Source organism: Oryctolagus cuniculus, chromosome 5 (assembly GCF_964237555.1).
Source record: "Oryctolagus cuniculus chromosome 5, mOryCun1.1, whole genome shotgun sequence".
In the NCBI taxonomy this organism is placed as follows: Eukaryota; Metazoa; Chordata; class Mammalia; order Lagomorpha; family Leporidae; genus Oryctolagus; species Oryctolagus cuniculus.
Genome location: NC_091436.1, coordinates 26130782 through 26202870, shown reverse-complemented (window position 1 = coordinate 26202870; position 72089 = coordinate 26130782). Strand labels below are relative to the sequence as shown.

Genomic DNA, 72089 nt, shown 5'->3' with positions numbered 1-72089 from the left:
AAATCATGTGTTTCTGTGTGGGTGCAAACTGTTGAAATCTTTACTTAATATATGCTAAATTGATCTTCTGTACTATAATCTTCAATTATAATCTTTAATGTAAAGATAACCTTCAGTTATATATTTATTTATATTATATATGTAATTTATATTATATAATTGTATAATATTCAATTATAAAGATATTTGAAAATGAATCAATGTGAATGGAAAGGGAGAGGGAGCAGGAGTGGGGAGGGACATCTGCAATTCTGAGTCTGCTGTGTATCCTGCTTCCCATGTAGGATCATTCTCTCCTTTTTTAATTCTATCAACTATTATTTGCAGACATTCGTCTTATTTATGTAATCCCTTTGACACTTAATCCTATCTTTTTGATCAGTTATGAACTTAAACTGATCACTATAACAAGTACGATGGCATTGGTACATGCCACCTTGATGGGATTGAATTGCAATCCCCTGGCACGTTTCTATCTCTACCATTATGGGTAAGTCTGAGTGAGCATATGCCGAACTATACATCTCCTCCCACAGTGGAAATGCTTCCAACTTTTCCACATTCCATAGATTGGTGGCAGTGGGTTTTTCATAAATTGTCTTGATTGTATTGAGGAATGTTACTTCTATAAATAATTGCTTAGAGTTTTCATCATGAAAGGGTGTTGTATTTTATCAAATGCTTTCTCTGCATCTATTGAGATAACCATATGTTTTACTTCTGCAGTTTCTTAATGTGGTGTATCACATTGATTGATTTGCAAACGTTGAACCATCCCTGCATATCAGGGATAAATCCCCCTTGGTCTGGGTGTTGTATTCTATTGGCCTGAATTTTGTTTAGGATTTTGGGTCTATGCTCATCAGGGAAACTGGTCTGTAATTCTCTTTCTCTGCTGCATCTTTTTCAGTTTTAGGAATTAAGGTGATGCTGGTTTCATAGAAAGAATTTGGAAAGATTCCTTCTTTTTTGATTGTTCTGAATAGTTTGAGAATTTTGGAGTTAGTTCTTCTTTAAATGCCTGGTAGAATTCAGCTTTGAATCCATTCAGTCATGGGCTTTTCTTTGTTGGGGGGGTCTTTATACTTATTCAATTTCTGACTCAGTTATGGGTCTGATTAGGTTTTCTATGTCTTCATGGTTCAATTTAGGTAGGTTTTATGTGTCCAGGAATCTATCCATTTCTGATAGATTTCCCAGTTTGTTGGCATACAACTCTTTGTAGTAATTTCTGATAACTCTTTTTATTTCTGTGGTGTCTGTTGTTACATTCCCTTTTTCATCTCTGATTTTATTGATTTGGTTCGTCTTTTCTCTTCTTTTTTTAGTGAGTTGGGCCAATGGTGTGCCAATTTGTGTGTGTGTGTGTGTTTTTTTTTTTTTTTTTTTTTTTTAAAGAACAGCTCTTCATTTTTCTGATCTTTTTTTTGGATCCAATTCTGTTGATTTCTTCTCTAATTTTAATTATTTCTCTTCTCCTACTAGTTTTGGGTCTTGTTTGCAGCAGTTTTTCTAGATCCTTGAGATGCATTGACAGCTCATTTGTTGGTGTCTTTCCAATTTCTTGATGTAGGGACCTATTGCTATAAACTTTCCTCTTAACACTGCTTTTGCTGTATCCCGTAAGTTTGATATGTTGTGTTGTTATCCTCATTTACTTACAGAAAGTTTTAGATTTCAATTTTGATTTCTTCTATGACCCAGTGTTCATTCAGGAGCATGTTGTTCAGTCTCCATGTGCTTCCATATGCTCTAGGGATTCCCGATTTGCTAATTTCCAGCTTCATTCCATTGTGGTCTGAGAAGATGCATGGTATGATTTTGATTCTTTTTGCATTTGCTAAGACTTGCTTTATGGCCTAGTATGTGGTCAATCCTAGAGTAGGTTCCAGGTACTGCTGAGAAGAATGTGTATTCTTTAAGTGTAGGATGAAAATTTCTGTAGATATATGTTAGAGGCATTTGTCTATATTGTGGAAATGGCCCAAGTCCTTGGGCCCCTGCACCCATGTGGGAGATCTGGAAGAAGCTCCTGATTTCTGGCTTTGGATTGTCACAGCTCCATCTGTTGTGGCCATTTGGGGAGTGAACCAAAGGATAGAAGACCTCTCTCTCTCTCTCTCTCTCTCTCTGCCTCTCCTTCTCTCTGTGTGTAACTCTGACTTTCAAATAAATAAATAAATCTCTAACAAAAAGGACATACATTTAATCTGAATGTGGAGAACGGACAATTGTAAAAGGAGCTCACTCTTAATGCCAATGACTTAAAGGCCCTTTTCTCTTCCTGTTGGGGCCCAGAGACAACCAACCAGTGATGCTTCACTTTCTGCAAACTTTCTATTTCCTTTCATTTCTACCTTGAGTCAGCCTATTCTTGCCTGACTGTACCTCTTTTGAGATCTGGCCACATAGAACAAAGAAAAAGCAATTCTTCTAACAATGTATTCTTCAGTCTCGCCTGGAGCCACAGGTAAGAAGTCACAGATAACCCAACAAATTTCCACCAGTAAAACTTTACATAGTGTTCTGTTGCTCCCCACATGTGGTCTCTCTTTCCAACCTCCAAAATCCTCTTTCCCCATCGTTTGTGCTTTTAGTAAATGGCATTCTAGGGTGTTTTCAGCATCCCACTTCAAAGTATCAATTTTTACAGTAAGTAGAACACTAGTTGCCATAACAAATAAGATCTAAAATCTCAATAATTTAGGAGTACAAATGTATTATTCTCCCTCTCATTTGTTCCAGGAGTTACTAGGAGGCAGGTGGTTGTCTTTGATAAGGTGACTTGAGGCTCCACAGTGTTTCAAATTCATTACTTGGCCACACCATACAACCTTGAGGCAGAAGAGGAAGGTGACACAAGGGAAGTCCTGGCTTGGGCTTTGCAAGCTCTTGTGTTTCCACACACATTCTACTCAGGAGAGTTAGTTTTCTGGCCACATTTGACTGTAAAGGAGGCTGGTACTGAGGTTCCTGACTGACATCCAAGCAAAATCTACACTTTGAAGAACGGAGGAAAATCTAGGACTATACAATGTTTAACAAATATGAATTTCTTTTTAAAAAGTGTTTATTTATTTATCTGAGAAGGAAAGAGAGAGAGAGTGCATGCTTCTCTATCAACTGGTTCATTCCCCCACCTACTTGCAACAGCCAGAGCCAGGCCAGGCCAAAGTTAAGGGTTAGTAATTCAATCCAGGTGTCCCCCATTGATGGCCAAGGCACAAGTACCTGAGCCATCACCTGCTGCCTCTCAAGGTGCACAGTACCAGGAAACAAGAGCAGAGTCTGGACTTGAATCCAGGCACTCAGATATAGGATGCAGGTGTCCCAAGTAGAAACTTAATTGCTAGGTCGAAAAAACTGCTCTAAACATGGATCTAGAAATGCTCTAATCCTTCATGAATTCCCCATAAGCCCTGGAAAATAGCCACAGGCTTAGTCTTTCTCCTCTGACCAAAGCATACTTTAAGCACTTATTTCTCAACTACTTCCCAAAAAGAAAATTTCCATCTATAGCCAAAATAATCAATCCATTTCTCTGAAGTTCTGCTTGGCCACCTTCACCTTTTTTTGCCTGATGCAGCCTTTATTTCCTTCATGAAGTCTTTCAGAATGTTTTGCATAATCATTGTCTATTTTATTCCATAGGTATTTTTCTACTCTGTGTAAATATGGCAGTGTTATCAGATGTAGATTTCTAATCTCTTTCTCCACTGGGTTATGTACAATATAAGAGAAGGACTTTGTTTTTAATTTCATAGTACTTATCACTGGTCTACACCTAATAGTACAATGTCACAGGGAGTCAGAATTTGGTTAAGTCCAACTCTGCCACTTCCCATCTAGGTATGTTTAGGCAAGCTTTGGAGGGTCTTTATTTCTTCATGGAATCTAGAAGATAAAACTATTTATCTTATTTTAGAGACTGATTATTGTATCAAATGAGATTCATTTATGAAAACACTGCTAATTGGAAAATCTAAAATTGTAAGCTGCAATTTTTGAAATCGGTGCTGATCAAATACAGGAAGTAAAACACTACATTAAGAATTTGGACGTGGCTGGCGCTTTGGCATGGTCAGTAAAGTCACTGCCTGCAGTGCTGGCATCCCATATGGGCACCAGTTCGAGTCCCAGCTGCTCCATTTCTGATCCAGCTTCCTGCTAACACACCTGGGAAAGCCGCAGAAGATGACTCTAAGTGCTTGGGCCCCTGCACTCACATGGGAGACTCAGAAGAAGCTCCTGGCTCCTGGCTTCAGATGGCCATTGTGGCCATTGGGGAGTGAACCAGTGGATGGAAGAACTCTCTCTCTCTCTCTGCTTCTGCCTCTGCCTCTGCCTCTACCTCTCTGTAACACTGCCTTTCAAATAAATAAATAAATCTTTTAGAAAAAATAGAATTTGGAGAACTAAGTTCCTAGAAAAAAATGCAATTATGAAAAAAGGCACTGGCTTCAAGTACCAGGTCTAAAAGTGAAAAGGACTTCAAATAATGAAAGCTCACCATGAATCTAATGATGACTCCTAAATTGGTTTAATATGGTGGCAAAGACAATCAGGTCATCCCCAGTAGCAAAGGGAAAATATTTGAATCCTTCTGGACAATACTTTGTTTCCTTGACAATAATAGGCCATTACTTGATTACAGGTGAGGAGTTGCTGTACAAAGCTAAAATTTCAGTGGATACAAAACAACCATGACTATTTAACCTAAATGTATCTGTCAGACCTTGGTGGTTACCTATTTTCATTCCTGGGTCCATTGCTTCCCCATAGTGAGAACCATTTGCAGTGTTCCAAACACCACACTTCAGATAGTGAGAAAGTGTGCGGCATTACATCTTCCTGGAAGAAGTTGATAAAATAATGACCCAAGTCAGCACAAAATGATTGCATTAGTAGGACCACAAAAGGAAGATACACAGTATACAGAAAATAGTCCACAAATTACAGATGTGATGTGCTTCCTGTACCTTTTTAATTTCTTACATCTCAATTAAAATAAATGAAATATCCTGAGAGAAATAATGTAGGACAAATTATCAGATCAGTGTTTCTCTTAAAGACATTGAATTTTTAGACATAATTGTGCCATCTTTGGTTGCTGATAACCTTTTACTGCAATGTTGAGTGCTCATTTTTAACTACCATATACTAATGTGCATTGCTTAAAACACATCATTTGAGGTAAATTTTTACATTTGTGCTTTTATAAATTAGATCCAAATCATGCAGCTGTCATGTAGTTGGGCTAATGTTTGAACCTAGATTCGTTTGAGTTGAAGGGTACATTCTTATATATAAAGACAGAAATGGGACAAATATTCACAAAAGTGGTACAAATATTCTACGTAAATCATCTGTTCGCTTTTTCAAGAAGACTGAAATTATATTGTACTACTTTTTAAAATCCTGTCACATTAAAATTTCCACTTCTTTCACACCTTGTTCTCACCTATGACCTGATCTCGTACTTCATTTTTTAAAAAATAGAAGCAATAAAACAGGAAACCTTTCAACTTATGCATAGGAAGTTAATCCACAGCTTGAAATGATAACATCACATCTTGGAGTGCCAGTCAGTCCCAGCTACTCTGCTTTAATCCCACTATTTGCTAATGGCTCCTGGGACAATGCAGATTATGATTCAAATGCTTGGGCCCCATGCCACCCTTGCAGGAAATCAGGATAAAGTTCCAGGCTTCTGGTTTCAATCTGACCCAGCTCTGGTTGCTGTGGGCATTTTTAAAAATGATTTATTTATTTATTTTAAAATATTTATTTGAATCTCAGAGTTACAGAGAGAGAGGAAAAGACACACACACACAGAGAGAGAGAGAGAGAGAGAGAGAGAGAGAGAGATCTTCCATCCAATGGTTTACTCCCCAAAAGGCCACAAGGACCATGGCTGCACTGACCAAAGCCAGGAGCCAGGAACTCTGTCCAGGTCTCCCACATGGATGGTAGGGGCCCATGCTTGGACTATCTTCCACTGCTTTCTTAGGCACATCATCAGGGAGATGGATTGGAAGCAAAGTAACCAAGACATTTAATTCATCAATAATCTTTCTTGTTTCTACCTCTAAAATATAAAAGCATTCTTCAATGGTTCGTGGAAAAATAGAATTAAAAGATAGGCTTGTTTTGGTTCATTTTCTTTTAAATCTATGCATTTTTTTAAAAACAGGATTTATTTGTTTATTTGAAAGGCAGAGTTACAGAGAGAGGAGGGGTGAGAGAGCGAGCAATCTTCCTTCCACCTGTTCATTTCCTGAATGGCCATAATATCTAGGACTGGGCCAGGCCAAAGCCAGGAATTCGGAGCTTCTTCCAGGTCTCTCACATGTGTGCAGGAGCCCCAGCACTTGGGCCATCTTCTGCTGCTTTCCCAGGTCATTAGCAGGAATCTGGATGGGAAGTGGAGCAGTAGGGTTTCAAACTGGCGCCCCTATGGGATGCCAGTGTTGCAGGCAGATGCTAAACCTGCTTTGCCATAGTGCCAACCCTCTTTTTCATACTATGTATTTCCATGAGCCTTTTGAAGACCCATCATTTCACAAATCTGTCCTCTTCTCTCACTTCTGCTATCATTGCCCCAGCCAAAGCCACTATCTCCTTTCCCATAGAGGGTCACTGCTCTCACTGCTTCCAATCTGGTCTTCTTAAAGTGGATTTTCTACCCTGGAGCCAGAACATTGAACTAATCCCAAACTTAGAGGAAAGTTACAATAGTTCATTAAACTCTCAATTAACTTTACCCCAATTTATCAGTTGCTAATATTTTACCACATTTATTTTCTCTCATGCCTCTTTATTTATAAGCACTTCAGTGTTAGTTTCCTAAGAACAAAGATATTCTCTTATACAACCATTGATCTATGACCAAATTTTGGACTTTAACATTGTTACAACAGTAATAATATTTAGTAGTCCATATCATCATGCCAGTTTTCCCAACAATTTCCTTTATGGCAACCTTACCATCCTCAATCCAGAATCTAATCCCTGCATCACACACTGCACTTAGATGTAGGTGTGTTTTAAGCCTTTTTAAATCTGGAGCAATTCATTAGCCTTTCTTTTTATGGTGTTTAAAATTGTTGCTAATTGTACCTCCTCTTTTTTTTTTTTTTTTTTTTTTTTTTTTTTTTTTTTTGCAGAGTACAGGCTTACCTTTTCTTTCATCATGATTAGATTAAGGTACCATATTACTGGCTGCAAAGTTATATTACTGTAACTGTACATGAGTACATACACAGTAACTCCAAATTACCTTTCTGTTTTCCCCATTCTACCCCTTGCTCTTTTTGTACCAACCTCAGCAATTGGACATTACTGTTGGACTGCTCTCTCCACCTGGATCCTTCTGGGGCTGGCTCCTCAGGGTCTCAACTAGAATATTCAGAGCAATTTACAGTGATCCTAATATCCATGCAGAAACCATTTCCCCTCCCATCCACCATGCCCCAGAGTTACTTTATCTCACATCAACCAGGTTCCTTCAAGCCATTTCTCATGTTTGAAATTGACGGGTTTTTCGTCTGTTTACTCCTAATTTCCTACTTTCCTGGACAAGAAATTCCTTGGGGACAGGGAACGCCACTCTTCTATTCACATCTGAATTTCCAGCGTCTAGAATAGAGAAAACACAGCTGTGATTTCATAGTTCTCCTTTGTGGCGGAATGAGAAGGCCATGCCAAGGTGGCTGCTGGCAACCCAGCGTCAGTTACTCAGGAATGGCTTTGAAACCCACCTGGCAATGGAACCTGCCTGGCAACAGACTGTGATTGGATGGCTTTGAATCCCACCTGGCAATGGAGCCTGCCTGGCAACAGGCTGTGATTGGATGGCTTTGAATCCCACCTGGCAATGGAGCCTGCCTGGCAACAGGCTGTGATGGGATGGCTTTGGAAACTGCCTGGCAACAGGCTGTGATTGGTTAGGGCATACACCACCCCTTGACTGGATTGGCTGGTCTTGGCTATATAAGATGTTGTACCAGCTGAAATAAATGAGTTTGTGGGCTGCTTGCCTCAAGCTCGCTTTTACCCAACTCCTGGGGTCTATGTGGTGACTCTGCGCCTCTTGCCTCCACCACGCTCCTCCTCTCAGAAATTAATCCAGGGCAACATTGTTGAGAAATCAACTGCAACACTCCTTCTTCTGCACTATGTTGTAAAGAGAATAGACAAGATATTACTGAAATATATTGATTTAGATTTGTGTGCCATACATTTAAAATATCAGGCAAGCCAGTGGAGTTGTCAATGTGACCAAACTTGTATTCCTTTACAACTTCTGGTTTTAGTATTTCTGAGGAAGATAAGTGGCACAGACATACTCTCCACTGTTTTATGCCATAATAAGTGGACACTTGGCCAGGAAAACAAGAGAATTATTTTCTTACTTGGTGCCAACTCCATTACAGACACATGGTTTTGAATAACAGTTGCTTTTTACAGCCCCATTAATTACCTCAACCATTTGATTTAAAAAAAGAAAAACAGAAAAGAAAGGAAGTATTTTCTTCATTATAAGTATAAGAATTAAATTTAGGGACCACAACATTTTGTTCTTATTTTTCAGTGCCAAATCAGGCCTTCAAATGGCTTCCTGGACCAATAGCTCCTTGATTATATCTTCAGAGAAGTAGGAAGACTGCAGAATAACAATCAGAGCATGCTACAAAACACTTAAGTAACCATTCTGGACTATACACTCAATGTAATCATGACATGCTTAGATGACAGGAAATGGAGATTTGAAAATATACTGGAAAGTATGCTTTGGGGGTACTCAGTAAGACACTTACTTGCATCCCACTTTGGAGTGTCTGGATTCAATTCCTGGCTCTGGTTCCCAATTCCGGATTCCCAGCAATGCACAATTTGGGTGGCAGCAGGTGATGGTTCAATTGATTGGGTCCCTGCCACCTGCACTCAAGGTCTGGTCTGAGTCACCAGGTCCTGCCTCTGACCCCAGCCCAGCGCAGCCATTCCAAGCATTTGGAAAATGAACAGTAGAAGGATGTAATCTTTCTCTCTTTCAAACATAAATATATATTTATATTTATAAATTTATAGTATATATATAGAAATAAGATAACCACATAAATATTAGAACTTTTTATAAACTCATAAAATGTTTAGGGGGTTAATCATTTGGCAAGGTGGCTTAAGGCACCACTTGGTATTGGTGTGCATAATTCAAGTTCTACCAATTCTGTTTCCAGTCCTGAGAGGCAGTAGATAGGTCAAGTCCTTGAGTCCATGCCATCCAGGTGTAAGTTCCAGATTGAGTTCTGCCTCCCAGATTGGACCTGGTTTAACTCTGGTTGTGGCAGGCATTTGCAGAGTGAACCAGCAAAAGATTCTCACTCTCTCTCTCTCCCATCTGTCTCCCTTTCAAATAAAACAAAAATAAACAAATAAAAACTGAAATAAAAGATTTATAGAAAATTCCAAAGGCCCTATGTAATTGTTCATTTAAATACAGAGAAACTGATGAAAGAACCACTTAAAATATCTGTTCCAAAAGACAGACTTAAATTTAAATTATTCTTTACTCTTTCACTAACAATTGCCTTCATCCATTTATATGCTAAAATCACCAGGTAACCTCACCAGCAGCCTACGGTGCTCCTACTTTCTTCAGAGAATTTCTCACTTGTAATTGTTTATAAATTGCTACATTTGAAAGGAAACTAAACTAAAGCATTGCCTAAGGTGTTTTGGCCCTAGCACAATAATTCTATATTCTCACATTTAAATGAAGACATTGTGGAAAATCTCTTTAAGAGATGATTATGTGGTACTTTTAACTACTCTTTTAGACCTATAAGCATTCTACAAAGAATAAAAGATTTTTTCTTTGCTCATTATTCAATCATTGACCAACATTTAATGAATGTCCCTTAAATTATAAACATAAAACAAACATGATGCCCTTGTTAAACCCAGAATCCAGAAGAGTTCAGACTCATAAGAAGAATTTCAGATTTGATGAAAAAACTGAATTGAAAGATATCTCTTTTAATTCAAAAAATTTTGAAACCAAATTCAAAAAGTTTGTAGAAATGCATATTAAGAGAAAATTGAATGTATTTCAAAATTTTCTGAACCAAAATAAACTTATTTTTACACCCATTTTTCCATGAACTTTTTGAGGTACCTTTTATGTGGAAAATACCTTAAGAGAATGAGGAGTTATTTCCCAAGCCAGAAAACAGCTGGGGGCTGACTCAGGCTGGGAAAATGGGAAAGTCATGGGGGTTGAGCCACAGAGAGTATAGTCGTCCTGTAGTCCCTGTGGGGCATTGATCTCAGGATTCTGGCAGATACCAAAATTTGTGGATGCTCAAGGCTTTTATATAAAATGATGCCATATTTGTATATATCCTATGTACATCCTCCCTTACTCTTTAAATCATCTCTAGATTTCTTTTAATATCTAATACACCATGAGTGTCATGGAAATACTTGTTATACTACAATTGAAATCGGAGAAGACCTCCTAAAATTTACCCTGAAATGTGGCCCCTTAAAGTTCCATAGAAATGCTATCCAGGGTGCCACATGTACTACCGGAATTTGGGGTGCCTTACGATTTCACCACGAGCTTATTACTAAATCCCTGATATTAATAAGCCCGAGAGGGTTCTTGCCTAATATTTAGAGAAGAATTCTAAATACCGGCACAGATAAACAAGGCAGCATGGTACGTTTTAAGCTTTTATTTAGTAAGAAAGGTGCATAAGAGAGTGAAAGCTTTATTTAGGAGAGAGAAGTGGATGGGGGTTCATACCAAGCACCAGGAACCAGCCACATGGATGAGCATCTAGGCCAGGAAGCCTAGAGCACATGGCCCAGAGAAGGCCATGCACCCGGCAGGCACAGGGCTATATAGCAAGCTCCCTTCCTAGCAAGAGGCAAGGGAAAAAGAGCAGGCCCGGGGAACACTGTGCCCTAGGCTTTTAACCCACTTCCAAAGGGGAGTGGTTAATTAACCTGATTGGCTGGTGGTCACCCAGGTGTGGCCAGGTAGGGGGATGAGGACACACAGGGGCGTGGCAAAGGTGTGGTCTTCCAGCTCACAAACCTAATCGATTTCAACCTATATGCCTGCCCACATTTTTTTTAATTTTTTTATTTATTTATTTATTTATTTTTTTAATTTTTTGACAGGCAGAGTGGACAGTGAGAGAGAGAGAGACAGAGAGAAAGGTCTTCCTTTTGCCGTTGGTTCACCCTTCAATGGCCACCGCGGCTGGCGCGTTGCGGCTGGCGCACTGCACTGATCCGAAGGCAGGAGCCAGGTACTTATCCTGGTCTCCCATGGGGTGCAGGGCCCAAGCACTTGGGCCATCCTCCACTGCACTCCCTGGCCACAGCAGAGAGCTGGCCTGGAAGAGGGGCAACCGGGACAGAATCCGGAGCCCCGACCGGGACTAGAACCTGGTGTGATGTGCCGCAAGGTGGAGGATTAGCCTATTGAGCCACGGCGCTGTCACTTCTTAATGACAAAAGTAAATTATCTGGACATGTTCAGTATGGATAAATTTTTTTCAAATATTTTTTATCTGCTGTTGCCTGAATCCGCAATGGCTAACTACATATTCATCAGTAGGGATGTGAGTGAAGAGAGTAGTTCTGGCTGCCAGAACTTTTGGAAACAAAGAGGTGAGAAAGGAAAGCCAGTGTGACACGAGGTTGAAATGAGAGACATGAGGCAAGTCAGTTCACCGCCACACTGTTATTTAATGACCACTGGTTGACTGACTCTTCATTAAGTGCTGGATGTAGGAAAGGGGATTGCAAAAATAGTCGCTCTCTTCCAGTTGACATTCTGATTGATAAAAATGCAGCTATAAAGCAAATAAAGGACACTGAAAGGTGCAGGAAAATGGGAACTTCACTGATTAGAGCACTTGGTTTCCAACCTCTTTATAATTCATTTCTACCAGTAAAATCTTTGAGTGTGTAGACCTCTTTATATATAATTATTTGCTTATCTTAAAAAATTAGAATTAAAAACTTTTTTTGTCTTTTAGATAATGAATGTATAAACAAAACACCTAGGGGCAGGCCTTTGGTACCATGGTTAAGATGTCACTTGGGATGTCAGATCCCATATTAGAGTGGCTAGGTTCAAGTCTCGGCTCCACTCCCAGTTTCGGCTTCCAGCTAAGGTGGAGGCAGCAGGTGATGGTTCAAGTACTTAAATCCCTGCCACCACATGAGAGATCCATACTGAGTTGCCAGCTCCTGGATTTGTTTGACCCAGACTCAGTTAGCTGTTGTGGACATTTGAGAAGTGAATCAGAGGACTCTCATCTCTCTCTCTCTCTCTCTCTCTCTCTCTCTCTCTCCCTTCCTCCCTCCCTCCCTCCCTCCCTCCCTCCCTTCCTTTCTCCTTTTCAGATAAATAAGTAAATTTTTAAAAACAGAAAACCTAATATTTTCCCAAACCCCAGTAGATCACCTTGTGTGTATATACCTATTGAAGAACCACCAGCTTTTAGGAAAAATGTTCACACAATTTTTTTTCTTTTTCATAGCATGGCCCAGATTTGACCCAGAAATCAGTGACATTTTTAAGAAAGAGTAACAATGGGAACATAATGTTTTGTAGAATCTGCAGGAAGAAAATGCTTCCCAGATCTTTGATTACAGAAAGACATTCTATCAAGCTTAGCACACCCGTGGCAAGGTTTCTCAGAGAGAGATCTTCCATCCATTGATTCACTCTCCAAATGGCCACAGCAATCAGAGCTGGGTCACTTAACTTCTGCATTTATTCATGTAAAAGATAAAGAATATTTTCTAGTAAAATATGTAGACATAAGTTCATACCCCAAAATCAGAGTAACCAAACATGTCCAGGGATGCTTGTATTTAAAGGCTCAAACATTCAGCCGGCGCCGCGGCTCACTAGGCTAATCCTCCGCCTTGCGGCACCGGCACACCAGGTTCTAGTCCTGGTCGGGGTGCCGGATTCTGTCCCGGTTGCCCTCTTCCAGGCCAGCTCTCTGCTGTGGCCAGGGAGTGCAGTGGAGGATGGCCCAAGTGCTTGGGCCCTGCACCCCATGGGAGACCAGGAAAAGCACCTGGCTCCTGCCACCGGATCAGCATGGTGCGCCAGCCGCGGCGGCCATTGGAGGGTGAACCAACAGCAAAGGAAGACCTTTCTCTCTGTCTCTCTCTCTCTCACTGTCCCCTCTGCCTGTCAAAAAAATAAATAAATAAAAAAATAAAGGCTCAAACATTCTCTAACAAATGCTGGCAGTCTTCTCAGCACCAATATTTGCACCAATGAATACACACAGCAGGAAGTAAGCTGACAGTCTCCTTCCCATCACCTGGTCTATAGAGAAGTCTACACAACTCAACCAAAATCCGTTCTAGGGCTGAAGGAATATGAGCCATCTAAAATATTAATAGTTCACATCCCTGCCAGCTACACATCTAGAGTGAGTTTCTATTTTTCTGAAGGGATTCAAAATGTGCTTAACATAATACTCACAGGGATGAATTACTGAATCCTCTCGTCTCTGATTGTGACCAATAAACATGGGGGCAGAACTTGCTATTTTAGTACTTGTGGAGGTTATATTTGGAGAGGAAGTTTGTGTTCTCTTGAGGCTAATCTTGGAGAAGATTACAGTGGAAATTAAGGATAACTAAAATGGAGAGCATTAAGTACACAAAATCAGAAGTGTTACTTTTACCTACTGCTAAATAACGACAGTCACATAATCCACCAATGGCCTTTTGATGATACTATAGGTTTTTGCATTAAAGACACAATACAATGACCAGTTTAAACCTTCCCTTCCCTCACCGGAGAAGCTGAGGATTGCTTTTTTAAACATCTTACCTGCATTTGAGAAAGTGAAATATGCGGAGATGATGGATGAACAACAATTTAGCACCTGAAGAAACAGCCACACTGCTGCGGAGCACTTTTCAGGATAGGCAGAACATCCATTGATCATGAATATTTACTCCTGACATGCCCAGCCCACCTGTAAATTTCCTGGTCTGGAATGGAAAATAAAATATGTTTGTCACACCATTACACTTCTCCCAGATGAATGCAAGCACTGTATGAACAGCGTTTTCACATCCCAGAGATTTAACCCTGTAGTTAACTGCTTTTTGATGTGAGAGGTAGAAGAAAACATTCTCTATTGAGGATGTTAGTTACAGAAAACTGTGGGCCATGTAGATATGACCTTGACTATGGTAGTCTAGGGAATACACAGCAGTCTTCTTTCTCAACTAATGGTAAAATTTTAAAAATCTTCCATTGCATAAAACTACAAAACATAGATAAGCAAGAAAGGAAAAGAAAAAAAATTAGAAATCAAAAGCCATCCATAATTCCAACATGTAAAGAAATTATATGACACTTTGTATATTTCCTAGGATTTTTAAAGCATAAATTTCCTTTTTTTCTAAAAATATATTGAGCATATGATTATGAAATAATTTTTTAACTGAAATATACAGCATGAACAGGTTTTCATGTAATTGAGTATACATTTTTACTCAATTTTAATGGAGATATATAATATATAGCAAGTGTTTTAATTTAATATATTCTGCTAGGAGACTTTTTTCCAGGTTATTGCTATTTTTAACAATGGTATGATAAACAATAAGTAACTTAATCCTTCAATTTTCAATAATTTTTTCTTCAGTGGACTATTTCATGGAAAATATTCAAAAAATAAAAATTAGAAGGCTTCTCAGCATAATATGAAATTATCTGCTTGATGTGGAAAATTCTATAAACATTTTCAATAGAATCAACAATAGTTACAAAATTGTCTCCATGTACATAACAGTCAAATCACTCAAATTATTTGCAATAAAGAAATGCAAAAGTAGTTTTCTTTTTCTCCTTCCTTTTTTTGGTGTGAGTAATTTCATTTAAAAATGCTTTCAAATGACAAATGAAAAGTATGGATATTCATAGTATGCAATATTATGTTTTCAAATATGTACATACAGTGTAATGGTAAAATCAAGAGAAGTAACATATGTATTACCTCATAATTCTCATATTTTGTGGTTAAAATAACATTTAAAATCTATTCTCCTTGTAAATTTCAAGTATGGTTAGCAATAATTAGCTTATTTGTACATTTGATTTCTTGAACTTATTCCTCCTATACAATGCAAACCGTGTACTTTTGACCAACATCTCCCCCATCTTCCTTGGCCTCATACCCCAGGCCTTGACAACTACCATTCTTCTCTCCGCTTCTAAGAGTTCAGCTTTCTCTATTCCACATATAGGTGGGATCATGAGGTATTTGTCTGTATCTGGCTTATTTTATTTAACATGGTATCCTTTAGGTTCATCCACTTGTTGCAAAAACAGGACCCCTTCTTTTTACGGCTGAATAATATACCATTGTATTTGTGAGTATACAGATATTATACATACACTATATACTATATATTCTTTATTCATCCATTGATGCATACTTAAGTTGACTCCATATTTTGGCTATTGTGAAGAGTGTTGCAATAAACATAGACTGCAGACATCTTTTTTACATTGATTTTATTTATTTTGGGTATATGACCAACATTGGGATTGCTGGATCATAATGTAGTTCTAATTTTAATTGTTTGAGAAACCTCCACATCATTTTCCACAATGACTGTACTAATTTACATTCCCATCAACAATGGGAATTTTTGGGGGCCATCACTGTGGTGCTGGCTTCCCTATGGGCACCAGTTCTTGTCTCAGCTGCTCCTCTTCTGATCCAGCTCTCTGCAATAGCCTGGGAAAGCAGTAGAAGATAATCTAAGTGCTTGGGCCCCTGTACCCTTGTAGGGGGCCCAAAAGAAGCTCCTGGCTCCTGGCTTCAGATCTGCCCGGCTCTGGCCTTTGTGGCCATTTGGAGAGTGAACCAGCAGACAGAGGGCCTTTCTCTCTGTCTCTACCTCTCAATTAAATAAGATAAAAATCTTTTTTTTTTTTTAAAGTTTCCTTTTTCATGCATCTTCACCAACACTTATATTTTGTCTTTTGCTAACAGTAAATTTAACCAGTGTGATACTATAACTTTTCTAAAGATTTATTTATTTATGTGAAAAGCAGATTTACAGAGAGGCAGAGGCAGAGGCTGAGAGAGAGAGAGAGAGATTGAGAGATCCTCCCCAGATGGCCATAATGGCTGGAGCTGCACCAATCTAAAGCCAGGAGTCAGGTGCCTCCTCCAGGTCTCTCATGCGGGTGCAGGGGCCCAAGTACTTGGCCATCTTGTACTGCTTTCTCAAGCCATAGCAGAAAGCTGGATAGGAAGTGGAGCAGCCGGGATTGGAACAGGCTCCCATATGAGATGCCAGCACTGCAGGTGGTGGCCTCACTCACTAAGCCACAGTGTTGGCCCCTATATTTTGTTTTAATTTACATTTTCCTAATGATTAATGGGTAGAATATTATTTTCATATGTATTTTGGTTATTTATATATTTTCTTTTGAGAAATACATGTTTTAGGTCCTTTGCTCATTTTTAACTGGGTTAATTTTTTTGTAATTGAGTTGTTTGAGTTCTTTATATATTTTAAATAGTGCAATTTCATCAGATGTATTTTCTCCCATACTGCAAGTTATTTCTTCATACTGCTAATAGCTTCCTTTTCTGTGCAGAAACTTTTTAGTTTGATACAATCCCATTTTGTCTATTTTTGTTTTTGTTATGTTTTTTTGGGGGGATCAAATCCAAAAAAGTAATTGTTCAGACTAATATCAAAATGCTTTGTTTTAAAGATTTATTTATTTACTTTGAAAGTGGGAGTTACACAGAGAGAGAAGGAGAGGCAGAGAGAGATAGAGAGAGAGAGGTCTTCCATCCGCTGGTTCACTCCCCAGTTGGCCACAGCGGCCAGAGCTGCGCCGATCCGAAGCCAGGAGCCAGGAGCTTCCTCCAGGTCTTCCCATATGGGTACAGGAGCCCAAGAGCCTGGGCCATCTTCTACTGTTTTTCCAGGCCATAGCAGAAAGCTGGATCAGAAGTGGAGCAGCCGGGTCTTGAACCAGTGCCCATATGGGATGCCGGCACTGCAGGCAGCAGATTTACCTACTAAGCCACAGCGCTGGCCCCCAAAATGTTTTTTTACCTATCTTTTCTTCTAGAAGTTTTATGGTTTCTGGTTTTATATTTAGGCTTTAATTCATTTCGAGTGCTTTCTGTATATAGTGTGAGATAAAGGTCTAATTTCATTCTTTTAAGTATAGATATCCAGTTTTTACAATATCATTTGTTGAAAATACTGTCTTTTCCCTATCATGTGTTCTTGGCAACTTTGTTAAAAATCAATTGGCCTTAAATGTACTGATTTATTTTTTTGTTCTTTATTGTATTACATTGGCACATTTGCTTTTTTAAAGTTTTATTTATTCATTGAAGAGACAGAGACAGAGACAGAGAGACAGAGTAAAATCTCCCATTCACTTGTTCATTCCCCAAATGTCCACAATGACCTGGGCTAGGCTGAGCCAAACCTGGAGCGAAGAATTCAATGCAGGTTTCCCATGTGGGTACAGGAACTCAATTACCTGGGCTATCACCAATGCATCCCAAGGTCTGCATTAGCAGGAACCTGGAATCAGGAGCCAGAGTTGGATATCAAACCAAGGAGTCCAAGGTGGTATGTGGGTAGTTTAACCAGTCTCTTCAAGACTTGTCCCACATGTCTGTTTCTTACACCAGAGCCATGTTTTGATTACTATAGCTTTGATATTTTAAATTGATAATTTAAATAAATATTTTAAATCAGGTAATGTGATAGCTCCAGCTTTGTTAGCTACAAATACAAAGCAAAACTTAGGAATAATTTAATCAATGTGATGAAATATTTGTACACTTAAAACTATAAAATAATGATTAATAAAAGAAGATGCAGATAAATGGAATGCAATTTTCTTCATGCCTAGGAAGAATTAATGTCATTAAAAAGTCCATAGTACCTACTTAACCATTCTGTAGATTCAATGCAATTCCTACCAAAATTCTAATGACTGATTTCACAGATATAAAAAACAAATTCTGAAAATTTTATGGAGTAATAAAAAACACTAAATAGACAATCTTAATCATAAAAATGGTTTTCAACTTATGAACAAGTATCTTTCAGAGGATAACTCTCATTCAATTATTTTCTTCCTTGGACCACACCTTTTGTGTTGTAAATTTGCACATGGTAGTACAATCTCTAGGTAATTCATCACTCATTATTCATTCTACAGATATATTTTTGAGAGCTTTCTGCTTACAGAGGTACAGTTGAAGTTCTGTATCTCTAGTGGGAAACTAATAACAAAGGTGCATACCAGAAAGAAAGGTAGACACAAGGTTACTGTAGATGAGTGAGTACAGGCCCACCACCCACTATGCTCCAAATGTTGGACAAGTCCTCACTTATGCCCAGGGCCCTATCTTCTCTTGTCCACTTAGAGATAGAATTTTAACATCTGTTCTATCTCATTTCTCCATCAGTGATTGCTTCTCTATCGAATCATCTCTATTAATGTGTAAACATTTTATACAGTGGTTACCCGTTACTCACAGTTTCAGTTTTCAGTTTCTGTTACCCATAATCTATTGCACTCTGAGAAACTGAGATGAAAAAATTCCTGAAATGAACAATTCATAAATTTTAAATTGTGTGCTGTTCCAAGTTATGTGATAAAATCTCATACCATCATATTCCACCCTACCCAAGATGTGGAACTTTTCATTCATCAGCGTATTCACATTGTATATGCTACCTGCCAGTTGGCTGCTTAGTAACCCCCTCAGTTACTAGAACAACTATAATAGTATCACAGTGCATGTGTTCAAGAGACTCTCATTTTACTTAATAATGGTTTCAAAGTGAGAGTAGTGATAATGACAAGATATACCAAAGAAAAGCCATAAAGTGCTTCGTACAAGTGGAAATGTGAAAGTTCTCAAATTCATAAAGAAAAAAATTATATACTGAAGTTGCTGAGGTCTACAGTACAATAAAGTATTTTGAAACAGGGAGACCATATTAATATAACTTTTTAAAAGTTTATTTATTTATGTATTTGAAAGACAGAGCATCAGAGAGAGAGACAGAAAGAGACTGTATTATCCTACATAGGCACCAGTTCGTGTTCTGACTGCTCCACTTCCAATCCAGCTCCTTGCTAATGGCCTGGGAAAAGTAGTGGAGTATGTACCAAGTGCTTGGACTCCTATACCCATGTGGGAGACCCAGAAGAAGCTCTGGGCTCCTGGCTTTAGCCTGGCCTAGACCCAGCCATTGTGGCCATTTGGTGGTAAACCAGCAGATGGAAAATCTCTCTCTCTTTCTCTCTTTCTCTCTCTCTGTCTCTGCCTCACCCTGTAACCATGCCTTTCAAATAAATTTTTAAAAAGAGACTTTTCAGCCTTATTTCTCTCAGAGGCTGCAACCTATTTCTCTATTCTCCTATGCTGTACAATGAAAGTCCTCAAAAACATTGACTGTTCCCTCCAATTACTCTCATTCATCCTTTAAAACATCTCAGGCAGGCCAGCGCCGCAGCTCACTAGGCTAAGCCTCCGCCTTGCAGCGCCGGCACACCAGGTTCTAGTCCCGGTCGGGGCGCCGGATTCTGTCCCGGTTGCCCCTCTTCCAGGCCAGCTCTCTGCTGTGGCCAGGGAGTGCAGTGAAGGATGGCCCAAGTGCTTGGGCCCTGCACCCCATGGGAGACCAGGATAAGTACCTGGCTCCTGTCATCGGATCAGCGCGGTGCGCTGGCTGCAGTGAGCCGGCTGCGGCGGCCATTGGAGGGTGAACCAACGGCAAAGGAAGACCTTTCTCTCTGTCTCTCTCTCTCTCACTGTCCACTCTGCCTGTCCAAAAAAAAAAAAAAAAAATCTCAGGCATCTCGTGAACCCAGAATTCTAAGATTCTCAGAATCTGAAGTAGACAACTTTCATTTGTCTTCCTCTAACTCACAGATCCTGTGCATCATGACTCACCATTCTGCACTGGGATGACTTGTTTATTGTTTCCCTCATGGAACTGAAAATCTCCTTAATATATTGAATGCCATAAATATGAGGGATCTTCACAAATTTATGAGAAATGTATATTATGAAAAATATGCATGAGTTCAACCTTTGCATCAAAATAGGCTAATCTTTTAATTTCATGAGTTTTTGAAGTCCTCTTATATTGAGTCTCAACCACCTTAAAACAGGGCTTGAAAATTATAAATTACTGATAAAATTGCTGAATAAATTGAGTCTGGGAAGATGGACATGAGTCCACTAAGAGCCAGGGGAAGATAATTATTGGCATAAGGAACAAAATGTACAAGAACGTGGAGGCCAGAAAAAATGTAACAGGTATGTTCAGTATACATCACTTAGTGTATAAGAGTAGAGGGAAATTAAGCAAAATTTAGTCCTGATTAATTGAGTTCTTATATGCTATGTCAAGGAGATTGGACTTTATTTTATTCACAATGATGATTCCTGAAAGAAATATTAGATGGATAGTAATTGATCAAATCTTCATCATAGTAATGTAAGCTGATAACTAACTGAGCTATCCTCTATTTCACACAGAAAAACTATAACACAAGAAAGACTTTTATCTACTTGCCTAGACTACACAATTAATAAGTAGTAGATTACACACCCAAAATCAGATCTTCCTGGGAGCAAAAGACATATTTAAGCACATTAATGAATCCTGAGACATCACTTGAAACACTATGGTGGGTTGGAGGAACACATCAGTTAGTAAGCTATTTGACAGGATAAGAAACAATGACAATGTAAACCAAGCAAAACGCTTTGTGAGCAAGGACCAGATCATGTTAACCATCATCTGGCATAATATCCCTAAACATTTTATGTGTTTAATAAATGCTCTCTGGATAAATGAAAAGGTGAATGAGAGGAAGACAAAATGTGAGACAATTTTGGAAGTGCAGTTGGAATATGGGAAGTAAGAATGAGGGTTCGTGAAGAGCAGTCGAAGAAGACTGATTTGTAGTAAAGGCTATGAAGCGAATTATGATGCTCTTACCTGAGAGACATGAAACCTAGGAAGAGGAGCACGTGTGGATGATGAGGCAGTTGAGGTGGTGATGAAGAAGGTGAGTTTTGTTTTGAATTGTAAGTATCGTGTAAAGCTTGATGGAGATAGCTGGTGGTTAGCTGGAAATATAGATCTGGTGCTCAGAAGAGAAGTATGATCTGAAGACAGTCGTCAATATATTAGTAGGCATTGATATAAATGATGAATGAAGGCCAGCGCCATGGCTCACTTGGTTAATCCTCCGCCTGTGGCACCAGCAGCCCATATGGGCACCAGTTCTAGTCCCGGTTGCTCTTCTTCCAGTCCAGCTCTCTGCTGCGGCCCAGGAAGGCAGTGGAGGATGGCCCAAGCACTTGGGCTCCTGCACCTGCATGGGAGACCAGGAAGAAGCACCTGGCTCCTGGCTTCGGATCCGCGCAGTGCTGGCCGTAGCAGCCATTTAGGGGGTGAACCAGTGGAAGGAAGATCTTTCTCTCTGTCTCTCTCACTGTCTATATCTCTACCTGTCAAATAAAAAATAAAAATAAAATAAAATAAAATAAAATAAATGATAAATGAACAAAATTTGTAGATACAAATTCATAAACAAATCACACAGCAAGAGAAGTAGTCAAGGATCAATTCTGAACTACACCAATATTTTGGGGGTGGGCAAAAGGTGTGAGCCTGAAGAGGGCACTGGGAAGGAATATAAACACTCATAAAAGAACAATTGAAACCTGTAGGAGCGGGCATAAAGTGAAGGGGTGTTTCACTATGAAATTTTTTTAGGAATCTTCTCTTAAATGGGGATGGAACTATTGCAGGTGCTTTAAATCAGGATTGAGCTCGCTAAATCAGCTGTTCACAAAATTGTTAGAAGAGCTGAAGTGGTAGATTATAGGCTGAGCTTTCTCCACTTTTTATTGATTTATTTTTGTTTTATTTGAAAGGCAAGACAAGAAACCTTCCACCCATTGGATTGCTCCCCAAAGGCCTATAACATCTCGGGCCAGGCCAGAACAAAGCCAGGAGCCCAGAGTTCAATCCCAGTCTCCTACATGGGCCCAAGTACTTAAGTCATCATCTGACACCTACAAAGGTGCACATTAGCAGGAAGTTGGAATCAGAAGAGCTGGAACTCCAACCCCAGAGACATCCCAAGTGGCAACTTACTCACTGCACCAAATACCTACCCTATGTGCTTTCTAATCAATGCAGAAGTGGCCATGCTTCACCTTGCAACCCAGGCTGATGGCAACTTCACTCTCTGGCATGTCACCAATTTGCCATGGCAGGGGGACGAGAAGGACAGAAAACTTCCTAAACCTTCCGTCCACATGTTACCTCCTTTCATTTTCTTGAACAAAGAAAGTCAGATGTAACACTTAACTACAGGAAGCAGGGGTATGCTCTTCTATCCTGACTCAGGGGAAGGGGAAGTACAGTCATGAAGAACAGACCACAAGCAATTGTTTAAGTTACTGGACCGCACTTTCTTCATGTGCAATAATTCTATTGTTCTTACATCTTAGAGATGTTAGAGGGTTAAATGAACTAATACATATAAGATGCCACAAATAATGATTAATCTATAGTAAACTCTAAATTAACTTTTAGAATTTTTTTTTCTTCGTCCTTTTTCTTCAATACTCGTCACTGCTGGTGTCTTATTTTCAGCCCTGGACTTGCTCTGTCTGGCCTGCATATTATTCTGGTCAGACAGTACCTTCACTGTCCAGGTGAGAACACCTCATCAATCCACCACCAGAGAAAGAACAACGAATTCCTTTTCTTCCTGGTCCAAACAAATCCATCTTCTTCCTTAAAAGGCAACAACCCAGGAATATTCTAAAATTATGCCTAGTGAACTGCCCTCTACCCCCTACCTGCTGTAATCAGTCATGATGACCTGTCTGCAAGTTGCACTAAAAATTATTTGGAGTAATGGATTCCTTAGCTCTGTTATCAGCTGCTACAAGGATTTTCACATCTGATCAACCTCCAAATGCTTGGAACTGCATAGTCTCCATGCCAGCAAGTGAGAAAAGGAAGGATGGACATAGGCAATCTTTCACCTGGTCCTTCCCTTCCCTTCCCTTCCCTTCCCTTCCCTTCCCTTCCCTTCCCTTCCCTTCCCTTCCCTTCCCTTCCCTTCCCTTCCCTTCCCTTCCCTCCCCTCCCCTCCCCTCTCCTCCCCTTCCCTTCCCTCCCCTCCCCTCTCCACCCCTTCCCCTCCTCCCCTCCCCTCCCCTCCCCTCCTCTCCCCTTCCCTCCACTCCCCTTCCCTTCCCTTCCCTTCCCTTCCCTTCCCTTCCCTTCCCTTCCCTTCCCTTCCCTTCCCTTCTCTTCTCTCACTCTTTCTCACTGTGTCCCCTCCTCCTCCCAGGGAATTGTATGCCTTCATAAACCTATTTCTGTCCTATTCATAAGATCAACAGAATCCATCACAGCTGCAGCCTAAAAGGGGAAGTATCCTGAGTATAAACAGCTGCCTCCCCTGCTGGCACCAGGAGAAAAGCAGAGGAACTTACAGAGCTGCATTTGATCAGGGCAGTGATTTAGCCATCCCTCAAGTCCAGGAACCTCTGTTTGCCTCCTTACCACCCATCTCTTTCTCTAAATCTGCAGCTCCATAGCAATCTGAGGCACACTGGATAGGATCCAGATAACCTTCAGAGAATTCTTGACAATGATGAAAAGCTTCCAGCAACCAAACATCACTCTCTGGTTCCGGCCTTGCATTCTTAAAAAAATAAGCACAGTGTTATTCTCCATACCTGCCATCTCCACCAGGAATATATTGTGTGGAATGCCTGATCCCTCCTGGTGCTTTCCTGCACTGTGCCTTGGAATGGATCCAGCAATGTTCAAACCTGAACACTCTGCCAGAAGATTTCGTACATGAGATCTGGTTCCAACATGCTTACTCGTGGCATCAAATGTCCCAAAGTCTACTGGTTGACTAACCAATGTATTAAGCATCCCCTATACCCAAACATGTCCAAATACTGAAATTCTGGAGTAGACATGATGCTGGTGTTACTTTGATTTGCTCCCAAAATTTTATTAAATTTTTATTAGAAAATATTTGATAGTAAAAAATACAGCAATTAATATAACACTAAGTAGATAGAAAGTTCAACATTTTGCTAGGTTTTGTTGAAGATCTTTTATTGTTTAAAAAAGAAAGAAAATGTTTTCAACAGAAGACTTTTCTGCCAATCATTGAATTTCCCTTCTCTCCCCCACAGACTCCATCCTTCCAAAGAGAATCACTAGCCTAGTTACCTGGTGGTCATGTATTCATAAAAAGTGAATAAGATATATTTAAAAAAAGTATATATATAGTAAAATAACTTCCATTAAAAATAATGTTTTGACATTTATCTTAGTTAATACATGTAGACCAAATTCAATACACTCACATTCTATCAATTGAGGGTTATTCTCTTGCATAAGTCTATTATAATTATATGTTTCTGATTTTAATGGATGTGTACATACTTCAAATTTTTTTATCATAAGCTATGATCCTCTTCAACTTCACTAGGTATTGACAAATTGTTCTCTCATGATGATAAGAAATGTCAAAATTTAGAGATATTGAAATGCAAAAATGGGCATTTTATACTCTAGGTTATGTGATATTCTGCATACTAATTCTCAGTTACATGGATTTTTTCTCCTTTCATTTTGTTTACATGTATTTTATCTTATAGGAGCTTTTAATTTTACTGTATAAAATAATTTCTTTTGATTTATTTAGCCTGTAAGATATTCCTACCTGTTATATAAAGATTGCCTCCTACATTTTTTTTCCTGAAAATTCTTCAGTCTAGATTATAAATCTTATATCTTTAATGCACCTGGGATTTTGTTTGGGGGCAAGGTAGAGATTATTAGTATAATCAATTAACAAACAATATTTTTGAATAATTCTTGATCCCTGTTACATATCAGATATCCAAAATGTGTGAGCTTGTTTTTAAGTATTCTTTGTCCAGTTAATCTATTTGTTTATCCCTGCATCAACATCACAGCATCATTTCACATTAAAGTATTATTTATTTTGGAGATATATTGAATTTTCTTCTTTATTCTTCCAGGTCCCTCATTCAGTCTTTTGTATTTTTTTAATCTTTTCTTGATTGTTTCGCTTTCTGAACACTTGTACCAGACTCATCTTCCAATGCACTGATTTCTCTCTTTAGCTCTGTCTAATCCATTGCTTAAGCAATTTCAGAATGTTAACTTTAATAACTATATCTTTTATTTTTGGAATATCCATTTTCTCTTTTCTAAATCCACATTATTCTTCCTCACGTGTTTTATTTTCTGTTTCTTCTCTAAAGCCTTAAAAACATCACTGACTGTTTTTAGGGCTATTTTCAAAATCTCAAACTCTCAGGATGTTTTTTGTTACTTCAAATTCATGTTCCTTATTGTTCAACTTGCTAATTTCTTCTCATGATCATTTTCATGATAGATCATTTACACATATATTATTGTAAGCTTATCTTTATGGGTGTATGTTTATGTGTTTTTGGAATGTCATGTGCCCTGATTACAGGATTTTTTTAAATTGAGGGTTTTTAAATTTGTTTCATGTGGAACTTTATGTGTTCACTGCTCTGAGACCAAAGTTACACTCATAACCTTGTTTGGGTTCAATTATGTTCTCCAAAACAGTATGTTCTATTCATAGTATGTGTGAACATAATCTTATTTGGAAATAGAGTCTACAGATGTTACCAAGTTAAGATAAGGTGTTATTTAATTAGGGTAGGCCCTAAACACAATGATGGAAGTCTGTATAAAGGGAGAAAGGGGGAGAGACACAGGGAAGGAGGCTATGTGACAACGGATGCAGGTCTTGGAGTGATACAAGCCAAGGAATGCCACAGACTGACAGCCATCACCAGAAGCTAGGAGAGACATGTGGAACAGACACCTCCTCAGAGCCTCCAGAAGGAGCCAGTGCTGCCAATAATTTGATTACAGACTTCTGGCCTCCAGAGCTGTGCCAGACTACATTTCTGTTGTGAGCCACCCAGTATGTGTTGGTTTTAATGATGCCCCAAAAAATGCCTAGAGTCCTAGCTTGGGATTTCCTGAAAGGCTGTTAAACTTGCAGGTTTTAGCCTTTAAGTCTTTTATCTGGATTAAATATCCTTTGGCAGTTGGACTCTCACTGCTTTGCCTTTATTTAACAATTTATTTCTGGCACTTGAAGCTTTTCTTTGTCATAAGGTTGGCTTTTTATATTATTATAACCTTGTTTTAAATATTTTATACAGCATAGACAAGTGTAACTAAAGGAAAGATATCTCTGTGTTAGATCCATCTGCCATATCTCTGGACCTGGAGATGTGCTTCTCCTTTATAGACATAGAAAGGAAATCACAATGACCTGGAATTTGTAAAGTAAATGTCCTACTAGATAGCCAGACAGCAAGATGTGGAAAGCAGGATGTATAATGCAGTGTCATAAACATCTCTAAGATCTTCTAACCTCCAATTGTTTCCTTTTCCTGAAAATTAAATTAATTGCACATTTTTCTTTACTTTTTTTTTTTTTTTTTTGAGAGAGAGAGGAGAGAGAGAGAGATCTAAGTTGAGAGATTTTCCATCTTCTGGTTCATCCCTCAAATGCCTCCATCAGCCAGGACTGGACCAGGCCAAAACTGAGAGCCAGGAACTCAATCTGTGTCTCCCATGTGGGTTGCAGGAACCCAATTACTTGAACCATCACCTGTTGCCTGCCACGGTGCCCACCATCAGGAAGCTGGAATCAAGAGTGGACTCAGACCCAAGCACTCTGATATGGGATGCAAGTGTCCCAAGCAGTATCTTTTTTTTTAACTTTTATTTAATGAATATAAATTTCCAAAGTACAGCTTATGGATTATAATGGCTTCCCGCCCCCCATAACTTCCCTCCCACACGAAACCCTCCCCTTTCCCTCTCCCTCCCCCCTTCCATTCACATCAAGATTCATTTTCAATTCTCTTTATATACAGAAGATCAGTTTAGCATATATTAAGTAAAGATTTCAACAGTTTGCACCCACATAGAAACACAAAGTGAAAAATACTGTTTGAGTACTAGTTATAGCATTAAATCACAATGTACAGCACATTAAGGACAGAGATCCTACCTAAGGAGTAAGTGCACAGTGACTCCTGTTGTTGACTTAACAAATTGACACTCTTGTTTTTGGCATCAGTAATCACCCTAGGCTCTTGTCATGAGTCGCCAAGTCTATGGAAGCCTTTTGAGTTCACCGACTCTGATCATATTTAGACAAGGTCGTAGTCAAAGTGGAAGTTCTCTCCTCCCTTCAGAGAAAGGTACCTCCTTCTTTGCTGACCTGTTCTTTACACTGGGATCTCACTCACGGAGATCTTTCATTAATTTTTGTTTTTGTTTTTGTTTTTGTTTTTGCCAGAGTGTTTTGGCTTTCCATGCCTGTAATACTCTCATGGGCTTTTCAGCTGGATCCGCGTGCCTTAAGGGCTGATTCTGAGGCCAGAGTGCTGTTTAGGACATCTGCCATTCTATGAGTCTGCTGTGTATCTCGCTTCCCATGTTGGATAGTTCTCTCCCTTTTTTATTCTATCAGCTAGTATTTGCAGACACTAGTCTTGTTTGTGTGATCCCGTTGACTCTTAGACCTATCAGTGTGATCAGTTGTGAACTGAAATTGATCACTTGTACTAGTGAGATTGCATTGGTACATGCCACCGTGATGGGATTGAATTGGAATCCCCTGGTATGTTTCTAACTCTACCGTTTGAGGTAAGTCAGCTTGAGCATGTCCCGAATTGCACATCTCTTCCCTCTCTTATTCCCACTCTTATATTTAACAGCGATCACTTTTCAGTTAAGTTTCAACACTTGAGAATAACTGTGTATTGATTGCAGTATTCAACCAAAAGTATTAAGTAGAACAAACAAACAAAAAATACTAAGAGGGATAACGTATTAAGTTGTTCATCAACAGTCAGGGCAAGGGCTGATCAAGTCATCGTTTCTCATAGTGTTCATTTCACTTTAACAGGTTTCCTTTTTGGTGCTCAGTTAATTGTCACCGATCAGGGAGAACATATGGTATTTGTCCCTTTGGGACTGGCTTATTTCACTCAGCATAATGCCAAGCAGTATCTTAATGACTGTGTCAAATGCACGTCCTCCCTCAGTTATTTTCATCTTAGCAAGAGCATAAACTCCTCAAAACCTGTGGGACCCAGCCTGATTCTCTCACCTCCCATCCCCTCCCCACGTCTTCATAACCCACTACCCAGGCCCAGGCACATGTTGCATTTCCTTAAGTTCTAGCAGTTCCCTTTTGTGCCTCACATCTGAATTTCTTCTTCCCAGAACATTCCTACTTCTTTTCAGGGCTCCAAGTCTTACATGCCCTTTGGGCCTTCTCTGGAAGAAAAAAGCTCCACCAACTATTAAATGAAAAATGGTTGAGAAAAATCAATACTGCAAGTAGATCAGTAAGGACATGATATGGTTCAAATTAAGGATTATGGATAGAAATTGATACAAATGTTCCTCAACTTACAATAAGGTTATATCCCAGTAAATCCATCCTGAGTTACAAATATGCTTAAAGGGATTTTTTAAAAGATTTATTTATTTATTTGAAAGGCAGAGTTATAGAGATGTACAGGCAGAGAAAAAAAGAGGTCCTTCATCCGCTGGTTCACTCTCCGAATGGTTGCAACGGCCAGAACTGAGCTGAGCTGAAGCCAGGAGCCAGGATCCAGGAGCCAGGAGCTTTTTTTGGGTCTCCCACACTGGTGCAGGGTCCCGAGGATTTGGGCCATCTTCTTCTGCTTTTCCAGGCCATAGCATAGAGCTGGATCAGAAGTGGAGCAGCCAGGACTCAAACTGGCTCCCATTTGGGATGCTGGAACTGTAGCCGGTGGCTTTACCAGCTATGCCACAGTGTCAGCTAAATAGATTTTTCAGTTAATCTGGTGAACACCATAGCTTAACAACAAACACTCTGTAGAATGTCAGTTGTTTGCCTTCATGATCATGGGGTAGGAATATCAAGCCTCATTTCACAAGCCAAAAAAGATAAAATTCACAATTTGAAGGACTGTTTCTACTGAATGCATATCATTTTCATATTACAGTAAAGTAAAAAATATCTTGGGTCAAATCATTGTAAACTGGGGAAGATCTGTATTATTTGGAAGGAGTCACTGAATTCCTATGATTATGTATGTAGGGGTTATGTTGTTAGCATAGATGTTATTTTTATTTTTGTCTTTATTTTTCTTACTAGATCAGAAATTCCTTGAGATTATATCATCATGGAAACCCATTTTTATCCCGCACAGGCCCTGTCCCAGTATTTTGCAATAATAAGGATAAAGAATAAGTTAATAAGCATTTTCTATATCCTCAACTACATATGGTTTGACCTTCAATTAATAAGCTTCATTGTGGGTTGTGTTTTGTTTTTCATTTGGGGAGAGCTACTATTTTGTGTTGTTTGAGAATTGCTGGTGGAATTCATTTTCTAATTCGGTGGTTGTGTCTTCTGTTTTAATCTTTAGTTTTTCTATCCCTATTGTGTCTTGATGTGTGTCCTTAGAGAAAGGGCCTGCTCATTCTATGTACCATGAAGGGTTTAACATATTTTTGGCACTCATTAAATGTTAACATCAACAAGAGCATCATGAAGAATGATTACACAAGAGGGAAGTAAACAGAAAAGCAAGTGTTGGCAAGCGTCAAATGGATACGCCTACTCCCTCCCGCAAAATCATGGTGATAAAAGGTATTTATTTTCTCAGCATCTTTAACTCTTTCATTTCTGGATATAAGTATGGAACTAAACAGATTGAACAAAATCATTTTTCCCTACAGAATTAATCAGGAATTGCATTGTAGCAGCTATTCCAAAAATCATAAAACCAGGTTTATTCTTTTGAAACCTCCAAGGTCAGCAGCATCCATATTGGCAGAAAAGTACATGCAGTTCTAGTTTTCCCTTTTTCCCAGTAGTGAAAGAACTCCAGTGTGATGGGAGTGCTTTGGTGCCAGAGGACTGTGCCTCCTCACTCTCATCTATAGCAAAACCAGGGAAATATTTTTATAAAGCTAGATCCAGCTACCAAACACCTTGTCTCCATCAACAGTTCTGGCTGCATCAGCTGCTTTCTGATTCTAATTAAATCTTTCCAAAAAAAATTGTATGTCAGCAGAAGTGAGAGAAATAAAGGAAGCATTTTTACTTGGCAACAGTGAAATTTTTCATTGGCCAAAAAATATGTGAATGAAGTAAGCTTTTATGAGCTTACAGTTTCTTTGTCATTATGAGCCTAATAAAATAAAATTGGAAATATTTTCTGCCATCCTCACAAGATCTAATAATCATCAGTTTGCTTCATCTCCCTCCCTCCCTCCCACCTTCAATCCAATAAGGGGAGACAGCTGGCAAACTCTTGGGATTTAGTTAAAATAAAGCATATTATTAGTAAAGGAACAGAGCTCTTGCTAAAGGAATTTTGCAGTGCTACCTTCAGGTTTACTTTTTAAACATGCAAAAGGAAGGAGACTGTTTGGAAGAAAGAGAGACCTTTGGAATCTTCAAAATTGGTGTTTGTTGGCATCACAACTAAGTGTTAGTATAAAAGCCCTGAAGACATGCAAATGAGAGGAATGAATTAAATATTTTTCTCACATCCATATTCTTCAGTTTGAATGGCATATAACACATTCAAGCAGAAAAGTAGGTGTTCTCTGAGGGAAAATTAAAAAAAAAACTTTTACTAGGTAAAATTTGCACTCTAGTTAAAATTTTTTTCCTCCAGATATCTTTTTAGTCTACAATAATAACCCATTGAATTAAGTATAAATAGAACATAAACTGAAGTCTTGACCATCTTCCTTTTTATTTTTTTTAAAAGGAATAGAAAATGAAAGGCATTTTGCATTTGGATCATTTGGGCATGAAGTACTAGAGTGTTTAAATCACAAAGCTGGCATTGCGGATGGTTGAATAATAAGAAGCTACACTAACCTCAGCCACAGAAAGATACCAGAAAAAAGAAGGAAAGACCACATTTCCAGGGGACTGATTGACAGAATTTTTTAGTGGAAAAGTAACAGAACAGAACAGTCTCCATGGGGAAGTAAAGAAAGAAGGCACACAGCACTGTTGGCTGCACTTCCAGCCGCTCCTGCATCTATGCTACCAGCACCTAGCTGGGAAATGCCTCTTGCCAAGAGAAGATAGAAAGAAGGTGCTGCAGTCCCTACCGCCCCCAGCTTTAATTGAGGAAGAACTCCAGAGTCCCCTCTGACTTCACATCCAGCCTGGGGAGCTAACAGAGGTCTAAGTGACTACTTTACTCAAAAAAGGGAAGCTGCATCACCTCCCTTGTCTCCCTGAACCAAATTGCCAGGCATAGTTTGCTATGGTTGAGCCACTGCTGGACTATTTTCTGACTCAAGAGATGGAAGACCTTCCTGCTGATGTCAGGGGCTACTGTAGATAGAGACCAGGCAGTTTATAGGACAGAGAGCAGAGCCCCTATATCTGTGGGAGTTCTGGGCAGTCATGAAGCTTGGCAAGTCATGGGTATAGCTGGGTTCTTGTGCAACTGAAGTAGACAGGCATACAGATTAAAATTTATTAGGTTTTTGAGCTAGAAGACCATGCCTGTGTGACCTCATGCCCCTACCTGGCCACACCTAGTGTCCACCAGCCAATCAGATTAATTAATCACTCTCCTTTGAAAGTGGATTAAAAGCTTGGGACAGGGTGTGTCCAGCCCTTTCCCCCTTTCTTCGCCCTGGCCTCTTGCCAGTAGGGGGCTGGCTGTAACCCTGCGTCTCCAGGGCACGTGGCCTTGGGCCACCCACTCCATGCTTCCTGGCCTAGATTCTCTTCCACATGGCTGGTTCCTGGTACTTGGTGTGAACCCAGATCTACCTCTCTCTTATAGATAAAGCCCTCACTCTCCTAAGCATCTTTTGTACTCAATAAAAGCTTAAAATGTACCATGCTGCCTCGTTTATTTATGCCGGTATTCAGAATTCTCTGAATATTAGGCAAGAACCCACATAGGCTTTTTTATATTGAGAACTTATTAATAAGCATATGGTGATATCGTATGGTACCCCAAATTCCGATAACACATGTGGCACCCCAGATGGGACTTTTGGGGAACTATAAGGGGCCACATTTTTTTTTTATATTTTAAGGGGTCAAATTCAGATATCACAACCACCCAACCTGACTGTAGAAATTCAGAACTCCCTGCACACTGGAACTAGATCTCACAGTGGTAAAGGAACACACTATGGAGTGACTCTGTGCTTCATACAGTGCACACCCTGAGTGGGTGGACTCTAACTCATGTTGTGGAATCACTTTGGGCTGTGAATCACCCAAGCAAAGAGAAAAGTGAAGACTTTGTGTCAGCAGTTGGCTCAAAAATCACCGATGGCCACTGACTCGTAGCCAGAGATGCTCCACCATGCTTATATTGAAGTCACTCTGGACTCTTGCCCCACCCACAAATGGTGGCAGAAGTTCTCCAGCTCTACCCAGTACATATCTGGAGCTTAAGTGTAAGCCCTAAGCACTCCACTGAGCTCTAGAGACATATCTCCAGGAATAATGCCTTTAATTAAAACACAAAAAAGAAATTTCCCAGAAGAGAGAGAAACAAGAGATTCCCCAGATGCACAAAAACCAACAAACACAAGGAACATGAACAAAAAAACCACAATTGTATATTAATATTGTACTCTGAGGAAGGGAAGATTAATAAAATGTCTGAAAAAGAATCCAAAAGAATAACTGTAAGGTTACTAAAAAAATACAAAAAAAAACAGTTAAATTAAATTGGATATGAGTGCTTGACATGGATGAAAAATTTAGCAAAGAGACAGGAATATTGAAAAAACAACAGAAATATTAGAAATGATGTATTCAATAAGTCAAATACAAAATATAGTGGAAAGCCTTAACAACAGACTTGGTGAGGCAGAAAAAAAATCTGACATAAAAAACAGTTCTTTTGAAATATCTCAGACAAAAAAAAAGAAGAAAATTTAGAAAGAATGAAAACAGTATTCAGGATCTAAGGGATACTATCGAATAATCAAATATGTGAGTCTTAGGGGTTCCTGAAAGAATAGGAAAAAAAAAGTAGAATGACTTAGAAAACCTATTCAATGAAATAATAGCAGAAAGTTTCCCTAATTTGGAGAAAAGTATGGACATCCGAATACAAGAAGTGCATAGAAGCCCAAATAGGCATGATCAGAAAAGATCCTTACCATGACACATTATAGTTAAACTTTTAAAAGTCAAACATAAAGGGGATACACTAAAATTCACAAGACAGAAACACCAGTTCACTTTTAAAGGAATGCCCACAAGATTGACAGCAGAGTTCTCACAACAAACCTTACAGGCAGGAAGAAAATGAAGAGATATAGTCCAAGTTCTAAGAGACAAACTGCCAACCTGGACTACTTAACCCAGTGAAATTCTCATTCATAAATGAAGGTGAAATAAAGACCTTTCAAGACAAGTAAAAATTGAAAGAATTTGCCACCAACTGGTCAGCCTTACAAATGATACTTACACAGTGAAACAGAGAAAGACAATCACCATCAGGAAAGAATGTGAAGGTGGAAAACCTGCTAGTAAAAGAAAAGGGAGATTCAAAACAAACAATAGGTATATTAACAAACAAACAATAGGACCCAATCACTACTTATCAATGATAACCTTAAACATAAATAGACTACCCATTGTGTAAGAGTAGCCCAAATGCTTCCAAAGATTAGTGCTTATTAACCCTCACAAGATCACATTTCTTCTTCATTCCTCCTGGTCTTGTGGCATGAGGAGTCTGAGGTTTCCAGGTGAAGTTTCCAGCAATAGCTTAATATTCCATTTGATGCATGCTTATTCCATGGTAGAAGCTTATCTCCTTCAGGCATCAGAAAGAACATCTAAATCCACAGAGCCTAGATGCCAAATCCCCAAGTGGGTCAAGTGACTTGATGGTAATTGAGGCTGGTATAGCTCCCATCTCGGTTCCCATGTATTTTACCTGTTGGGTACACAATACTACATAATTGCTGTTTATCTGGTATGCATATTAATTCTGAAAGGATGTATACAATACTTACAAGATAACACCCCGAGCTAACCTGTGTCTTCAATAGGCTTTTCCATCAATCCATTGGTCTAGAAGGTTCTGGAAGGAGCAGACTATGATAGAATCAGTGGAGCATATGGTCACCACTCTTGGATCTACTTTCCTGTAAAGTGGGTCACGTGGTTTGATGGAATGTTACATTAAATGCCATGTTGTTGGATTTATCACTAAGTCTTTAAAAAGTTATGCAAGCTGAATCCCTGTAAGAAAAGCAAACTGAACCCAGAAATACACATCATTTCCTACTAAAATGAATTAGTGACTTTTATAGGGTAACAAAATCCAGGGAAGGCTCTTTACCAAGTGGTCTTAAGGGTTAATGCCATACCTGGGTGGAGATGGAGAGTTATCATTTATCTCCTTTGCTGGTAGATGATATTTGCCCAGGCCAATGGCCAGATTAGAGTTGGGGACTGGGAACACATATTTTTGGATTAATGTGTAGCCTCCTTTCCTGTTATTAGAGCTAGCCCATTCATGCAACATTGTTTGAGTATTGGCACCTAATAACATAGGATGGTGTCAAGAGACCAAATTCTGTCCCATTAGCTTTGTGGTTTAGTGGAGTACTCTTTATACTGGTTGCTCTTTCTTGTAATAGGGACCACTAGCACTTAGTACAGAATCTTCACCCTTCCTTTGCACTCCAATAAGCACATCTACCACTTTCTAACTCACACATCCTTAATCTTTATTTCCCAATCTCTCTTGATCATCTGGTTAAATCATCTGTTTTTCCATGAATCTTTAAATATTCTTGACTATACAAAAGAAAGGGACAAAGAGAGGAAGGGTGCAGTGAGAAAGGGAGGAAGAAAGGAGAGAGGTTGAAATATTAGTCATCTCATGAGAACACTTGAGCAATTAGAATGCTGTGACAGGTAAAAAGTGCGTATTTAGTTCCTACTAAAGCCTCTGTAAACTCTAATGACAAAATATTTTGTTCCATATTTGAAATATTCAGAACAAATGAAGCTGATATTTAAGTTACTTCAAACGTGAGTTATTTGACACATCCATAAATCATCTTTTCTAAAATTTCCAGCAAATTAAAAACAGGCAGATAAGGAACAGCTTTCAGGATGGGGTAAGTAATTCCAAATAAATTTACATGAACTCAAGAAAGGAAGAGTGCTTCTTACCTAGTAAAATGCTAAGGCAGGGAAGAGAAAAAGAGAAGTGAGTTCCCCGGGGATGTGCAGGACTTCTATTCATGCTGGACACAGCTTTGCCCTCTGGTCTTAGCTCCTATTCTAAAGGAAGAAGGACACAGGGAATTACTACATTATTCCCAGATCCAAACACTTTGAAAAATGCAGAGCTTCTTCAAAATGTTTCCCCTGACATTTTCAGCCTTCTTTCCCAGTGCAACTCATAGCTTCACCTTTTAAAGATCCATTAAAAAGCAAACATGCAGTACAGTGAGAATAAAATGTTAGGTCTTTCAGTCATTGCTTACCTCATATTCTTAGTAACTTTTAGTTATTAAGACCAACACAATTTTCCTGAGTCCAAATAAACAGCATATTTTAAGCTTCATGAGAAGTAAAAGGGCTTATGGAAGCAAGTACCAGGGTCCAAATCTGGTGGAAACATAAGGGTGGGGATATAGATTTGACCTTTAAGCTAAGACCTAAAGGGTACTTAGGAGAGCAGGGCGATGGTGTTCTTCCCACAAGAAGCACCAGGGACTGGCTTTGGTGAACATGTCCATCTTTATTCACAGCCATGTATATTTTTAAAGTGCAGGCAGAAGGGGCATAAATAATTCAAGGCAACACTAATTCTATAGGACAGGACTGACACTGGTGCCAATATGCCTCTCCAATCAGTTTGAAGGTCACATAGCTAGGGTAGCTTTCCAGGTGGGCCTGGAGCAGTTTACCTGATTGGAAGAAGGCGGGGATGGGGAGAGATGTGCCTGGGGGTCCTGCTGCCTGCCAGCAGTCAGGCTAGCTGCATGAGCTAGGCAGGCAGCCTCATGGGATTGCCCCCAAGGCCGGATGAACATGTTAGCCATGGTGCATGCAGGAAAGGGCAGAAAGCATTGAGGGGGACTCACAGGTTTAGAGAGACAGTAAAAGTGGAAATGGAAGGCTTGAAGTCTATCGCAAGGACAGTGGGAAACCAATGAATCTTTCTTCCCTCCTCATTTTCCTTCACCCTCTCCTCTTCCTTCTCTTACTCCTCCCTTGCATTTTTTTGAAAGATAATTCTGACTGCTTCATTGAAAATGGAAGACATGGTCAGATTTAAAAGTTACTCTGAGGACCAGTGCTGTGGTATAGGAAGCTAAGCCTCTGTCTGCAATGCTGGCATCCCATATTGGCAGGAGTTCATGTCCTGGCTGCTAGACTTTTGACCCAGCTCTCTGCTAATGGCCTGGGAAAGCAGTAAAAGATAGCCCAAGTGCTTGGGCCCCTGCAACCATGTGGGAAACTACCTTGGTTTCGAATCCAGCTCAGCTCTGGGCATTGTGGCCATTTGGGTAGTGAACCAGTGGATGGAAGACTTCTCTCTTTCTCCCTCTCTCTATCTATAACCCTCTCTCTCAAATAAGTAAGATTTTTTTTAAAAAAAGGTACTCTGAGTGAAGATTTGACAGGACAAGGCTTAAAGCACAAGTTTAAGAAACAGGGAAGAAAAAAAAAGCTCCCATATCACAAACACAGATATGTTTTTTATATGGCGGACTCAAATAAGGACTTGTGTTGACCTTTTTATCCTCAGCACCTAGTCAAGATCTCACTTCAAAATTTTTAATTTTCTTGGAGTCTGTGATGATTAACTTTTTGTGTCAACTTGGCTGGACTAAAAGATGTCCAGATAGGTGATATGAGTGTTCTCAGAAGAGATCAGCATTTGAATCAGCAGAATAACTAGAAGACCCTCCCTCTATAGTGTATGGCGGGGGAGGAGGCATCATCCAATCCATGAGTAAAACAAAAAGGAGGAGAAGGTGACAATTCACTCAGTGTGCTTGATTTGCAACTTCCATGTTCTCCTGCCCTGAGATATATGCCCCTGGCTCTGGAAAATTTGGACTTTGTGAATTACAACAACATAACCTCCTTATACCTACATTCAGACTTCAACAAAGACATAACATCAACTTTTCTGGTTCTTGGGCTTTTGGACTCAAATGGAATTACACCATAAGTTTCCCTGGTCTCCAGCTTGCAGATGGCACATTATGGGATTTCTCAACTTCCATAATTGCATGAATCAGTTCCCAAGTGAATAAATATGTAAATAAACATGAGCATCTCCATATATCCTATTGATTCTACTTTTTTTAGAAAGCTTCTATTTAATAAATATAAGTTTCATAGGTACAGCTTTAGGGATATAACTGTTCTTCTCCCCATAGCTGCCCTCCTACCCCCACTCCTGTCCCAGCTCCTACTCCCTCTTCCATTCCATTCTTCATTAAGATTCATTTTTAATTACATTTATATAAAGAAGACCAACTCCATACTAAGTAAAGACTTCAACAGTTTTCGCCTACACAGACACAAAATTTGTGTCTAATTTCATTAGGGAAATTGGTCTGTAATTCTCTTTCTCTGCTACATATTTTTAGGTTTTGTAATTAACGTGATTCTGGCTTTGTAGAAAAAAATTGGGAGGATTCCCTCTCTTTCAATTGTTTTGAATATCTTGAGAAGAATTGGAATTAAGCCAAATGGGGAGTGAACCAGAGGATGGAAGTACTCTCTCTCTGCCTCTCCTTCTCTCTCTTGGTAATTCTGACTTTAAAATAAATAAATCAATCTTCAAAAAAATCTTTAACATTTCTATTAAATATACAGATGCCCAGTAATTAGGTGCATATGAGTTTATAATAGTTACATCTTCCTTTTGATCCCTTAATTATATAGTGCCCTTCTTTGTCTCTTTTAACAGTTTTGGTGTAAAAGTGTATTTTGTCTGATATTAAGATGGCTACAACAGCTCATTTTTGGAACTCTTCATTTGGAACTCTATTGCCATGAAATATCTTTTTCCATCATCATTTTGTCTGTGTGCATCTTTGTTAGTGATATGTGTTTCTTGTAGGCAGCAAATAGGTGAGTTTTGTTTTTCAATCCATTCAGCCAGTCTGTGTCTTTTAGCTGGGGAGTTGATGCCATTTACATTCAATCTGACTATTGATAAGTAATGACTTTGCAGTGCCATTTTCCCAAAAATATTCCTAATTTTTACTTTGAATTTCCTTTGATCTTTTACTGAGAGATTTTCTTCGTTTACCTTCTTTTGTAGTGATGATCATGTTTCTTTGTTTCTGTGTACAACACATCCTTAAGCATCTTTTGTAGGGGGCTGGACGGGTGGTGACAAATTCTTTCAATTTCTGTTTGTTATGGAAGGTCTTTATTTCACCTTCATTCACAAATGAGAGCTTTGCAGGGTATACTATTCTAGGATGACAGGTTTTTTTCTCTTAAGATTTGGACTGTATCTCGCCATTCTCTCCTAACCTGTAGGGTTTCTGATAAGAAGTCTGCTGTGAGTCTAATTGGAGATCCTCTGAAAGTAATATGGTGTTTCTCTCATGCACATTTTAGAATCTTCTCTTTGTGTTTTACTGTGCTGAGTTTGATTACAATGTGTCATGGTGAGGATTTTTTCTGGCCATGTCTATTGGGAGTTCCGTGAGCTTCATGTAGTTGGATGTCCCTTTCTTTCTCCAAACCAGGGAAGTTTTCTGCTATTATTTCACTAAAAAGGCTTTCTAATCCTTTCTCTCTCTCCATGTCTTCAGGAACTCCTAGAACCCAAATGTTTTTTTTTTTTATAGTATCCTGTAGATTCCCAATAGTGTTGTTCATTTCTAATTTCTCTTGTCTTTAGTTTGACTGTATACTTTCCTGTGCTTTGCCTTCTAAGTCCAATATTCATTCTTCTGCTTCACTGATTCTGTTCTTATGACTCTCCACTGCATTTTTATTTGTTCTATTGAATTCTTCATTCCATTTTGATTTCTCTTTAAGATCTAAATTTCATATCCTATTGAATTCTTCATTTCATTTTGATGCCTCTTTAATATTTCAATTTCATGAGAGAAATTTTCTTTCATGTCCTGTAGGGATTTTAGTAGTTTGTACATTTGCTTTTGATTACTTCTATGTAATCTTATGATCAATTTTTTAAATTGCATTTCTTGCATTTCTTCTATCTCATCATCTTCACAAGCTAGTATTTAAGTGTTGTGTTCTTTTAGGGGCATGATGTTGTCTTCTTATTCTTGTTTCTTGGATTATGTGCATTTGTTGTTCAGCATTTGTGGAGATACTCATTGATTTTTTTTTTTTTGCTATGGCATCTGTTATCACTGTACAATGACTCGTAGATAGGTGGAATGTCTGCTTTCAGTGAATCTATCTAGAGGCTTGTAGTGGGTGTGGCCAGAGAGCTCTGTTCAGTTCTCCATGTTAAGGGTGTGCCTAAGGTTACACACCCAGGTTTGATGTGGTAAATCTCTCTCTTCCTCTCTCTTTTAATCAGAAAGGAGGTTTATTCTGCACAGCTGAGCTTCTCTCCTTGATGGAGTCCAGTGCCTGAGCACTAGCCCCAGTGGGTATAATGTTTGTCTTCTCTGTCCCAAGGACCACACAAAGGATCTGTGCAGTCCTCAGTTTAAGTTGAGATTCTCCAGCAATGTCTCTCACCAGGTAACCAGGAACCCCCAAGCTTGTGGTGTCTCCCACTGAGACTGCTCTAAGTCCCAACCACACCCTGAATCCTCTCACACACCCTCAGTTGTTTTGTTTTGTTTTGTTTTGTTTTCACAGACCTAGTACAGACACCTCACACAGTCACAAGGTCTTAACCTCCTGTTAGTCCTTCCATCAGAGTCAGGAGTCTCCACTTGGCTGTTTTTTGGGCAGACATGAGCTGGCGCAGCTGTTACCTATGTCCAAAACGGCATCTCTTCTATTGGCTTGTTACATGGTGCCATTGTAAAGTGATTAGGGAGAGAGAAACATGTCCTATCCATCCTTTTTTGTTTGTTTTCTCTAGTTTGGCTGATACACTTTCCCCCAAGGGGCTCCAAGCTGTGTTCCCTTTAGGCTCTTCCTACAGCTTTTTCATCAGCGGCTTAGGCTGCTACAGTGTGGTATCACCTCACTTTCCAGCACTGGGCCGTAGGCTCCAAGCCATGGGCACCCATGCTCTCTACAGAGGTCCACTGTGTCCCTCTAATTTCAGTAGAGTTTCCTCTGCCATTTTCTCCCTAACTCTTCCCTGAGACTACACTCTCCACATTTTTTAAACTATCTTCTCCTAGGTTAGAGCAGTAAGCTCCCTCCTTCCTCTGCCATCCTGGAACCCTCCCTGATTCTATTTCTCTGGTGAGCCATGACTAACTCAAATACTAAGTTCCAAGTGATTACAGACAATAATCATTTTTCATGCATACCTATTTCTTTTTCCTATAGAATACAAGTACAGCATTGCCTGAAAAAAAAAAAAACTAAAAAGAATTAAACAGTATGATGTATCCAAATCGTAGCTGTAAAATTTTACAATGTCCTTTAATTTTTAAGTGTTCCAGGATTTAGTTCTAGATCTTCTCTGAATTATCTAGACTCCTATTCTCTGACCAATCCCATGGCTTTAAAGGCAATCTACACTTTGACAAATTCTAAATTTAAATCTCCAACTCCAATCAGTTTGCTGAATTACAGATTCATATATTCAACTTCCAAATCAATATTTCCACTTTGAAATTTAATAAATACATCAAACTTAAGATGAACAAAACTGAATTATTTATCTTTCCCCATAATCTTACTCTACCTGGAGTTTCCTCCATCTCTAGCCATCCAATTTCTTATGACACAGACTTTCTCTCACATCCCACATTCAAGTTTTGAGACAGGAAGCACCAGAGCTTTCAATCCAAAAAACTCAGAACATTATAAGATTCTTACAGGGAAGCTCTATATCAACAGTCATACATTCAGACGTTTACAGATCTAAACGAGTAATGCAAGGCCATTATGAAATGGAGAATGATGAGGACTATGGCAAAGTACAGAACCCAGTTCCCATCTCAAAACTTTCTGACTGCACTGTCAGGAAATATACAAGTTCTGAGTACCCCTCACCACCTCCAGTGCTCTCACCCTGGTGTGAGCCACCATCGTATCTCACCTGGGCTCCTGAAGTAGCTTTCCAATGGGTGTCTTTGTCTTCATCCTGAACCCAACTAGTTCCTTCTGAAAACAAAAGTCACATCATGAGTCACATCACTTTTCTTTTCAAAACCCACCAGTGAACGTGTAACTCAATCAAAGTACAGAAACAGGAGGCCCCATTTCATTGCATCTGCAGTGAGGCTTCCTGACTTACATCAAGCGTTTGCTCAAACTTTACTTTTATAGTGAGTCCTCACTTGCTGACAGCTATATCTCAAATTACCACCCCTTTTCCTCAGATATATCCAGGCGTAAGCTCCCATTCCTTCAGTCTAATCTTGTACAATTTCTTCTTTCCATAGAATTCACCTCCTAATGAAATATATATTTACTTTACATTACATTTATTGTGTATTTTCTTTGTATTTTCACAGGAATACAAACTATGATGGCAGGAGCATTGCATGCTTTGTTTTTTTGGTAGGTTACAAGCTCAAAGGATTCTGACATATAGTAACTGTTTGAAAATCTTTGCTGAATGAACAAATGCCTTTTTCCTCCTAATGAGACCGTAAAGCCAGAGATATACTAAATTATTGTTCACAAATATTTGGTGTCTCTGCCTGCAAAAGAACTCAGTCATAGCCATATGACTTATTTAGCCAATGAAATGTGAGTGGAAGAAATATGTGTTCAACCTTGTCAGAAGCTTTAAGGATCAGCATGTGGTTTGACACCTTTTTCCTTACTCCTGCACTGTGAAAGCACATGTTAAGTTGCAGCCTCCATCCTCCTGGGTTCCTGAATGTCTATGATAAAGAGAATCTTCTTGCCAGACCTGATGAACATGAAATTTAATGACAAATGAATCCTGGTTTTATAACCTGTCTTGACTGAAATAGAATCAAAATCTGGGGATTTTCTGCCCAAGTTCCACAATATTAGATGTTTGGAACATGTTGTACTTAATTGCATTTCTGCTTATCCATGCTTTTACAATTTTTACCATTGTAAAAGAGAAATTGCAATATAGGAAGAAAAGTCATTCTATAGTTCATTGTCTCTTGAAATTGACATATCAGGAGACTTCATGATGCTAGAGGAACTGCAGTGATGTTGCCCTTTCTAAGGCAGCACACACACAGCAGGCAGGGAAAAGGAAGATCAGATGTGGCAGGTGAGCAATTACAGCGTAAATGAACCTCACCTAGATGGAGATCAAGGTGGTATCAAGTCAATCCAAGTCCCTTCACAATGACACTCTTAATCTGTTCACAAAGCGTTGCTCAGCTGTCAGAGTTTTGCACCATGTGTTAGTATATAGAAGAGGGACACTGAGTGTACAAAAAGACATGAAAAGCCATTCTCTCTGCAAAGATAAGTTGTAGTAAGTAAGCTGAGCACTAGGGAGATCCGTAGGGCCTGGACAACTGGAGCCTTAGAAAAATTGCTCCTAGTTGTGGACAATCTAATTATCTCAATATTGGTACAAATATGTTAATTTTAATGTGTGCTGCAAGGTGAAATATGAAATCAGAAATCATGAAATACTAGTACAGTATCATAAGCTATTTAGCAATACAAGTTGCTATATAAGCCACAGAGAGTCAAACCATTTATGCTTTCTGCTTTCATTTTAAAAAAAAAACGTTAGAATCTGGTCCAGTGCTATGGTGTAGTGTATTAAGTCACCATCTGCAGTGCTGGCATCCCACATGGGCATCAGTTCGAGTCCTAGCTGCTCCACTTCCGATCCAGCTAATCTACTTGGGCCCTGTACCCACATGGGAGACCTGGATGCAGTTCCTGGCTCCTGGCTTCATCCTGGTCCATCCCTGGCCATGGTGGCCATTTGCAGAGTGAGCTAATAGATGGAAGATCTCTGTTTCTCTGTGTGTCTCTCCCTCTCTCTCTGTAATTCTGCCTTTCAAATAAATAAATCTTTTTAAAAATGTAAGAATCAAAATTTCTGTCTGAATCCAGGCATGATGCAATAATAGGTTACATCTTATGAGTTCACTGTTACAATTTTTGTCAGAATTGTTGCTTGTTCCTTTTAATCCAAAATTCTAATTTAGCTCTATAAAAAATAAGAATGAGAAAGGAAGAGGGAGGAGGAAGAAAGGTAGAAGTATGGATGGGGGGAGAAAGAGGAGGTAAAGAAGCATCATGTGGGCTGGCGCCACGGCTCAATAGGCTAATCCTCCACCTGCGGCGCCGGCACACCGGGTTCTAGTCCCGGTCGGAGTGCCGGATTCTGTCCCGGTTGCTCCTCTTCCAGTCCAGCTCTCTGCTGTGGCCATGGAGTGCAGAGGAGGATGGACCAAGTCCTTGGGCCCTACACCCGCATGGGAGACCAGGAGAAGCACCTGGCTCCTGGCTTCGGATCAGCGTGGTGCGCCGGCCACAGTGGCCATTGGAGGGTGAACCAATGGCAAAGGAAGACCTTTCTCTCTGTCTCTCTCTCTCACTGTCCACTCTGCCTGTCAAAAAAAAAAAAAAAGCATCATGTTCCCAAATCTATGTGTATTAAATGCATGAAGTTGTATTCCATAAACAAAAGAAAAATAAATTTAAAAAAACAAAAAAAATTCTTAATGATAGAATGTGACAGGCATTCTAATGAAAAAGTGTTCCAGAAATTCAACTATTTTTTTCTATGCATGGAAAAGAAATTTTTTAAGATTTAGAATAGAGTACATAAATGCCCTATTTACATGTAGATAGCATTGTTGACAGCGATTCCCCTCCATTTTTGCCCAATAAAGCCAGACACACACTCACTATGTCAACTAGCAGTTAGCCAAAGGCTGTGACCCTTCTGTGTGTAGATAGGTCACCACTTTCTTCTTTCCACCATTCCCATCTGTTCCCAGGACCACTTCTCCAAAGGTCCAGAGAATGCATATGACCAGAAACACTGGAGCAATTGTAAGGAAAAGAAACAGGATGACACTCAAGTTTGGTTATTTCCCCAACTCTCCCTCAACCTGAGAATTCCAATGGACACTGCTTCCTGTGAAAGAAGAGCAAATCCCAGACGTTACTGTCACATTTATTCTTATCAAACATATGTAATTGCTTAGAGTGGGTGAGAACTAAGATCCCAAGAGCAGTACCCAAAGAGGCACCACCCCAAACAATCACCCAACACTTTTTTCAGAATGCAAAAAATTCATGTACTTTATGCATAACTCTGCCTGGGATTGAGACTATAAAGCAGTTTCTTGTAGAGCTACTTTTGAATTCAGCCAACCGCATACCCAACTTGAGAGGCATCTGGGGAAGTCTCCCTTTACCCCTTTTTTTGCATTCATTTCCAAGCTGAAGACCATTTTCCTCATACACACACAGTAGCTGGCTGTGAATTTCTGAAACTCCAAACTATACCATTTAACCCCATATTTTTATTTAAAAAATATTTAGTCAAGTGTTATATATTAAAGATACGTACTTGATTGAAATCTGTGCTTTCTAGGACTCCATAGAGCCTGTTTACAGCAAACCAATCTCTCCAGTGTCCATAAGAGATGCAACCTGTGGGAGTCATGAGTCATTTGTCGAACTGGCCCTATCCAAGGATCATCCTTGAGGCGGGGTATTGAGAAAAGAGAGATACACACATACAGACACACAAACAAATACACACACTCATAAAGTGATTTAAGGATAATGCAGCCTGTTAGTATGTAATCCCACTTTGAAATTCAAAGCATATGGTTAAGTTCTTATTTTTAAAAAGTAGCCAATTTGTATGCTTGTTGCGTGCAAAAGTGGTTTGACTTAGCTTGACTTTTCCTGGTTGAAAACTTTTCTCAGTTGCTGCCATCAGTGGAAAACAGATTAAGAGAAAAATTTCAAATGAACGCTTGATGCCCTCTCTTGAAAGGAGGAAAACAGAAGGGGATTGCTTTGCTGGGGCTGGTTTTTGCAAGGCCTGCTGTCATCAACACAGTCCTTCTTCCTTTGGAACTATTTAACTAGAGGTGAAAATGTGCTGGGTTGTGAAAATCTGATCAAACTCAGCCCATGAAAATTTCAGGGTCACATCATTTACTGGAACACAATTACATTTTTTTTCACATAAATTACCTACATGTTGTTGGATGAAATACACCTTCTCCCCAAAAATCCACATCATTATTGAATTTCAATTTCATACACTTAGCCTGAAATTTCCATCCTGTCAGAATTGTTCATGTTACCCACCGTTTCAAAAGACTAAAATCACTTTACTGTAACTACATTTTTTGCATTACTAGGCCAAGGATAAATGTGGTTACATTGATTTCTCACAAATGAACCTTAAACCCTGATTTGAAATGAGAAAACCATCCTTTGCAATCATTTCCAATCCCAGGTATGTTTAATTGGTTTTAAGAAACATTGCTTGTTCATTTGCACAAAAAAAAAAAAAAAAAAAAAAAAAAAAAAAACCTAAACAAAACAAAAAACAACCCTCTTGAGTTCACTTTAGCTTCCAATGCCCAGAATAAGCTTGAAAGTGAAAGGACCTCTTTCTAGGCTGGCTTTGTCTGTTCCTGTGCTGGGTGGTTCTCTAAGAAAATGAAAGCTACTGACTTCCTGCTGTTCTCCCTTCTCAGGGCCCCAGGGGTTGTCCCAGGTTGTTAATGTGTAAGCCATGATTAGAAAGTCCCAGCCCAGTCAACAGGCTCAAGACAGCTTTCCTGTTCAGATTCTGAAGTTTTACTAACAGCAGAGCTCTGCTCCAAAGAGCCTTTAGTGTAGGGACTAAATACCAAACATTCACCAGTCATATATAACCAATACTAGTGCTTAGAAGTATTCTTTAACCCCCTCACAACCATTGCCCACTTTGGGCACTTTCTTTGCCTCTCAGAGCTACTCACCTCATCGGCTCTTGGTTTCCTGTGATACTGACCTCCAAGTCTTCCTCAAAGGCTCCCTTATCACCCGGCTTCTGGTTTGTGTACAAAGGGATGCACTGCAGGAAATTAGAGGGAGAAAGGGTAGGAAGTTCAGGGTACCTTGGTCTGGATCTCTCAAGGCCGGGTCATCACCAGGGCTGTTTGAGCTTTTCCTTTTCTTTTCTTGGCTGAGTTGTTTGCTGAAGGTGGTAGTTCATGCCTAACAGATCACATTTACAGCTACTGCATTTTCTTGAAGGTCTATTAACTGTTTTCTCCCTTTGCCCCTCAGGCTACTGGTAGTGAGATAATGCCAGAATGCTGCTCTTTTGGTTTGTTTTATTGCTTCTTAATCCTTCCAAGACCTTTTCAAAAGTCACTCTAACTGATTCACTGATTCTTTAGGTGAACTATCTGTGTCCAACTGGCCAAGCACTGGTATATATATCAACATAATTGAAGGCCTATTCCTCTGCTGCTCCCCCATCCCCCGCCTACTTTTCCAGAACATCTAATGAAGGCTGTAACACTGATTTATAGATGCAGATCCTGATAAAGACCTACTCAGGTATGAAACAAGGATGGGGCCGACCATATGGTATCTCAGTTAACTTGCCTGAGACTCCAGAATCTAGTGGCTACACTTCTTTAAAGGCTACTTGCTACTTGTCTTACAGCTACAGGCAGTGTGAATAAAGCATATTTATTTGCCTGTAATAGTATTCCTTCTAAGATTAAAATATAAATTATTACTTTAAGAAAGGTGCATATTGATATTTTGTTATTTTATTTTTAAAAGATTTTATTTATTTATTTGAGAGATACAGTTACAGACAGAGAGAAGGGAAGACAGAAAGAGAGGTCTTCTATTTGCTAGTTCTTTCCCCAAATGGCTGCAGAAGCTGGAACTGGGCTTATCCGAAGCCAGGAGCCAAGAGCTTCCTCAGGATCTCCCACACAAATACAAGGGCCCTAACATTTGGACCATCTTTCACTGCTTTCCTAGGTCACAGCAAAGAGCTGGATCAGAAGAGGAGCATCTGGGACATGAACTGGCACCCATGTGTGCTAGGACTTCAGGCTGAGACTTAGCCCACCATGCACAACACTGGGCCCACATCATTGAATCTGAAGTTACAAATTTGAGTATGACTCTCATGAGTGACTTACACAGATATATAGAGGGAGTAGTAAACACCTCAAGCTTCTGCTTTGAAAGTGGATGGAACAATGATAGAATAACTTAGAGACAGATTGTTTCAACATGATCCACAGATGCTACTGATGTTTCAGAATCAGAAAATCTGGGTTTAGGTCCCACTGTCAATATCTGGGCTACTTGGAGTAAATTAGCTTTAGAAAGAGGAGCTTAGGGGCCGGTGTGGCGCATTGGTTTAACGCCCTGGCCTGAAGCGCCAGCATTCCATATGGGTGCCGGTTCTAGTCCCGGCTGCTCCACTTCCAGTCCAGCTCTCTGCTATGGCCTGGGATGACAGTGGAAGATGGTCCAAGTCCTTGGGCCCCTGCACCCACATGGGAGGCCCAGAAGGAGCTCCTGGCTCCTGGCTTTGGATTGGAGCAGTTCCGGCTGTTGCGGCCAATTGGGGAGTGGACCGTTGGATGGAAGACCTCTCTCTCTCTCTCTCTCTCTCTTTCTCTGCCTCTCATCTCTGTGTAACTCTGACTCTCAAGTGAAAAAAAAAAAATCTTAAAAAAAAGAGGAGCTTAGAAGGTGAGTTTCTATGATATAATCCTGCTGTTCTATTTTCCAGTTGGAATCTATTTCCCTTCATTTGAAGATTAGTTTCTGAATCACTGGGTTCCGTACTCTATATCCTCACTACTAAAGTATATGTTTTGATCCTAGAAATGTAAAATATTAAAATACATAATAATATTTTGCTTATTTTTCTCGAATGGGTATAATAAGTGCCTATCTTTAAATCATTTCTGTAATGGACAAGTCCTAAACCCACCTAAGCATAATACCAAAGATAAAGTCCTATTTCCGTTTTTTTTTTTTTCTTTTTTTTTCTAGTTACTTGACAGGTAGAGTTATAGACAGTGAGAGAGAGAGAGAGAGACAGAGAGAAAGGTCTTTCTTCCGTTGGTTCACTCCCCAAATGGCCACCACAGCTGACGCTTCGCTGATCCGAAGCCAGGAGCCAGGTGCTTCTTCCTGGTCTCCCATGCAGGTACAGGAGCCCAAGCAGTTAGGCCATCCTCCACTGCCCTCCCAGGCCACAGCAGAGAGCTGGACTGGAAGAGCAGAAACCAGGACTAGAACCCAGCGCCCATATGGGATGTTGGTGCTGCAGGTGGAGGAGTAACCAAGTGAGCCACGGCTCTGAGCCCCTCCAGGTTTTCTTATTTTAAAAATAAGCCTCCATCTTTGTTCTGACTAATACTGAATCTAGTGTAACCTGTTTACCACATCAAATATCCTTTAATCTTCAGTTTCTTGCATTATCTCTTTCTTACACAAATAAATTGAAAGGAATTTTCTGGAGAAAGCTAAACCTGAGACTTCCTTGCTCTTAATTTCTCTTACTGTTTTGAAAATATGGATCCCTAAACATATCTTTGATTTCTTCTATACTTCCCCATTGAACTCTGACAAAATTCTGAAATACTCTAATATTCTTTGCAATGACATGGCTTGCTTAGATAATGGATTACTTTCCTTCATGACAGTTAAATCCAATTTGGGGGAACTGTGGCAGCAGGGGGAGTGGGGATGATGGGAACTTTGGAGCCTGTCCCTTTCCTTGATATTATATGTTCCATGAAAGTTTTGAGGAAGAAATTTTCTATGTGAAAATATTTTATTCCCCCACCAAACTCAAGATTTGTAGATTCATAGTAGAAAAATGTTGCTTACTCACTGACATACTAGTGGAAAAGTTTAATTTTCTTTATATTTGTTATTGACAAAAATGCGAAGTTATTGAGTTAGAGGGTTATTTTAACATGAATATATTCTATAAATGAATAAATATAAATTTTGTCTATATGTGTATGTGCTGGTGGCCAGTTCAAATCTGTCACTACATTTGTCAAACAAGTAAATAATATTGACAACTTACTCCATAAGAACAATCCAACATGAAAAGAAAGATTCTTTAAAACACAGGAATAGCAGGTCACAAATCAAGAGTAATAACTCTGTGGTACTTATCATGCCTCCCAAACACTTTTGCTTGGGTTTCTTGACATTGGTGCCAAGTCATGTAATCAAGAACAAATCCAATGTTCACAATACAACTCATCTTTTTAATTTCCTTAGAAACCTCCATTGTCCTCATAATCTTGGATGTGTTGCTTGATTCGTTTTTCCACCTTTCATCTATATATCAAATATATTACTGGTCTTTGCATTCTAATTGATGAAGATTCTTCAAAATATCCACCAAATTATTGCTGACAAAAGTTGCAAGACTACACCATCTTTAAGAGATAATGAACTAAAATCCCCATTCTGAAAATTGTCAAGAATAATATTCCACTACTTTTAGGAAATAAATAACAACTGTCAGCATAATATACACATGAAACATATTGATAAAATAGTTTAAAATGAATGTGTATTGAAGTTTTATGTCTTCTTACATATTTTGAAAAACTGCATTTCTCATAATGGTTTATCTAAGCCATTCTGCCATTTCATTTCATTTCTTCAACTCTTCTGTGAGATCAGCTCACTTTATGGTTCATAGTACTGAGGAGATATAGGATGAAAGAACAAATGGAGGGAGTGGGTTTTAATACTCATTGTTCTGTGGTACTGCAATATAGCTAAATGGTAACTCTAACCTGTCATTACCCAAATATTCCTGCCACTATAGTACTTGAAAAATGGCAGAGGATGAAGTTAAACATGATTTCATTCATAGATATGTGAACTAATCTACTTTACTGCTCTTTTTAAAAACGTATTCCCATCATATTTATCAAGAGGAATTAACAGGTAAAATATTTTAATACGTTTTGTTATATAGAAAAAAATCACTGTCTTTCAAATTTATAACTAAAATGACCTCTGACCCAGTTGTTCCCAGACTCAGACTTCAGGTTCTTTGGACCCAGTTTTCCATAAGCATTCCCAATACATAATGCCTATGCCTAATATTTAAAGTTCAAGTCCTTGTGTTTGGTTGTGGCTTTTCTGGGACTCACCATAATTATTTTGGGACTTACCGTAATTATTCAACTTTCTTTTTCATCACTTACTATCATAAATGTTTTGGCCGCTTTAATTGTTCTCTTTACATGCAAGCCCCTCTTTGTTTCTTCTCCTACAAATCCTTCTGATCCTGAAAGATCATACAGTAAAATGAAGCACTCAGAAAATTCTGAGTAGTCATACGTTCCCCACACCTATGCTGATCAGCTTCCTATGACTTCAGCCAACCTCTTTTTCTTTCAATACTTCCCTATATTCCTTCTGCCTTCATTCCTTTAAGACTTCCCTGTCATCCTTGGGATCTTGTTGACAAAATCATTTAATTTTAGCACCTAGCTTAGCATTCTTATATTGTTCCAGAATTAATGCCTATGATAGGGCAAGTCTCATCTCCTCAAGTTAACTGTAATCAGACTATTTGTTTATGTCTGTGTGTGAGATTAAAAATGTTTCAACATTTCTTGTGATCATTTCAAAATATGCTAAGTGATTGAATCATTAATCTAGAATTAAAACTGAAGATTTACAAGTCTGATGTCATTGGAAGTCAGTCAGCCTAGGCATGGGGCAAATAAAACTCACCAGAATGCAGAAGGTGAGGAAGCTTCAATCATTAGGAAGCTGCTCAAGGTAGAAAAACCATCACTTTGGAATAGCTGCATTGATCTAGAGGAGGATTCTATAGCTTCTTCCAGGAAAAGACAACTCATTGCTTTGATATATAAGACATAAGCAAAACAGTTTGAATTATAATACTTTTTTCAACTTTTCACAGGGGCTATAAGCATTTAGAACAAAACAATTTCTTTTTTTATTAATATGAGAAGTAGAGTTACAGACAGAGGGAGAGATGGAGAGAAAGGTCTTCCATTCACTGGTTCACTCCCTAGATGGCCACAATAGCTGGATATGGGCTAATATGAATCCAAGAGCCAGGAGCTTCTTCCAGCTCTCCCACATAGGTGCAGGGGCCCAAGAATTTGGGCCATCTTCTGCTTTCCCAGGCCATAGCAGAGAGCAGGATCAGAAGAGGTGAAGCCAGGACCAGAACTGGTGCCAGTATAGTAGAATGCCAGCACCACAAGCAGAGGCTTAGAATACTATGCCATTGTTCCATGGCATAGTACAACAAAATAATCTTTTGTAGTCCTTTTATTTTTTTCAACTTTTATTTAATAAATATAAATTTCCAAAGTACAACTATTGTATTATAGTAGCTCTTCCCCTCCCATAACCTCTCTCCCACTCACAACCATCCCATCTCCCACTCCTTCTCCCATCCCATTCTTCATCCAGATTCATTTTTAATTATCTTTATATACAGAAGATCAAGTTACTATATACTAAGAAAAGATTTCAACAAACTGCACCCACACAGACACAGTATAGAGTACTGTTTGAGTAGTAGTTTTACCGTTAATTCGCATAGCACAACACATTAAGGGCAGAGGTCTTACATGGGGAGTAGGTGCACAGTGACTGCTGTTGTTGACTTAACAATTGACATTCTTATTTATGACTTCAGTAATCACCCAAGGCTCTTGTCATGAACTGGCAAGGCTATGGAAGCCTCTTGAGTTCACCAACTCTGATCTTACTTAGACAAGGTCATAGTCAAAATGGAAGTTCTCTCCTCCCTTCAGAGAAAGGTACCTCCTCCTTTGATGGCCCGTTCTTTCCGCTGGTATCTCACTCACAGAGATCTTTCATTTAGGTCATTTTTTTGACATAGTGTCTTGGCTCTCCATGCCTACAAAACTATCAGAGGCTTTTTAGCCAGATTTGAATGCCTTAAGGACTGATTCTGAGTCCGGAGTGCTGTTTAGGGCATTTGCAATTCTATGAATCTGCTGTGTATCCTGCTTCCATGTAGGATCATTCTCTTCTCTTTAATTCTATCAATTATTATTGCAGACACTGGTCTTATTTATGTAATTCCTTTGACAGTTAATCCTATCTTTTTTTATTTGACAGGTAGAGTTATAGAAAGTGAGAGAGACAGAGAGAAAGGTCTTCCTTCTATTGGTTCACTCCTCAAATGGTGCTACGGTTGGTGCTGCGCTGATTCGAAGCCAGGAGCCAGATTCTTCTGCCTGGTCTCCCATGCAGGTGCAGGAGCCCAAAAACTTGCACCAACCTCCACTGACCTCCAGGGCCACAGTAGAGTGCTGGACTGGAAGAGGAGCAACCAGGAATAGAACCTGGCACCCATATAGGATGCCGGTCTTTAACCCACGTTGCATGGATTTTTGTGTAGGGTGTAAGGTAGGGGTCTTCATTCATGCTTCTGCATGTGGAGATCGAGATTTCCCAGCACCACTTGTTGAATAGACTGTCTTTGCTCCAGGAACTGATTTTAGATCTTTGATCAAATATAAGTTGGCTATTGATGTTTAGATTGATTTCTGGTGGTTCTGTTCTTTTCCACTGGTCTATCCATCACTTTCTGTACCAGTCCCAGGCTGTTTTGATTATAACTTCCCTGTAGTATGTCTTGAAATCTGGTATTATGATGCTTCCAGCTTTATTTTTGTTGTTCAATATTCCTTTAGCTGTACGAGGTTTCCTTTGCCTCCATATGAATTTCAGCATCATTATTTCCAGATCTGAGAAGAATGTCTTTGGTATTTTGATTGGTATTGCATTGAATCTATAAATTCCTTTTGGGAGAATGGACATTTTGATGATATTTATTCTTACAATCCATGAGCATGGAAGATTTTTCCATTTCTTGGTATCCTCTTCTATTTCTTTCTTCAATATTTTGTAATTCTATTGTAGAGATCTTTGACGTCCTTGGTTAAGTTTATTCCAAGGTATTTGTTTTTGTAGCTTTTGAGAGTGGAATTGATCTTAGCAGTTCTTTCTCAGCTGTGGCCTTACCTTTGTATATAAAGGCTGTTGATTTTTGTGCCTTTATTTTATATCCTGCTACTTTGCCAAACTCTTCTATGCTTTCCAATAGTCTCTACTATTAGTAGAGTTCTTTGGATCCCCTAAATAAAGAATCATATCATCTGCAAAGAGAGATAGTTTGAGTTCTTCTTTCCCAATTTGTATCCCTTTAATTTCTTTTTCTTGCCTAATGGCTCTGGCTAGAACTTCCAGTACTATATTGAATAACAATGGTGGCCAGCGCCGCAGCTCACTAGGCTAATCCTCCGCCTCACGGCGCCGGCACACCGGGTTCTAGTCCCAGTCGGAGTGCCGGATTCTGTCCCGGTTGCCCCTCTTCCAGGCCAGCTCTCTGCTGTGGCCCGGGAGTGCAGAGGAGGATGGCCCAAGTGCTTCGGCCCTGCACTCCATGGGAGACCAGGAGAAGCACCTGGCTCCTGGCTTTGGATCAGCGCGGTGTGCCAGCCACGGCGGCCATTGGAGGGTGAACCAATGGCAAATGGAAGACCTTTCTCTCTGTCTCTCTCTCTCACTGTCCACTCTGCCTGTCAAAAAAAAAAAAATGGCTAGAATGGGCATCCCTGTCTGGTACCCGATCTCAGTGGAAATGCTTCCAACTTTTCCACATCCCATAGATTGCTGGCCGTGGGTTTTTCATAAATTGTCTTGATTGTATTGAGGAATGTTCCTTCTATACATAATTGCTTAGAGTTTTCATCATGAAAGGGTGTTGTATTTTATCAAATGCTTTCTCTGCATCTATTGAGATAACCATATATTTTTCTTCTGTAGTTTCTTAATGTGGTGTATCACATTGATTGATTTGCAAACGTTGAACCATCCCTGCATACCAGGGATAAATCCCCCTTGGTCTGGGTGTTGCATTCTATTGGCCTGAATTTTGTTTAGGATTTTGGGTCTATGCTCATCGGGGAAACTGGTCTGTAATTCTTTTCTCTGCTGCATCTTTTTCAGGTTTAGAAATTAAGGTGATGCTGTCTCCATAGAAAGAATTTGGGAGCAAATTTTTCAATTGTTCTGAATAGTTTCAGAAGAATTGGAGTTAGTTCTTTAAATGTCTGGTAGAATTCAGCTTTGAATCCATTCGGTCATGGGCTTTTCTTTGTTGGGAGGGTCTTTATACTTATTCAATTTCTGACTCAGTTATGGGTCTGATTAGGTTTTCTATGTCTTCATGGTTCAATTTAGGTAGGTTGTATATGTCCAGGAATCTATCCATTTCTGGTAGATTTCCCAGTTTGTTGGCATACAACTCTTTGTAGTAATTTCTGATGACTCTTTTTATTTCTGTGGTATCTGCTGTTACATTCCTTTTTTCATCTCTGATTTTATTGATTTGGCTCTTTTCTCTTCTGTTTTTAGTTATTTGGTCCAATGGTTGTCAATTTGTTTATTTTTTCAATGAACCAGCTCTTCGTTTTGCTGATCTTTCATAATGTTTTTTTGGATTCAATTCTGTTGATTTCTTCTCTAATTTTAATTATTTCTCTTCTCCTACTACTTTTGGGTCTGGTTTGCTGAAGTTTTTCCAGATCCTTGAGATGCATTGATAGCTCATTTGTTGGTGTCTTTCCAATTTCTTGATGTAGGAACCTATTGCTATAAACTTTCCTCTTAACGCTGCTTTTGCTGTATCCCATAAGTTTTGATATGTTGTGTTGTTATCCTCATTTACTTCCAGGAAGCTTTTGATTTCTCTTTTGATTTCTTTTATGACCCACTGTTCATTCAAGAGCATGTTGTTCAATCTCCATGTGTTTGCATATGCTCTAGGGATTCCTGAGTTGCTAATTTCCAGCTTCATTCCATTGTGGTTTGACAAAATATGTGATATGATTTTGTTTTTGTTTTTTAATTTGCTGAGACTTGCTTTATAGCCTAGTATGTGGTCAATCCTAGAGTAGGTTCCATGTGCTGCTGAGAAGAATGTGTATTTTTCAAGTGTAGGACAAAAACTTATGAAATATCTGTTAGATCTATTTGGGCTATAGTTTTGATTAAATCTGCTGTTTTCTTTTTTATTTTTTAACTTTTTTTTAATAAATATAAATTTCCAAAGTATAGTTTATGGATTACAATGGCTTTCCCGTCCATAACTTCCCTCCCACCCACAACCCTCCCATCTCCCTCTCCCTCTCCCATTCCATTTGCATCAAGATTCATTTTCAATTATCTTTATATACAGAAGATCAATTCAGTGTATATTAAGTAAAGATTTCAACAGTTTGCACCCACACCAAAACACTAAGTGTAAAATACTGTTTGAGTCTAGTTATAGCATTTATTCACATTGTACAACACATTAAGAACAGAGATCCTACATGAGGAGTAAATGCACAGTGACTCCTGTTGTTGACTTAACAAATTGACACTCTTGTTTATGGCATCAGTAATCACCCTAGGCTCTTGTCATGAGTTGCCAAGGCTATGGAAGCCTTTTGAGTTCGCTGACTCTGATCATATTTAGACAAGGTCATAGTCAAAGTGGAAGTTCTCTCCTCCTTTCAGAGAAAGGTACCTCCTTCTTTGATGGCCTATTCTTTCCACTGGTATCTCACTTGCAGAGATCTTTCATTTATTTGTGTGTTTTTTTTTTTTTTTTTTTTTTTTTTGCCAGAGTGTTTTGGCTTTTCATTGCTAAAATGCTCTCATGGGATCTTCAGCCAGATCCGAACGTTGATTCTCTGGTTGATCTGTCTATTGCTGAAAATGGAGTATTGAAGTCCCCCAATACTATTGTATTGGAGTCTAAGTCTCCCTCTAAGTTCCTTAACATATCTTTTAAATAACCTGGTATCCTGTAATTAGGGTCATATACATTTATAATAGTAATATTTTCCTGTTGAATTGATCCCTTAATCATTATATAGTGCCCCTCTTTGTCTCTGTTAACAGTTTTTGTGTTAAAGTTTTTTTTTTGTCTGATGTTAAGATGGCTACACCAGTTCTTTTTTGGTTTCTGTTGGCATGGAATATCTTTTCAACCTTTCACTTCCAGTCTGCATGCATCTTTGTTGGAAAGATGTCCACAAAACAGTTTTTTTAAGATGATAAATTGTCCATTGTTAGATAGGGGTCAAAATTAATCATTACATAGCTCACAAAGGGACAATAAATGGACAGTACTGTTTGAGGTTTGTGTTTATGTGTGTGTGTGTTTGTGTGTGTGTTATTGCATGTGTGTGTGTTTCTGTGTCTATGCTTTGGAGGAAAGGGGCTGGATGTGATAGTCTAGCAGTGGGAAGTGTGAAAATACATGGAAGGTGGGAGAGGTACTATGAGAGAATAATGACAAGTGAGAGATGTTAGACAGATGGCTAAGAGGCAAGACAGAGGAAGGTTTGACAGCACATGCTTGGTATTCTTTTATGGGAGTGGATCTAAATGGTAAGAAAGACCCTGTAACTGGACCCAGAAAAATTCAGATATGATTTTCAAAGCAACTGTCTGCTTCCTGTTTTAGGAACACAAGCTTAGGTTTAGTGCTAAAAGTGACCAGTTGGTGACCCCTAGTCAATGGCCCTTACAATGCTCAGATCAGAAAGAAGGGGAAATGTGCAGGTTGTAAGAATGAGAACCATGATGGCAGAGTAGTAAGGGAGCTTGTTGTTCTTGTCTAGGAAAAAATAGCTTTTTAAAAGAGCAGAAAGAGTGCAGTCTCAGGGAAGAGTTAGAGAGAAAACAACAGAGGAAACTATGCAAATTGAAGGGTCACAGTGGACCTACATGGAGGGCAAGAACATGCACAATTGAGGACCCCAGCAACTGAGAACCTCCACACCAGCATTGGAAAGTGAGGTGACATGAGACTGCAGCAGGCCAAGCCACTTGCAAAAAAGTTTCCTAGTGGGAATTTGGTGTGGAGCCCTGTAGATAGTGTACCTGCAAAATAGAGGAGATAAAACAAAGGGGGCACGTTTTCTCTCTCCCTGATCATGCTGCAACAGCATCCTGTAACAAGCTGATAGAGACCAGGCACCATTTTGGACATACATAACAGCTGTGCTAGTTTATGTTGGTGCCCAGCAACCAGCCAAGTGGAGACTCCTGATTCTGGTGGGGAAAGCAGATGGGGCTGGGCACTTGTAACTGTGGGAAGTTTATGTGCCAGGACTGTGAAAACATTGAGGCTACATGTGAGGACTCAGGGTGTGGCTGGAACGTTGGGCAGTCACTGTGGGAGGCTCTACACAATCAGGGCTCCCTGATTACCTGGCAAGGGACATATCGGGGGAATTTGGGCTTACACTGAGCACTGCACAGATCCTTTGTGTGTTACTTGTGGCAAAGTGGATGAATGATATATCAGCTGGGGCTGGCGCCGAGGCAATAGTGTCCTTTGAGGAGAGGAACTTAGTGGAGTCTATGCCAACAGACAAGAACAAACCTCCCCTCTGATGAGAGAGAGAGAGAGAGGAAGAGAGAGACAGACAGACAGAGAGATTTACCACACCAAACCTGGGTGTGTTACCTCAGACATGCCCTTTTCCCTGGAGCACTGAACAGAATTCCTTGGCCATGCCCACCACACACCTCTAGGTATTCCCTGAAAGCAGACACTCGAGTAATCCACTCAGACATAGCCCAAAGATAAAAGTCACCATAGCAAAAGAAGAAGAAGAAACCAATTAGTATCTCCACAAATGCAGAATAACAAAAGCACCAATTCAGCTGTGGCTCAATAGGCTAATACTCCACCTTGCAGCGCCGGCACAACAGGTTCTAGTCCTGGTCGGGGTGCCAGATTCTGTCCCGGTTGCCCCTCTTCCAGGTCAGCTCTCTGTTGTGGCCAGGGAGTGCAGTGGAGGATGGCCCAAGTGCTTGGGCCCTGCACCCGCATGGGAGACCAGGAGAAGCACCTGGCTCCTGCCTTCAGGTCAGCACGGTGCACCGGCTGCAGCGCACCAGCTGCAGCGGCCATTGGAGGGTGAACCAACGGCAAAGGAAGACCTTTCTCTCTGTCTCTCTATCTCACTGTCCACTCTGCCTGTCAAAAAAATTTTTAAAAAGCATCAATTCAAGGAAGGAAGACAACATGACACCCCCCAAAGAATACAACACTTCAATACTAGATTGCAAAGATAATGAGATTGAAGAAATGGAATTCAAAAAATTGAACATAGGATTACTTAGAAGTAATCAGAAGCAAATGCATGAACTAATGGAATCTATACATGACATGAAAGAAAATTTCTTCCATGAAATTGAGATCTTAAGGAGAAATCAAGAAATGAAGAATTCAATAGAACAAATTAAAAAAATGTTGTGAAAAGCCTTACCAACAGAATTGCAGAAGAAACAAACAAGTGGAAGAAAGAATATCCAACTTAGTTGACAAAGCACTGGAACTAATACAGTCAGACTAAACACAAAAAGAAGAAATTAGAAAACTAAAAAACACAGCTGATAGTCTATAAGATACTATCAAACGACCCAACATACAGGTTCTAGGAATTCCTGAAGAGATGAAAGAGGGAAAGGACTAGAAGTCCTTTTTAGTGAAACAATAACACAAAATTCCCCTAATTTGGAGAAAGGAACACCGAAGTTCAGGAAGAGCATAAAACTCCTAACAGACATGAACAGAAAAGATCTTCAACACAACCATTGTATTCATACTATCCACAGTAAAACATAAAGAAAAGATTCTAAAATGTGCATGAGAGAAATACCAGATTACCTTCAGAGGATCTCCAATAAGACTCACAACCAATAAGATTGTCAACCCAAAATACTATACCTTGCAAAGCTCTCATTTATGAACAAAGGTGAAAAAAAGACCTTGCAAGACAAACAGAAATTGAAAGAATTTGTCACAACCCTTCCAGCCTTGTGGAAGATGCTTAAAGATGTGCTGCACACAGAAGCACAGAAACATGGTCATCACTACAACAGAAAGTAAAGGAAGGAAATCTCTCAGCAAAGTACAAAGGAAATCCAAAGCAAAAAATAAGAATATTCATGGAAAAATAGCAGGGCAAAGTTGTTACTTATCAATAGTCACCTTGAATATAAATGGCCTCAACTCTCCAGTTAAAAGACACAGACTGAGTGAATTAAAAAACAAAACCCATCTATTTGCTGCCTACAAGAAAAACATCTCACCAACAAAGATTCACACAGACTGAAAGTGATAGGATAGAAAAAGATATTCCATGTTAGCAGAAACCAAAAAAGAGCTGGTGTAGCCATCCCAATATCAGACAAAATAGATTTTAACACAAAAAGAGACAAAGAAGGGCACTGTAATAATAAGGGATCAATTCAACAGGAAGATGTAACTATTAAAATGTATATGAACCTATTACAGTGCACTGGCTATTTAAAAGAAATGTTATCTAAAGGGAGACATAGACTCATATAGTAATGGGGGATTTCAATACCCCACTTTCAGCAATGGACATATCAACCAGAAAGAAAATCAGCAAGGAAACAGCAGAGTTAATCAACACTATAGATCAAATGGACCTAACAGATATCTACAGAACTTTTCATACTACAGTTGCAAAACACACATTCTTCTCAGCAGGACTGACTTCTAGGACTGACAATACACAACATGCTAGGCCAAAAAGCAAATCTACGCAAATTCAAAAAATTGAAATCATACCATGCATCTTCTAGGAACACAATGGGATGAATCTGGAAATCGGCAACTCAGTAATCTCTAGAATATATGCGAACACATGGAACCTGAACAACATGCTCCTGAATGAACAGTGGACCATAGAAGAAATAAAAAAATAAATCAAAATATATCTGGAAACAAATGAAGATGACAATACAACATATCAAAACTTATGTGATACATAAAAGTAGTGTTAAGAGGAAAGTTTATAGCAATAGGTGCCTACATAATGAAATTGGAAAGACACCAAATAAATAAGCTATCAATGCATCTTAAAGACCCAGAAAAACAACAGCAAATCCAACTCAAAACTAGTAGGAAAAAAGAAGTAATTAAAATTTGAAAAAGATAAAGAAAATCGAAACTAACTACAAAAGATCACCAAAATGAAGAGAAGATTTTTTGACAAAATAAATAAAATTTACACACCTTCAGCCCAACTAAACAAAACAAGGGAAAGAGTGAACCCAAATCAATAAAATTAGAGATGAAAAGGGAAATGTGACAATAGTGACCACAGAAATAGAAATAATTATCAGATTACTACAAAGAGTTGTATGCCAACAAACTGGGAAACCTAGAAGAAATGGATAGATTGCTTGATACACACAACCTACCTAAATTGAGCCATTAAAACAGAATACCTGAACAAACCCATTACCAAGATGGAAATTGAAGCAATAATAAAGACTATCCCAACAAAGAGAAGCCAAGGAATGAATGGCCTCACTGCTAAATGCTCCTAGACATTTAACAAAAAACTAACTCCAATTCTTCTCAAGTTATTCAAAAACAAATGAAGGGGACAGAATCCTCCCAAATTCTTTCCATGAAACCAGAAAAACCTTGATTCCTAAACCTGGAAAAAAGGCAACATGGAAAGAGAACTTTACACCTTACACGAAAATCCACTCAATGGATTAAAGATCTAAATATATGACCTGACACCATCAAATTATTAGAGAACATTAGAGATACCCTGCAAGATATTGGCACAGGCAAAGAGTACTTGGAAAAGATCTCAGAAGCAATCAAATCCAAAATTAACAAATGCTATTACATAAAATTGAGAAGCTTCTGTACTGCAAAAGAAACACTCAGGAAAGTCAAGAGGCAGCCAACAGAATGGGAGAAATTATTGGCAAACTATTCATCTGATAAAAGGTTAATAACCATAATATATAAAGAGATCAAGAAATACTGCAACAAGAAAACAAAAACCCCGTGAAGAAATGGGCCAAGGAGTTAAACAGGCATTTTTCAAAAGAGGAAATCCAAATGGCCAACAGACACATGAAAAAATGTTCAGGATCACCAGCCATCAGGTGTCGCTCCCCCTCTTCGCAGAGGAACGACACAGGACCCTGCGCTGTTCTTTTGTCTGCTCGGCCCTTCCTGGGTTTGCTGCTGGTCCTTCCCGGGTTGGCTGCCGATCCCTCCACCTCCATGGAGGGGCGGCTCCCCCTGCCACTTTCCCCACTTCCGCGGGGGAGTGGCACACTGCCGGCCGGCTCTCTCGGGGGCTGGTCAGATGTTGTCCGGATGTTCCTGGTGCATGTTGTCTCTCTCCTCCTTTATAGTCCTCTTCCACCAATCCCAACTCTGCTACCCACACACCGAGCACGCTGCTCTCCTCCAATCAGGAGCAGGATCAGCTCCTGCAGCTCATCAGTCAAACTGGCGAGAGGCAGCTGTGTAGAAGTTGTTTACTCCTCTCCCAGCGCCATATTGTGGGAGAGCAGATGCATAGAATAAGTCTTAATTCCAGTAACTTAATCTAGTCCGAGTTGCTCCCCACAATCAGGGAAATGCAAATCAAAACCACAATGAGGTTTCACCTCATCCCAGTTAGAATGATTTTCCTGCAAAAATCCACAAACAACAAATGCTGGCAGGGAATTACCACTGTTGGTGGAATGTAAGCTGGTAAAGCCACTATGGAAGACTATATGGAGAAACCTCACAAACCTATGACCCAGCCATCCCACTCCTGGGAATTTAGCCAAGGGAAATGAAATCAGCAAATAAAAGAGTTATCTGCACCCCCATGTTTATTGCAGCTCAAAACACAATAGCTAAAACGTGGAATCAACCTAAATGCCTGCTGAAAACTGGATAAAGAAATTATGGAATAGGTACTCTATGGAATACTACACAACAGTAAAAAAAAATGAAATCCAGTCATTTGTGACAAAATGGAGGAATCTGGAAAACATCATACTTAGTGAAATAAGCCAGTCCCATGGGGCAAATACAATATGTTCTCCCTGATCTGTGATAACTAATAGAGCACTTCAAAAAAATGTGTGGAAGTAAAATGACACATTGAGAAGCAATATCTTGAATGGCCCTTGTCTTGACTGCCAAGAAACAGTTTTATTATTCTCTTTTTCATACTATTTGTTGAACTCTTTACTTAACGTAGAGTTCATCATATGTGTATAAAATCAATTGAAAGTAGATCTCAGAAAAAAATAAGAAATAAGAGAGGAAGGAGGAAGTTTGTAACTGTATAGCCATAGAGTTCTATATTCCTACAGACTAATTTCTAAGGGTACAGTTTAAAAACTTGCCATGGGACCCCACATCCCATTAATCTGGGTGGGAAATGTCATGTTAAGTGTTAAAATGACCATATTAAGTGTTAAAGTGATCATATAGATAGGATTAAGTGTTAAAGGGACCATATAAATAAGATCAAGTGTCTGATAATAATAATAGATAAAATTAAAAAGGAGAAAATGTTCCAACATAGGAAGCAGTCCACATAGAATAGCAGCAGACTCATAGAATGACAGTTGTTTTAAATAGCACTCTGACCTCAGAGTCAACCCTTAAGCCACTCCAGTCTGGCTGAAAAGCCCATGAGAGCATTTCAGGCATGGAAAGGCAAGGCACTGCGACAAAAACATGTCCTACAGGAAGGATCTCTGTGAGTGATACCTCAGTGGAAATAAGTGCCCATCAAAAGATATACTTTTCTCTGAAGGAAGGAGAAAACTTCCACTTTGCTTTTGGCCTTGTCTAAATACTGATGGAGCTTGTGGATTCAAATAGCTTTGTGGATTCCATAGCTTTGGCAGCTCATGTCAAGAGCCTCAGGTGATCACTGACATCATACGTAAGAGTTTTAATTGTTAAATTACAACAGGAGACACTGTGCACTTACTTCCCATGCAGGACTTCTATCCTCAATTAGTTGTATTAAAAGGATTAATAGTAAAACTTGTTCTCAAACAGGTGTGTGTGTGTGTGTGTGTGCAAATTGTTGAAGTCTTTACTTAGTATGGAGTTTATCTGTGTATAAAGTTAATTGACAATGAATCTTAATGGAAATTGGGTCTCGGGATGGGAGAGAGAGGAGAAAGTGGGTTGGGAGTGGAGATGGGAGGATGCGTATGGTTGAAAGAATGACTATATCCCTAAAATTGTACTTATGAAATTTGTGCTCATTAAATAAAAGATTTCTTTTAGGAAAAAAAAGAATGAGGACCAGCATAGGAGAAGCCTGCAAAGACAATTGGCCTGTCTTTTCATTTACCTTTAGAATTAAAGCATGATTTAAGATTGACTAAGGAAGTTGTTTTATGCTTATTTTAAGATCATTTCTTTATCCTGCTATGTATAACCAAATTTCCCCAGGAAATTCCTATTTGTTTGATACCAAAGCACCCATCTCCCTTTCCATTCTGGTTAGTTTTGTGTTAACTTGACTGAGCCACAGGCTATCCAAATACTTGTTTAAACATCATTTCAGGATATATCTTTGAGGGTACTTCCAGAGAAGTTTAGTATTTGAATGCAGCAGATGGCCCTGTCCAAAGTAGGTGGGCATCATCCAATCAGTTGAGGTCCGAAATAGAACAAAAAAGACAGAAAAAGGTTGAATTTACTCTCTGCTTGACTACAGAGCTGGGACATTGACCTGGTCCTGTTCATAGTACTCAGAATTCTCAGGAATTCAGACTTAGACTGGACTTTCCATAATCCACTCTTTGGCTCTCAGACTGTCCTCCTGCATCATGAGCTTTCTTGGGTCTGCAGCTTGTAAATGGTAGATCATGGAACTTCTCATCCTCATAATCACGTAAGCCAATACTTTAGGTATAGACACAAAACTTAAGTGTAGACATAAATGTACACTATCTAGAAAGGTAAATATAGATATGATTATATCATATGGATTATATTTCTGTCAAGAACACTGACTTAACCAAGGACAGTTCAGAAATTTACATCCTCAAAAGAAGCAATTACAAGATGTATCTTTTGGTGCAAAATATTAAAATCTATGCATACTTTCTTCATAAGATGCAGTTTCCACAACATTTTTGATGTACCTTCATGCACGCACTTTCCATACAGTCATTTCCTTTTTAAAAACATCACACCATTACTCTGCAGAAAGAGCAGAGTTCAGAAGAAAATCTATGCTCTAACAACAGTCTTGAATTCAACTCTCAATATTTTGGGAAAGTCCTAAGGCTATTCTTTGCTATTTCTGAACCTGCTCCTTCTCCACTATCAGGTTAAGCAAATGACAGATACTCAGAAAGCACTTTGGATGGGTCAGATTATTCCACACTACTGTTAAAGGTATTCTCATTTGCAAAGTTTACTTGCAAGAGACTGTTCACTGAATACAAGATTTTAGCTTTGGTTGTAAGAATTTACATGTTACCATTTCTCTAAAGAGATACATATTTTACTTTAAATCTGTATGTATTAATCATTTCACTTAATTCTGTGATGTTGACCCTGGAATTTCATAGCCCTGTGATGTTGCTGCATACCAATTGTCTACTACAAAAAGGGCCAGACTGAATTACATAGAACCTTCCTACCTGATTATGTGAGCACACTTCACCAGCGTTCCATAAACTCATCTCCCCACTGGTAGAACTACATTTGCTGGCATAGCAGAGACTATGTTCCAACCCTGAAAATACATACTTAAATATTTAATACTAGCATAAATTTGAAAAACTCTGGCAGCTGCAGAGAAAGAAGCTGAATAGAAGAGAAAATGGTCTTCATTTGAGGAGATTAAGAGAGCTAAAGAGATGGCTATGGTATTATACAACTCTATGGTAAATAAACACTCAGAAATGAGAAGAAAAAAAGTAACATGGAATGCTTGTCCCATGTAAGGAAGTGAGTGGGGTACAGAATATTCTGGAGGTTCAAGGCTGAAGTAAAATCCAAGCTCTGGCAGTGCCAACCACTGTCCATAGCTTCCCTCCCTTATAAATCGGCCTCACACCAACGGAAGACAGATGGCTCAGGATCTAACACTTACGTAACTGCAACCTGAGTGGAGCGGGATCTGCCAGAAGCGAAGGAACAAGGGTGCCTCCAAGAGAAGATAAATGGTGTTCTCTTTAAAAGCTGCTGGAATTGCCTCCCTAGCAACCCAGGGCACAGCAGGGGGCACGAGCATCCTCCAACACACAGGCACCAGCTGTACAACCTTGGCAATACTGCCGGGAACTGCAGCCAGGTAGTTGTGTGTCATTAACTCAAGCCTCCAAGCCCCTGGGTGGCTCCCAAGTCCCTCAGACTTTTGCAGGCGTGGAAGGAGCTGCCTTCAGAAGGTTTAGAGAATCTGCATTCCAGTGCAGTACTGGGGCAGGGAGTGTTAGTCAGCCTTCCTGAGCACAGAAAGTTCCAGACATTCACATTGCCAATTTATAAATACAGAGTCCAGGAGTGACACAGAGGGTCACACCTTCCTAGGCTAAGGGCAGCACTCATGCTTCTGTTTCCAGGAAAGTCAGAATGAAATAACAGAGCATTGAGAGAATCTGCGGATTCCCAAAGCCAGGAAAACTCTGTGGAAATCAAGAGTAGCATAGAGGATTAATCTCAATCGCCACTTAACGCAAGCAGCACACGGGTAGGTTATTCACTTTGTGGGATTTGTTTTGACCAACTTGTCTTACGTACACTTTGCATTTTGGACCCTAATAAACCTATTATGATTATGATTAAAGGGTTTTTTTTTTAAGATTTATTCATTTATTTGAAAGTCAGAGTTACACAGAGAGAGGAGAAGCAGAGAGAGGTCTTCCATCCTATGGATCACTCCCCAGATGGCCGCAATGGCCAGAGCTGCGCCGATCTGAAGCCAGGAGCCAGGAGCTTCTTCTGGGTCTCCCATGTGGGTGCAGGGGCCCAAGCACTTGGGCCATCTTCTACTGCTTTCCCAGGGCATAGCAGAGAGCTGGATTGGAAGAGGAGCAGCTGGGACTAGAACAGGCGCCCATACAGATACCATCGCTTCAGGCCAGGGCATTAACCTGCTGAGCCACAGCGCCGGCCCCAAAGGGGGTATTTTTTAAAATGCAGCATTTTAGGAAATAGGATAGATCTTGGATGAGGCAAAATAATGTTCTCAGATAAATAGGAGAGTATCAAATAGGGTATTTCTGAAACGTTTTCAACAGTCGACCCCACACAGATGGGAAAAGATGGACCCTATGCCTTCATTTCTGCATTCTAGTGAAATTAGTCAGTCATTCAGTTAGAACAAGAATGGTAGGAAGGTAGAGAGAAGAAAAGATGCCTCTGGTAATGTGGAAAATCTTCTTAACCTCACTGGGAAATGGGCCTGACCTAGGAAGCAAGTTTGATAATAAAAGAGACAAAGAATTTAATTGATTAGTTGCAAGAAAAGCAAGCTCTGATGCCAAGGATGTCAAAACCACACAGAAGACAGGCAGCCAGGGTTGTCTGTGACCTGTCTCAGGAGTATGGTGAAGACATAACTCACCCAACAGACCCCAACATAGAACATTCTCTTTGTTCCATGAGAAAATGTTTGCTGTTTTACATATATAAACCCCTAGCACAAGAAAGTAATGGGACTGCCTTTCCCCTCATCTATATTCATGGGAGCTTCCTATCTTTCCTTTTCAGTAAAACTCTTAGCTAAAAACACTTTCTCAAGTGTTTATCTTCCTCTTACCTGGTTGCAAATAGAGCAAGTTCCCAGGGTTCATCTCAGTTGTTACACTAGACCCCCCACTACTCCACTGATCCAGATTTCAAGCTTGTTATCTCAATCTATGATTCAGTGAAATTCTTGGTTCCACAAACTTTTATAGCTTGTTGCAAACCTACTCACCATATGTAAGAATGTTTCTCCAAGAAATGCTTTCCAAGTCCTCCACATGTGCATTGATAAAATGAACTTTTGGAAAGCAATGTTTGTATATTTGGGACAGTCTGTATCTAATCTATAGTATGCCAGCATATCTCTTTAGTAGATAAAATGTATAAACTCAAACAGTCATGCTCCCCCAAATTTCATATACAGCATCATCCTTCATTCATTTACTTTATACTTTACTGTGTACTTGCAAGATGAGGTAGATGCACAAGTGTGTAAGCTGCGGTCTCAGTTCTTAAGGAGCTTATACACTAAAGAGGTGATGCATGAAGAGCTATGATCAAAGAACGAGATTCTTCCCTAGAAGGGTCCTTATAATGGGGGGAAACAAAACTTTTAGGAGGTTTACATCTTGAAAGACAAGTACATTAGATGCTATGGTCTGAATGTTTCTGCCTCCCTCTGCCCACTGAATTCATATGTTGAAATCCTGAGTCCCATGATGATAGTATTAATAGGCTGGGTCTTTGAAAGGTGGTTAGTTGACAAGGATACAGCTCTCATGAATGGGATTATCTCCCTTATAAAAAAGGCTAAGGGAGCTTGCCTGTGCCCTCCACCATGCAAAGGCACATGAGAAGTTGGTGGTCTGCAGCTCCAAAGAAGAGCCTCATCAGAACCCAACCCTAGTAGCATCCTTGTTTTGGATTTCCTTGCTTCTAGAACTATGAAAAATACATTTCTGCTGTCCATAAGCCACTCAATTTATGGTATTTTGTTGTAGTCATCCCAATAAATTGACACTGTACTTCTGAGTAACATCCTTATATAATAATGCTTTCCTAGCAAGTAGGGCTTTAGTTTATCATTTGAGAACAATTAATGTAATTATTAACTACTATTGTAATCTAAAACCCCATGGACAACACTATATGGCCACCTTCCCCCAAGTGTTCTTCCCATGACACTGATTCTAGGAGCTGGCTTACTTATTGCATTTACCTGGAATTTATCTCATTTGAAGTGCTAAGTAGAAATAATCTAATCAAATTTCTAGTTACTCTGAAAACAGTGGATCCATGGTTTAGTGAAGAGTCGACATGTCTGTGACAGATTGCCCTCTTCCCTCTAATCTCCATGTGCCCTCAAGGTCAACTGCTTCAGCAATTTGTTGAACCAGTGGGATTAGTATTTTGTTATATAAAGGTACTCATTAACTTAGGGAATATTTAAAATATTTCAAAATAGGGATAGAACTTTGTTAGAAAGAACACAAGTCTTTCATCAATATAATCCAAATTAGTTATTTTCAATTGGCAGCTAATGGTGCAATGCTGTGCCTTGGATGGACCATGGATATAATTTCTTCAGCCCTGGTGGCAGCCATGTGGGAACTTAAGTTGCCAAAGTTCCTGAGCCAGTGCTCATAGGCTGCTGACACCTTCCTTCATATTAAAATTTTCTGGTTGTTTGCATTGAAAAGATTTGGAAGTCTTAAATCAGAGCATAGCCTCACAGGGTGCTGGAAGTGGGGGACCATTCAGTCCAATCCCCATTCCCTGCATTAATGCTCAGAAGCACTGAGCTGAACATTGTGGTCATTCATTCCAACCATATGCAAACACTGCTCAGAGATTGTGTTTGATAATGATGATGATGATGCGAAAGATACAGTAATGTTGGATGATGATAGTGGTTGAGCCCAAATTTTGCACTTCACTCAAGCACTTCTCTGGACAGAGGAGTTAAATCAGCTACTCCTTCCTCTCCTGCATGCCTTAAAACCATCTCAACTTGCTCCATTCTTACAGAAGCTATTGGAAAAAGAAGTTGGCTCCTATGTACAAAACTTTGATTTATTCTGATCATGAAGAATCAGATAAAACATTTAGAAAAATGCACAACACATAAAGGGGTAGTGTTCATTTAAACTTGAAGTCAGTGTATTGTCAAAGCTTAGACTTAATGATACAGCAATTGTGCAAATCCTCTTAGAAATACCTTGTTGTAGTAGAGAATAACGGCCTACCACAAAACCAAACCCAAAAGACCATGCTGTTGGCAGATACACACTGCCACCTTCCCCTCATCCTGCAATTTTGGATAATCAACATCTGTCTGCTACAGAGTCCAGGGGAATGGGCAACAATAAGAGAGTGGACACACAGAAGCAACCTCATCTTAGCATTTTGATAGCAATCTTCAACCACAAGTGTTCTTCGTTTCAGATTTAAGAGCTGCACTGAGTCAAACAGATCAGAACTGAGAGGTCACTGATTCAGGAAGCAAGGAGTCACCATAATAAGGCTACAACCAGGAATGCTGGTTCAGCAGCCTGGCAGCATAATGAGACAGATGTTGTATTGGTAAATGGATGGACCCATGTTTTTATAAAGACAGCAATTTGCACATTAAAGGCCCTAGACTAACGAGGAGGATGTTTTATGAAGTCTTTAAGAGTAACAACATACAAGAATTTTCCTGGGGTTGAAGTTTAGATGGTCCATGTTATGAGATGACAGGTAACACATAAAATCAATTTCTCAGGAAGTGTTCAGGTGTTCATGAATATTTTATTCTAAGTAACATTGATGTATATTCAAAAAAGGATGGGAAGAAAGACACTATGTTGGATGGCCACAAAAGTAGTAGAAGGCTCATGAGGAAAATTAAAATCTTAAGAATAATGCTTTGTTCCAAATGAATCTTGGTGGGAATGCATATAGAATGTATTATATATGACATACATGCATTACATATATATATGACTATGTGTATACAGCATATATAAAACAAATATTAATTTCACTCTTAAATTTGTGTTCCATCCCCCAAAGTATCTCATTATGAATCAGAATATTCCAAAAGCCAGAAAAAAGTCCAAAATCCAAAATGCTCTGGTCTTAGGAGTTTTGGGTAAAGGATACTCAATCTGTGAATGCATAAGTGAATAAATTCATGCTTAAAACAGGAGAAGGTACTTGTTGTGGAAAAAAGAGACCTCCAAATTTACAAGAAAACAATGGCAAAAAGTTCAATTGCATCAATATTTCAAGTAACATTAAAGCAGAAATTTACTAAAAGTAGAGAAAAATAATATTAGTTAATTAGAACTACTGTTAGCTGAATTTCTGAAGGCAAGAATTGATTTTAAATTAATTTGCATAAGCTACTGAACATTATGTATAAGGTTTGTCCAGACCATTTTTACATGTGAGATTCTTGAAAAGAAGAATTACCTTATACAAACTGAATGTTAAAAGTAGAAAAACTTAATACTTCTAAATTCTCCTTACTCCATTTTCACTAACCCTTGGGAAGCAGCACAATGTTGCAGAGAACAGAGATGAAGCTAATGAAAGGGGTTTAAGCCATGGCTCCATCACTTAGTAGCTTGATATATTATCTAATATTCTGAGGCTCAACTGATTCAATACAAGTCACAGACTACCATCCCATAGAGTTGCTATAAACACTATAGCAGATAGCAACATATTTAAATAATATTACCAACATATATTAAATATTCAGTATATGTTCATTCTTTTACTGAAATCCTCCACCTCCAATTAAAAAGATGCATTCATCCTTGTCAGATGATACAAATAGTGTAGAGAAAACCTGTGGTACAGATTAGGCAGTGTACTGGATGCTTTCACAATTATAATTACTGTATTTAATACTCAGTCCTATATGACTTCTAATTACATTTTTTTTTTTTTGACAGGCAAAGTGGACAGTGAGAGAGAGAGAGAGACAGAGAGAAAGGTCTTCCTTTTCCTGTTGGTTCACCCTCCAATGGCCGCCACAGGTGGCGCGCTGCTGCCGGCGCATCACGCTGATCCGAAGCCAGGAGCCAGGTGCTTCTCCTGGTCTCCCATGGGGTGCAGGGCCCAAGGACTTGGGCCATCCTCCACTGCACTCCCTGGCCACAGCAGAGAGCTGGCCTGGAAGAGGAGCAACCGGGACAGAATCTGGCGCGCCGACCGGGACTAGAATCTGGTGTGATGTGCCGCAAAGCAGAGGATTAGCCTATTGAGCCACGGCGCCGGCCTCTAATTACATTTTATAAATGAGTAAGCCCAAGCTCTCAACCTTCATATTCAAAAGCTAGGTCAGTGTATCCACAGAGCTATTCTTCTATACATCAGTTCCCCTTCACTTTTTGTTGAAGAGAGAGTCAAATGACAGTAATTGTTCCAACAGCTTCATGTAGTGTCTGCTGTCTTGGGACAGAAGGATTACAGTATTTGACATAAAGAGACGTCCCAGACTCCTCCTAGGCAAAGTATTCATATAGGCATCCATGGAACAGATATTTGTTGAGTACCTCCTATGCACCAGGTATTGTCAACACTGGAAAACTAAGTCTGAGTCCCCTAAAACATTTAGATATACCAGTAACTTGAGACCTAAATCTTTTGTTTCCTTATTTCTATTGCTTCTCTCCCAGAGTATAATAATGGCTTCGTTAATAACTGGGATTCTTCTGTGATCAAACATCACTCACTACACACTGTATGACTCTAATGCTTCCCTGGCTCTCTGCAGATGCTACATAATAGCAAAATAACGTATTTCAGATACCAATTTGAGAACTATAACTCAGACTGCTAAACAGAAGTTACCCTTTTCTGTAATCAGGTAAGTTGTGAGTGAAAATTGCTTGGATAATGGGCTTAATGCAGGTGCTTAGCTCAACACGTAGGTGTTTCTTGTTGCTACAAGTGCAATACCTCATGCATGAAGAACACAGAAATGAATAGACATCACACAGTCAGGAAGCAATTCAGAATGCCTTAGTCTTTACTTATTGTTGCTGAACTATCAACAATGAGGCAGAGAATTTCAGCAAGCAACTAGCAAGGGTGATTCTCACAGAAAAAGTCAGCAAAAGTACACACAAGGTATCTTCTTTCATCATAAGAGCT

General features: G+C 39.4%; 2 long non-coding RNA genes across 8 annotated transcripts; both read right to left on the bottom strand.

Moving 5' to 3' along the window:
- Positions 1-1438: 1438 nt before the first annotated feature.
- LOC138849577 (uncharacterized) lies at positions 1439-8250 on the bottom strand. The gene is made up of 3 exons (XR_011388489.1): positions 7493-8250; positions 7324-7398; positions 1439-6413 (listed from the first exon to the last, which is right to left on the bottom strand). It is a non-coding gene; the product is annotated as an uncharacterized lncRNA (long non-coding RNA).
- Positions 8251-30978: 22728 nt separating this feature from the next.
- LOC127492950 (uncharacterized) lies at positions 30979-55500 on the bottom strand. 7 transcript variants are annotated; one of them, XR_011388487.1, is made up of 7 exons: positions 49930-55500; positions 44886-46397; positions 42639-44447; positions 41448-42269; positions 35429-35539; positions 34258-34339; positions 30979-34178 (listed from the first exon to the last, which is right to left on the bottom strand). It is a non-coding gene; the product is annotated as an uncharacterized lncRNA (long non-coding RNA). The 7 variants fall into 7 exon arrangements; XR_011388486.1 differs by having other exon boundaries at positions 41448-44447; positions 44886-44968; positions 46303-46397; XR_011388484.1 differs by having other exon boundaries at positions 41448-44447; positions 49930-50038; positions 50518-55500.
- Positions 55501-72089: the final 16589 nt, after the last annotated feature.